Below are 72,089 nucleotides of genomic sequence, written 5' to 3'. Positions count from 1 at the left end.
AGAAAACAAAATGGCCGCCAGGGTCAAAGGTCAAGGTCAAATACAAGATGGCCGCAGGAAGTGATGTAATCCCCGAATCCCCATCCGTCCTCCGGTGTCCCAGAACGAACCAACTACATCTACTACGAAATATTTTCCGTTCAATGCCCGTACTTAGAGCAACTGAGAAGTTTTCCTCGCGCCTGTGGTGCGCCCTGGCGGTGGATCACACAGTGAGAGTGCGCGGGAGTGAATATCGGAATATCGACATTCACGGAAAAAAAAAAAAGTTACGTATCACCTTTTCGCCACGAAACTATCAGTGGTTGTAAAGCTTGCTTCGCATGCAAGATGTCCTACAAACGGTCCAAACAATTATTTTGTAGAGCATGTGGTATGTCAAAAGATGGCCGCTTGTTTGGGAAGTGGCCAGGACTCGATATATCTAAAAAAATTGTTTGTCTGTAAAGTCGGTTTACGGACGATAGTTTAACGTGACAACGTCATAACAAAACATTTATGAAATGATTGCATACTTTTATGAATAAAATTGAATCATTTTTATTGAATTATCACTATTTTGTATGTATACAAAGAAGGAGTGAAATGAAATCTACAATTTAATTCATAAATTTACTTTTATTTGCACTCATTAATTCAAATATGTTTATTACTTTAACGAAGAGATTATTTTAACTATAACTTTCAATACATGTTTGCTATTTAACTTCTTCCAATCTGAGTTATTCTGTTAAGGATAGGACGATGATAGGAAAAGTAGTTAACGAATGGGAGTGTTTCAAGTTTAATGTGCCTCGAAAAAGTCAAATCGATGGTTGTTCCAATCGTGTGGAAGAGAGATAGATGCGGCGCAAGCGTACAATGAGCGTAACGGGACACTTTTTCGTGCGTGCAGGCAGCGTTCATAGATTTATTAGACGTTGTCACGTCAAAACAGTTAAGTAAATACTAGTCATGTTATTTACATTATAATACAGTGAGATGAGGTATAAAATTATGCGAGTCCTTAAGTAGTAAACTATTTTTATTCCCTGTTTTATATTACTGCTTGTAACTTTTCAGTGGTTGAGGCCAGGATGGTTGACGAAGGTACTGCAATGCTACTAGGAGGCTGGGCAATACTTGCTGCCACATCCCGAGGACTGAATCGCACAGCTTTATGGCTGCGGAAGAGTGGAGGCGACGGAAGACTACCATAATGACAGTATTCCACCTGACCTCTTCGAAAAAGGCGGAAAAGTACTATAACGGAAAAGTGCCATACGTCCAAAGGACCAAACGGAATCCTGACCTATTTTCTTACACCCTTCATGGAATGAGTACGGTAGCATTGCCCTCGAAATAGTGTATAGAATATTCGGTAGGTAGCTGTTTCTCAGGTTAACTTTAAAGCTTACAGATAGCGCTTCTGACGGTGATAGTTGCAATAATAAATTACTTCCAGATCGCGGACGAGAAGAAAGAAATGTTTCCAAAAATGTATTATATGTAGCACTCTATTCTTATTACGACGATTTAAAAAATAATACATGTGGTACAGAGCATTACATTCTGCCAAAATTTCTTATACATTCTACGGAATGAGGAAAACTGCCTTACACGTAAAATTGTAATGAAACCAGCTAGAATTTACATTTTTTGCACACTGGAATAATTGAAGTAATGGGTAGATCATTATTTAATGAGTGCAAATCCAACGCAAATATTCAAGGATTTTCTTATGTAATGTTTTCATTATTAGGGAGACTGAACACAAAAAAACTCAGATATTATGGTTTTTAATTTCTATAATAAATTGTTTAAAAAGTGTGTTTTTAAGATGCTGAAATGCGAGGGAAATATTTTTGTGCAGTGTAGTTTGTTGGCACAGGGCAAGCAGAACAGGCACTCTAGGGGAGACATAGGCTCGAACATCGAATGTTGATGGCCTTTGCACAGGCTTCCAGGCATTCAAAAATAAACTCTACTGAAATTTAAGAATTTATTATATTAGAAAATAAAAAAATATAAATATGCGTAGCAAATTATTCTGCTTCATTAAAACTGTCAGATCAAATTGAAATTCAGTTTTTTATACATGTTTGCTATTTAACTTCAAGATCGTCGAGAATGTTTTAAGCTTTTTCGCAATTACACATTTAACGACGAAGTTTGTTCGCCGTGAAATAAAATGTAGAATTTAATAATAATTCCCTTGCATAAAGTAACAACAAAAACACATTAACACAAGACATACACTGATACACATCAATGCGACAAAACACGAAACAACACAACACACAGATAGATAAAGATTGATACAACTCATGTTAACTTATTGGTTACTTTGGTTTTCACAAAAATCTTAAACCGAAACTAAAATGGTGTATACAAAATATATATGTAGATTACAAAAGTTTTACCAATGAATATTTGGAGATTATTAAAAAGGAGTTATAATTTTTTACACATATTATAGTTACTAATCTTTTTAAAAGTGTCACTAATTATGTCTGAAACAACAATAATTGTAATAAAACGTATATAATAAAAAAGTACATCACTGATCGAACGTCTAATACATAGAAAATGCAAATAGGTTACATAAGAATGCAGCATTTTCCAAATAATTTAAATACCTAAATTTTTAAATATTCATTTAAGAACTTTTCTGCATACTGTCAACTTTTTTTCTAATTAAAATCATTTGATGCAGAAAAAGTTTTAAATTTAATAAGACCTAAAGATATTTTTGTGTTGCTAATAGTTTCATCTACATGTTGGTGAAAAAAAAGCTAGGCATCAATATAACTCGAAGGTCATAAAAGAGGACACCACGTTTAATGTCATTACTTACTATGTGATATTTCTGATTAATTAAATTAGTTTTTTGACTAAAGGTTATACAATAAATGCTATCGTAATTCAGAGACGTTTGTTAACTTGAAAATCAGATCCGGACAAAATAAATATCTTGCTGAATAGTTTCACAAACCAGTGGCGAAGGGTGAATTTCAAAGTGGGAGAACCAAGTATGTTCACTGTCACCACCTTTAAACAGCCCTCTCACCTCCCATTCACCACCGACCAATGGGTCTATTATTATGTTTTCATTTATTTTTCTTTTGTTGCCTCGACTAATAAGGCGGCTTCCGCAGCAAAACAATTTTAAGTGTCAATGAAAGCTAGGCCTAAGGGTTTCTCTTCAAAATGTTAATCACGAAATTATGATTTTGGTAGTCAATGCAATACATGTTGAAGTCAAACAGAATTTAATAATCTTAACTCTCACTTTCAAGCATGAGCATGTAGGGTCATTTTGTTAGGCTATTTCGCTTATTAGATTTGAAGTGTCTTTTGCACTGCACACCGCTTGATTTAGCATTTGTTACCATACACGATATGTCTGGCGTGGGTCTACCTTGCAAAATTAAAACTCGTTTTTGTTCGAAACTTTTAGCAAAAAGATGAAAGAAGTAAATTTTCTAGAGCTGTAGAAAACCGTATGTATTCGGTACTGAGTAACGAAACATTACACACGAATGCATTTCGTTACTCGCATTTTTCGTATGTTTTACGCATGCGCGCGCATATTCGATGAATTTACGTTACAAAGAACGATGTCTGTTTATTAAGTAAAGTATAATTTGGAAATTCGTCGTTCAAGTTTTTTTACTGTTTATTAAAGGTAGGTATTGTGTGTGTAGACAAAGTTTGAGATTGGAACAGAAACAACGTAAGAAAGTAGTTTTTACAAATGAGAAATATGTATGTTTTTGTTTTTTAGTATCGCGTATTTTCACGTTTTTTTGTTCTTATCTTAAAAGAGATAATATAATAAAGCCTCTCTAATGAGATTTAATTGTTTCTTGGTTAACAAAAACTGTTAATTATCAAATATTGTTAATTGTATATATTCTATTTATTATTATTTACGCGACGTCATACTGTACGCGTACGCAATACGACTCGATTCGTTGCTGCAACATAACATAGCATGTTATGCGGTATCAGAAGTAACGAGTAACGTAACGATACGATAGTAACGAGTACTAATTGATATAGTAACGAATACACACGGATACGCTTTTTTTCGTTACTTTTACACCTCTAAAATGTTCTACCACGCAGTCACAAGCGCGTCTGTTTCCTGCCGCTCCCTCCCCTTCCGCGACAGCTTCGTCCCTCCGCACTGCCCTTAAAATCCCCTCCATGGCCAGGGCCCGCAGAATAGACTGTTGGTTCCCTTGGCCAAGCCTAACGCAATGAGCGAGTTCAACAATGCTGTAGCTATGTGGCCACTTTTGAATTTGACGAAACTCTTCACCAAAAACTTGAGACGTAATTAAGTATTATAAAGTACGTATTATTAATGTAGTAAATCTGCTTTCAGGCTTTCAGGCGAGTTATTTTACGCAACGCGAAGCACACAATTTCTCTAGAGAATACGCCACGCGGCACGCGATGGAACCAGTTCTCTGGCTTGGTTCCCCAGGTCGGAAGCCGAAGCCGAGTGCTCACGGAAACACCCGAAGGCGAAGGCGGAGAGATCTGATGAGTCAGCCACCAATGAAGGCGCAGAAAGCAATGGTTGACACCCGGGGGGGGGGGGGGGGATTTGGGAGCGGGGAAGGCAGAGAGAGATAAAGCGATAGCTGAAGGGGGTGCTGTCATAACTTAGAAACACACAACTTAGAAACACACAACTTAGAAACACATTGTAACCGTGGTGCTGTGCTCAAAACAAAACCATAATTATTGATAATAAATGTCCGGTGGAAGCGTCAGGCTAATTATCTAAAAGAACTTGCCAGAGGGGCACAGCCCACTTACAAACACAATTTAAAATTAACCTCCCTGACAGTAGGAAAGGTTACGTGGATTGTGGTTTCAAGTAGCAGCAAATGAAAACACTCGTATGGTTTGGTTTCATTAGAGGCTTTTACTGTTGATTAGTAGTTTAGTATCTTTTCATTGATAGGTTTCTTACATTAGAAAATATCTTACGGCATTACAGCCATTACAACCAAAACTGCTAACAATGTCAGATTCTTATTTTTGATACATTACATTGAGTAACTAACGAATAAAAAAAGAAGAAAGAGGGGCGGGGGGGGGGGGAACACCATTTCATACTATGCTAAGTTCAACTGTTTAGGAACATTGAGCTCGCAGGCTCATAAAACAAATATATGTGTTTAAAATACAATATTTTATAATAATATGGAAAACGTCCTAAAACTGGCGGAGTTATAAACTGATCTTCACTTCTTTTTGAGGGGTGCCGAAAGATGGAGTGAGACTCCGTTATAGAGGCTCACGAGTTACATGTTGAGGTGCAAAATTTGGCGCCGGAACTGGGCCGCCATCTTTAACTGGTCTGGGGTCCTTGAAGTACTCTGGGATTCTGGAACCCTCTGGGATTCTGGAACCCTGCCTGTAACCAATAATCCACCTGGATTAGCTTGGTTAGCAGGCAGTTTATGACGGGCGAAGTTAAGCCCAAAAAAAAAGGCAACCTACCAGGTTTGTGTGGGATGAAGTGCAGCTTACCTTATCTGGCAGGGTGAAGTAGATAGTGGCTGTCCCTGGGGGTGATCCGGGGATGCGCGGCACGGGAGCTCGTGGTAGCCATAGAAGAAATAGTTATGACGAAAACAAAAAAAACTAAAGTTAAACTTAACTATTTGGGCAGCTACTAAGAAAAACTAAAAAAAAATCTAGGCGACATGGCCTGGCTCAGAAGCAACTACATTATTGCCGAAAGCGGATCACGATAGCTGCTGGTCGTTACTGCGACCTGTTGCAAAGATGCGCGCTGGACGAGAGCTGCCCTCAAAATCCCTGAAAATGGCGCCGGGACGCTAACTTAAACTTTAGTTCGGTCGTCTGTTCCTCTGGAGGAGGGGATCGGTAAACCCGAAGTGCTCCGAAGGGCTCCGAAAGAAAAAAAAAGAAAAAAAAGGGCTCCAGTGACCTATCGACTGAGTGTGAGGTCGACTGTTTCTCCTGGAGGGGATAGGGTGGTCAGTAGTGTGCTCTCGCTCTCAGCTGGTTCGTCCTTTCACCGATAGATGGTGTGGGCATGCAGGTCGGAGTCTCGCAGAGACCATCGCGGCACTTGATGGCCGCCATTTTGCAAGTGGGGGGGGGGGGATTTTGGCCTTGAGAGGGATCGTTGCTGCGGCTGGCCGATGACCGCTGTGGACCAGGATGGGGTGGGGGGTATGTCCGGTGAATGACCTGCCCTGGGAGAATTCGCCGGCCAGACGTCGGGACGTGCGGCGGAGCTTGAAAAAAGGACACCAAAACGTGTTAGAGACCGCAAACTTCAGCACACCTCCGAGAAGGGGTGGGAGTGACCATGGGAAGCTTAGGGCGGCTACTTTCGTCACGCGTAGCGCTAAACTCGTGACGAAACGCGACGGCCAGTGGATACCGTTGCTGATGATAGTCCTGTAGTCGGCTAGACCCAGCAAATTTGGTGGGAAGCGGCGGTGAGAGCACTATGCTGCTCAACAAGGTAACCTGCCGGTACACTCGACCGAACAAGTTTGGATGGGGCGAAAGCAGCGGGCGAAAGTGTAAAATTAAAGTTATTAAAAAATTTAAAATTTTGTAAAACTAAGAAAATAAAAAAAATCGTACCTAAAGTAGCACTGATTCGGCGCATACTCCCCCGCTTGAATGCGGAGCATATAGGGAACAAAAAATAAACTTACACTTCTTAGTAAAACTAGTACCAGGTTCGCCTGTATCCTACTACTTATAAAAAAATATGTTGATCAAATCGAAGGTGTATTATAATTGTCTAAATCACCCTTAACGGTGAATTATGTCATGAGGAAAGTTGATCTCAGATGTTGGGAATGGTGTCACGTGACAAAAACTCTAAATATGGGCGCTGTGAGGCGGGCCGAAAACACTGGGCCGGAACCGGAACTTGGTCCGTCGGGTGCCAGTTATGAAAGGTGGGGATTTGTGTACCCCTGAAAATAGTCTTTCCATAAGAAGCCGAAGGCATTGGGACTTAGCCCTGCACAGTCAGGCGATGGAGAAGACGGTCGAATTTGCTGCTTGCCCGAAGGCGAAACAGAGCCTCAGTCCCGGAGTGACACAGGACAAAAGGGTGGAATTCCCTTGGCGGAATTTTAAATGATTGGGGATGAAAACCCCAACAAATCAACCATCCGTAGGAAAGAATGAATTTAAAAATATTAAATATTCGACAAATTAAAAAATTTCAGTGCATACCACTCTGATGTTTAATATAATTAACTAATATTTATTATTTAAAAGTATTCTGGAAACAAAACGATAAATTAACGACTCTTCGCACTCAAATTTAAATTATTTAAAGAAATGTAAAATGCAATAAACCAATAATTATAAATCAAAACGGGGATAAATAATTATAATGGAGCGGTTAGATCTTCCATGACTGCTGATAGGCTTCGCACTGCCTGAGAGGGGGTTTGAACATAGGCCGTCCAAAGATGAGTGGTGGGAATGTAACCCAAAGAACACTCGAAAATGGTCATGAGATATTTCACTCAGAGGACCTTGGTCATGGCTCGTTGGCTCAGAGGACCCTAACTTTTGCGCCGCTCGTTGGCTAGCTTGACCTAGCTCCTATTTTAGAAAAACACATAAAAGAAACCAGTTTGCCGTCTGGAAGTCACGTCGCTCTTACTTAAATAAACAATCTCATCGATAACGATGTAAAACAAATACAACTTTGGGGTAGAATGCAAAAGAAAAAAGAAAAATGGCTAGATGTGACAGCTTCAGTGCTCAGACTCTATGTACGTCACTGTACATCACATTTACATACAAGGAAAATAAAGAAATAAACATGTAAAAGTATTAACGCAAAAACCGTACAAAAAACACTACAAACATTATTCTTGCTTACTTTACGAATTATGGTTATTAAAAAAAAGGAACGTAATCAGAAATTAAATATATGAAATCGTGGAACAAGATTCATGAAGATTCAAAAAATATCAGAGAGGTATTTCTGAGTAAAAAAAATTAAAACTATTTACGTCAAGTAGCTTCTTAAAGCCTGAACTTACGTAAGTAAAATTTAGAAATTAAAATATCTTAAATTACCTAGTGTGTGCTAGCCTAGAAACGGATGCGTAAACATACCCAAATTAATTAAGTGGACCTCTCGTTGGGGGTTGAAAGTATTTCACCCTTCTCGGTGATTACCTTAAATATTAAAATGAGACTAGTCACCTCGTAGCTGCTTAATTTAGGGGGAATACTTATTTTTATATGCGTGATTATATTATTATTATTGAGCAAAAAGAAAATAAAAAAAAATGCCTGTTGCCCTTACTACTTGTAATAAAGCAGAATTAATTCCATGACATTTGACTGTAACACTTTAGTCCCAGACAAGATTAATAATTAAATAGAGTCCATTTAAACTTGTTTTGAATTATTTAAAATAAATCCTTACAATCATTTAATAAATAAAAAATTAAATTTAAAGCTTAACCTTAAAGTACCTGTAAGCTTACAACTATTTATGCCGTTGTTATATTAATGAAATGAAATTCATCCTGTTGATCTCAGATTTTGGATATCGTGTAGGTACACAAAATGGGCACTGTGAGGGAGGCCGAAAAGCACTGAGGCCGAAACAAGGGAAATGCGTCCTTGAGCACTCAGTGACTAATGGGGATTGTAACCCCTGTAAATGGGTATGGTAACCCGTAACTTACAAACTAAATTTGGGAATATAACCCCTGTACATAATTGTTTCGCTGTCCATAAGAAGTCGAAGGCATTGAGTCATAGCTCTGCACAATCTGACGATGGATCAGACGAATGATATGAATTTATGACTTGCTTAAAAAGCGAAGTACACCTCGGTCCCGGATACCTACATTTATTAACTCACATAGGCTCAATATGTTCAAGCTCTGACGGTTGATCAGACCCTCAGACTGAAGCAGAGAGACCTACGAGGGAATTTCACCCCTGAGTTAGTTCGGGTTTGAAACCCGAAAGATCAACAAATTTGGATGAAAAATGGATAATGAAAAAAAATTTAGATGTTTTAAATACATAGCTGTACACCACCGTATAAAGGAAATAAACACCGATCCAAAAAATATAAAAGTTAATAAATTGTTTACTCAAAATTCATAATTACAAAAATATTATTTATCCTTTACCTTGCATTCTTAGATTAATTGGTAAATTGCTCATAGAAAACTCGACGTTAAAAAAAGGTATAGTACTCTATCTTACAATAAATTCCTCACCTCATGACTAGCGTAAAAAGTATTGGGGATTCAACCCGTGTATATAAACAATTTAGTTCAGGCCTTTTCTTAAAGGCATGAGTGATTGCACCTCTCGTTGGGTGATCACGAAATAAATCTAAACAAAAGCTAGGCACATGGGTGTGTATGGTGACACAATGAAATGGTACGTCGAAGTATATTCACTTTGCTTGTGAACGATGCAATATGATTAGAGTACTTGTTAAAATTACTTATGAACATATTCTTATTTTATGTTACTTCATGAATGGACCCTTTTTTAGATTTATTTTATGTATTATTAAAATACTTAATCGTTAATTTTAAGATACTTAGAAATAGTAAACAATGGAAGTCTCTTAACATTAGCTAAAACAAAAGGTTTATATTATCATATTATTTGTATTGTTAATATTATTATAAGGTATATAAATATATTATGTTATATTTTACGTTTCCCTAGATTAAGAAAATACTTTGCTGCTAGAATTAACGCAGTATAGATTAATTATAGTGCCTGTCTTGGTGACATTAAAATAATATTAATAGGACATACAATGCATGGGTAGTTTGTTTACAAAATACGTGGCCCATGGGTGGAGCACACGGGAGAGGAGAGGGGGTTCCGCGCGGTTGGCGGCCCTGTCATGTGGTGAAGAGAGAACATGTCGGCGCGCGCAAGGCGCCGAGAGACAAAAAATACCACGATGTCCGAAAGGACTTCTATGATTAGTTTTTTTACAAAGATGGCCTGGTTTGCAGGCGGATGTGTTATAAAAAAAAACACAGATAAAAGGAGGAATTTAGACAAACTCAGGGCACTGTCGGCCGTGAGGAACAAACTAGATTGTAACGCATTTTTTACGCTGCCGGACACGGGGTCAACGGCATGACCTCGCCTCCTCCAGCCGGTGAGGCGTGAGGGGGAGGGGTGAAGAGAATGACAGGGAGAATGACACGCGCGCTGATAAGGCACGATGCCTGAGGGCCGTCGCACCGACGGGGCCGCGCGGTGTCTCACCGCGCGCAAACACAGTCACAGCGGGACGTAAAATACGAGAGAATTTTAATTTAACTCACTTTGGCTGAATCAGATTGGGTGCCAGTTTTAGGACTTACAATAATACTATATATAGAAAATCTTAGTGACAAACAAAAAAAATATTTATACCAAATAAATTTAAAGCATTCTCATAAATCAAACCAAAATACAGTTAACAATTTAAGAGTAACCACAACCACCAAACTGCTACCACATTGTAACCGTAACCATGCTAACTGCTACCACATTGTAACACCCCTCGTGCCTCAAAATTGAATTATTTTAAAAGGAGCCTTGGAAACTGCTGGGTAAGAAAAAATAAGTTAAATAAATTGATTTACCAGAGGCGGCGCGAGGTGGGGAACAAACAAAAATTTAGGAACTTCCTGTAACAGACAAGGAGGAAGTTGGTGGATCGTTAAAATAAATAAATAAAAACTACACGATTAACTTGATCTATAGTTTCCCTGTTTTATTTGCCCTGATGAATTATCTTGTTTCCATTACATTACATACAAAAGGTTTTAACAAGTTTCAAAGATTTAAAAAAAAAAAAAAAAAAGAAAACGAAAAGGGGCCGGCCCGCGATTATTTAAAACAAAGTACATTCTTAGTTTGAAATATAAACATTTGCATTATGAGTTTCACACCCAAAATTGGATGGATCCGATGATTACATTGATAATTAGTTCTATTCGTTCTACATGTTCTTGAGGAAAACACTGGTCGCTGGTGGGTTGGTCATCCGCTTAAGATAGTTCGTAGCTAGGTAAGGGGGAAATGTTGAATTTACATTACCACCCGGGGTCTTCAAACGATCACGTCGTGTAGTAGAAGCGTTTCTTCTAATGTGACCCACGGAACAGGAGGGGGGGGGGTGGCCACGAGATGGGAGCAATCAGTCTCTCCCCGTCATCGACCCTGTCTGCAAAAGTCCAAATCAAAACTGATTAGAACTTGTATACAGGCAGTCTATGGGGCAGAAAATGCCCAAAAAAAAATTTAAGGGAAAAAAAGGGGGGGTCGCGAATTATCACTCACCAAAACAGGGGAGTTGCCCAGCACGCTGCAGTCGTGGAGTCAGCCAGGGTCTGGAGCTCGCGAATTGCGCGGCAGGACGCGGATGATTTCTTCATGATAACATTTAAAAGAGAAAAAATTTCGAAGGCAAATAATTAAACTATGCAGACAGACTAATCTACTAGGATTGACTTGAGGGATAGCATCCCTTATACAAAGCGACTACATAGTCGTTAGCGGTCGGATGAAGTCTTGCAGAGTCTGCCGATTCGCCGATACTCGCTGGAGATCTGTCTGCAGACGCGACGCGAGTTGATCTGTGTCGCGGCAAACCGCGTCTCGTAATTAAAAGTGGCTGCCGGCTCTTACAGGTGGAGGGGGGGTCTGGGCCGCCGAAAGATTCCGAACTTGCCCGAATGCGGGCGGAAAAAAACTCTGGCAGGAGTTTTGAAGTTGGCATCACTGGGCGACAGTAGAGAACTCTGTCGGAGGGGTCTGAGTTGAAAACAATCGACTCGCCCACGGCGTCCATATAACTCAAGGGAGAGCAGGTGCTGCTCTCTGGCGCCCTAGAGGGTAGGCTAGCGGAGAAGTTCGCGACTTGGTCGCTAGGTAGCGCTTGCAATCAGTTTTGGCGCACTCGTTTTTGCGAAGAGACCCTGGGGACGGTCACTGTTGTCCAGGGGGTTACGACCGGTCATTAGTCTTACTTGGAACTGAGAAGGGGGGGGGGGGTGAGGGTAAAATGCAACGCTGCTGGGAAGCTACGTCCCGTCGTGGCTGCAGAGGAGCGAACTTAACACTAATACGTGATGAAAAAGGCCAATCTCAGCTCGTCTCTGAGAACTGGTCGCCTGCAAGCTACAGGCTTGTCTATGCAGTTAGGGTCACGAAGAGAAATGATATTACAGGATTGAGGCGTGACTGAAGGCGGGGGAAACGGTAAGCTGTCTGCCAGTCAGAGATTAGGCCAGCAAAATATCCGATACGCCGATGGGAAAGGGGCTTCAGGGCACTGAGACAAAGTTTAACTCAGAGGAGTATACCAGACTAACAAAGTAAAATCACACTATAGTAGAGCAAATAAAATTTCCACACAAAAAATTTAAAATCATAATAAAAATTTAAAATATATCGTGTCGAATTTACTAATTAACGGCACAACATAACTTAGAATTTCCTAAGTTATGACGGTTCTAAGTTATGACTTTCTACGTTATGATGTTTGTAAGTTGTGTGGTTCTGCCTTGCGTGTTTCTAAGTTATGTGTTTCTAAGTTATGATCGTTCTAAGTTGTGTGTTTCTAACTTGTGATAGTTCTAAGTTATGACTTTCTACGTTATGACATTTCTAAGTTGTGTGGTTCTGCGTTGCGTGTTTCTAAGTTACGTGTTTCTAAGTTATGACAGTTCTAAGTTGTGAGTTTCTAAGTTATGATAGTTCTAAGTTGTGACTTTCTACGTTATGACGTTTCTAAGTTGTGTGGTTCTGCGTTGCGTGTTTCTAAGTTACGTGTTTCTAAGTTATGACTGTTCTAAGTTGTGTGTTTCTAAGTTGTGATAGTTCTAAGTTGTGACTTTCTACGTTATGACGTTTCTAAGTTGTGTGGTTCTGCGTCGCGTGTTTCTAAGTTACGTGTTTCTAAGTTATGACAGTTCTAAGTTGTGTGTTTCTAAGTTATGATAGTTCTAAGTTGTGACTTTCTACGTTACGACGTTTCTAAGTTGTGTGGTTCTGCGTTGCGTGTTTCTAAGTTATGTGTTTCTAAGTTATGACAGTTCTAAGTTGTGTGTTTCTAAGTTGTGTTAGTTCTAAGTTGTGACTTTCTACGTTATGACGTTTCTAAGTTGTGTGGTTCTGCTTTGCGTGTTTCTAAGTTACGTGTTTCTAAGTTATGACAGTTCTAAGTTGTGTGTTTCTAAGTTATGATAGTTCTAAGTTATGATTTTCTACGTTATGACTTTTCTAAGTTGTGTGGATCTTGAATTGTTAACATTCGGTTGCTAGTTTGTGGCGAAGGTTTTCATACGGTCTTTCATGCAGTCCCTACATAGTTCTCTCTTTGCCCGCTAGATGGAGATGAATACCTAACCATCTTTACCAGGAGTGCTTTCTATTGGTTACTTTAAATACTACATTTTTATAAACTTTTTTTATTAACTATGGCAATTCCACACAGTACGTACATTTAACAAAAAACATCTGTGAGAAATAAATTTCATGTATTATTAATTGTAGAATAGTAAAAAAATGAGCTATCTCCAATTGAAACACAAAGTTGAACTATGGTATAAAAAATAGCCTAAATTATTTGAAGCACAATCTAACAAAAAATTACTTCAACTGAATTAAAAAATAAAGTTAACATATAATTACCAATATGATGGAAATAACGGCCATTTAAATTAGCTAGCAATGCCTAAAACTTGATGGGTAGTTTTGATTGCATGGTTTTAAAACTGGGAACAGTACGATTGGTTTATTCTTTGTAATAGTGAACACCAGGGGTTAATTTCAGTGGGAACGCAAGGGAACGGCGTTCCCTTACCTCCCAAGAGTGCCGGAACGCAAGGGAACACACTTAAAACTAAAAGTTTAAAAAACAATTACGTTGGATCAATATTATGCTTTGTTTGCGAGTGACTCGTAAGCAGGTAGGAAGCGCCCGTAGAAGCCGTTGTGAGCTGTGTTGTGATGAGTCATGCACAGAATCAGGGAGGAAGGTGACTGGTGAGTCATCCTCGTCCGCGCCTCTCTATAACATAACAATGCCCACCCCTTCCTCCCCTCCATTATTTCGCCGCGCCACCGCCCCCGTGATCGTTGGAGTTTAGTCAGTTTACAACAGGTGCGTTGACTTGACCTTGACGCCGTTTCGCGTTTAAGTTACAAGTTGCATTGTGTTCGATGATCGTGTTCGTTTTTATACTTATTAGTGCTAGTGCAGCTAAATAGTTTGACTATGACTACCAGAAAATTTGTTGATTTTTTTAAACCTAACCCTAAGAAACAAAAAGGTTACGTGAATTCGGAAGCATCAAGTACGACTTCAATTGTTAATCAAGATAAAAAAGAAGACGCAATCGGAATCAAGGAGGATAATTGCGATTACCTTTCCCCTTCGACTTCCTCGTCGGACAAAACAGTATCCAGGTTGGAGGGTTTGGAATCTGATACAGACGAAGCTAAGGTTAGTATAGAAAATAATGATTTTGTTGGGGGTGAACAGCCAGTTTGTTGGTCTGTAGAACAAACTGTTGAATTCAAAGCAAAAAATCCATGGTTAATTGTGAACAGAGAACTAGGTTGCAATGTTTGCAGAAGCGTGAGTACTCTAGGTGCCGGGAAAACGAAGGGCCTAAAGATTAGCGAAGAGTGGGTTTTAGGAACTATTACCGCTTCCGGAAACAATAAGAAAGACCAGCAATCCTCTCTTAGGAAAAAGATATTTTTACACCGTGGGTCTCGAGCTCACTCTTTAGCTGAAAAAATACTCAATGAAGCAAAGAAAGATACAATGAAAAAAGCTGTTGCTTCTATGCATCAAGAGCAGCAAATTGTAACTGAGCGCATTTTCCGCACGGCTTATAAGCAAGCCAAATTAAATAGGCCATTCTTTGAGTTTGAAACTGAAATTGATATTCAAATAATGAATGGTTTAGATATGGGCCGAATCCTCCATTCAAATGTCGCTTGCTCCAATATAGTTCATCATATTTCTGATGAAATGAAATCAGACTTAATAAATGGCCTAATCAAGTCAGACTCTAAATTTTCCCTGCTTTTAGATGAAGCCACTTCAGTTTCAAACAAAAATGCTTTGGTGGTTTATATCAGAACTGTTCTAAAAGGAATGCAAAACCCTATGACAGTGTTCTTAACACTTTTTGAACTAAATAGCACAACATCAGCTGGTATATTACAAGAACTTTTAAATCAGTTACAAGCATTAGGTCTAAGCTTTGAATTCATAAAAGACCACATGATTGCTCTAACTTGTGATGGTGCATCAGTGCTACTAGGCGAAAAATCTGGCCTTGCTATGCAGCTTACTGAAACATTCCCCAACTTGTTCATTTGGCATTGTTTGAACCATCGTTTAGAGCTTGCCGTACACGATTCCGTAGAAGAAGTAGCTGGAATCAATCATTTTAAGATCTTCATGGATAAAATTAGAAACATGTTTAGTTGTTCTCCGAAAAATAGCAGGGAGTTGGCAGAAGTTGCTAAAGGACTAGAGGAGAAAATTTTGAAAATCGGCCGTGTTTTAGATACTCGTTGGGTAGCTTCCAGCTTAATGGCGGTGAAAGCAGTTTGGACAGATTTTAAAGCTTTGTACAACCATTTCCTTGAAGCATCTGAAGACAAGCAAAGGGACTCGAAGCAACGTTCGACTTACAAAGGGCTTTGTAGTAAATTGTCTTCTACAACTTTCGTACACAACCTTGCATTGATGTACGATGCTCTAGAAGAGTTAGCTGATTTGTCCCTTCAGCTTCAAAAATCAAGCCTCAACCTTATCCAAGCCCACAGTGATATAACACTGTTAATCAAAGTGTTTGAAAACCGAGTTGAAAACATGGGTAGACGTTCAGTGGAAGCTAAAATTGCTATTGACGATTTGATGTTTCAAGATGTTGAGCTTTATGTGAGAGCCAAGATACCAAGTATTCCAGAAAAACAGTTCTATCGGAGCCTCGCAAACAACTTGACTTCAAGGTTGCTATCATCTTCAAATGCGTCTGAAAACTACAACACAATCATGAATGACATCAAAGTGATCCACCCCATGTATTGGCCAAAAGACTTATCCATCACCTACGGAGAATGTGAGATCCAGCGAATCTGCGATAGATTTAAGATTAGCAGCTCTCAGGATATAATTAGAGACTTCAGACACTTCAAGCAGGGACTGAAGCCTATGTTAAGTGGAGAGAAACCTACTATTCTTGAGCAGCCGCCGTCGTTTAAGAAACTGATATCCATCATAAATAGCATTGCAGTGTCTAGTGCTGAATGTGAACGTGGATTTTCTGCAATGAATTTAATTATGACTCCCCTTAGATCTTCACTCTACATTAGCACGGTTTGCGATTTATTGCGGATCAGGCTCCTAGGACCTCCTGTGGCTAGATACAATCCCGAGCGACACGTCAAAACTTGGCTGGCGAAGGGACACCATTCTGCACTTGACACCAAGTCAAAACAACGAAGGCAGAAAACGTACAATGAAGACAGCATTGCATTGTGGGAACTTTTTTCCTAAACCCGTTATTTTTTAATATCTTTTAGAATTTCAGAACATTAAGTTTTCATAAAAATAACTAGGCCTAACTTGTAGTTGTGTTCTAAACTAAAGTTTTCTTAGTTTTCTTTTTGTATTTACAGTTAGTTGTGTATTGATGTTTTTTTGCAGTTTTCACTTCAAAAAATTAACAAACAACTAATTTTACCAACTAGGCATTGCCTTACAATATTAGACTACAATGACTACAAACCGTACATTGTCATAATAAGTAGATAAAATAACACCTTAACTTTTTAAAATTTCATTAAATTTTTAAAATGAAACCGTGTTACTTCTTTGTGTCATTTATTTTGTGTGTAATTAAACACTTCCTTTTATTTTCCAAGAAGTTGGTCTATTTTGAATGTATAAATATTGTTTTTTTACCCATAAGGTAGGCCAAATTTTCTTTGTAAAATATGCAAAATTGTAGTTCAAGCAAGCTGTTATATTCAAAAACATCTATTTACATATGGATATGTATTATTACAACTGTACTGTATATCAATAAAATTGTAAATAAGGCTTTATTTGTTTTTATTTTACCATTCATTAAAAAAGTAATATTGGTAAGCTTCATTGCTTCAAACAAAATGGTCAGTGAAAGTAGTCAACAAGATGTTAATGGAGCAAAGGGTGAACTCAATTTAAATTCATGTTTTTATTTTCTTACATCATAATCAAGCACTTTAAAAAGTAATCACCATTAAAATATCAATTTTTTATAAAAATAATTGTAGTATTATGTCTGGATGGCCTAAAAACGCGGGTTTACAGTTATATTTTTCAAAACTTTTTCCCGGGGGAGGGCCCCCGGACCCTCCTCCTTCCTGGGGGGTATTCCAGACCCCCCGGTCTGAGCATCCCGCTTTAGAGTTCCCACACCTAAAACTTTAGAAATTAAGCACTGGTGAACACCAAATAACTCTTCGTGTTTATACTGCGTAATTAAAACAAATATTTTAAATTTATATGTTATTTCGTTTTATTGATAAAGCTCCGCTTTATTGGTCATTTGTGAAACGGAAAAATTAATTCACAGTCCAATGTTCAATAATAATGTTTGTTCGCTAAATTATTGCGTGTAATAAAATGCATTAATGATTACGGCTAGTTGACGTCTTATAGAAAATGCATAATAAAATGCATAATCATCCCATACAACACAGAAAGTTAGCCAATAAATTTACAGTGAAACATTTTTTTTTTTAAGTTTTCATTATGTGCAATTCACAGTTAAATAGTATTATTTTAGTTATAAATTGGTCTAATAAATACGCACTTAGCAGACTTGCGGGTCTATATTTTGACAAAAGTTTGAAATCAACATATTTCATATGCTATTTTTGTATATGTAAATTTTATTATTTACCTACTGCAGGGCTTTATAATCATGCAAATTTACTTGATAGTTCAATGGTTTCATTACACGTTACAAGATATTACTTCAACCATTTGTTATTTGTAAGTAAATCATCTAGAGTTTGTGTTGTAGGCCAATGGAAATGAGAAAAAAATCTTAGCAACATAGTTTTGTACACTTCAAACGGATTGCCGAATAGAGTTTGATTGGGTATTGGATTATCAAGAAAACAATGCCAAAAACACGTACAAAGTTTATGAGTTGTGTTTCGAAAATATATTTGATACTGCTGTAGCGAACAGCCATCCTATCTTATTTTAACTCAATAACGTTAATTGTTTAAGAGAGTATTTTAAGAACTAATGTTACAACCTTACATTAATTCCTACTGTTCCTGAGCTTACTTTTACTATACATAATCTATTTATGTTAACGCTTTATAGGCCCCTACTTCAGAATTCTATTTTAAAACGATTTCTCTAGACTCATCAAAAATTAAAAACTTTGTTTAAAATTTTATATGAAAAATTAGCCTGAAAACAAATTTAATTATTTATTTTTTCGTAACCATACAAAATATTGCCTGAAGATATTTCCCGGTGGACTGATTCATACTGCTGTATTTATTAATTGTACTTTGCTTTGGTTGCCAAAATAATTAGTGTAACTTCTGCAGTCACAAAAATTTTGTCGTAATTTTTACCAGTTACAAAATTCCTTTAAATTAAATAAATAAGGAAAGTAGCATTTAAACAGATATTTTCATGTTGGTTAACTTGAATATTTTAACATTAAAAGAGAACAAAATTACATAACATTTTAATGGACTAACAAATTTCTGAATTCTTGCTAGTAGTAAGGTCTGGCGAGTCGAAAACATAATTTAGAGTTGTTATTGTTGTTAAAGTTGGGTTCTACCCGACTTTGACGTATTAATTTGACAGAAAAATAACAGATCTAATAAAGGTAGAATTTGATACTTCGAGTGAAATTTGAATCCTAGATTCCAATTTTACCTAGAAACTGAAAGATTCAAATAAAATTTCTTTTAATAAATTACAAAAATTATGAATTCTTTTTTCATTCTCTTTTCTTCAGACAACTATTTATAAATATAACTTAAATTAAGACGTATTTGAAACCAGTCACATGAAAAAAAAATATTAGTGTCAATTAATTCAATTACGGTATTTGAACCTCGGGAAGACAACAAAAAATCCACCGGTGTCTTTACACTTCCAAGCCCATTAGGTGACAGATCTCCTCCGCAGCAAGCAGGAAGTCTTTATGTTCAAATACTCTTTCTATTCTTTAACTTTTCAATCTCACTGAACATGTCATAAAAATATAAAGAATGCTGGTAAATCTTCATGCAATTAAAAAAATTTAATGACAATTATTCTCATATGATGAAATTCTTTCATAACTTTTAATGCAAATAATTATTTTTAGAAATGTTTGGCAACGTATGGTATATACATAAAGAGTCATTTGAAATATTTTAAGGTAGCAAAAAAATTTTAACGTCATTGTCTTATTGTACTATATTTAAGTGAATACAGAAATACCCTTTTAACAAAAAAAATCAGATTTAGTTGTTGATTAAAGAAGGCAACGCAAGTGTCATGTAATGTAACATCATTAAAAAAATTGCAAAAGTTCTAACCAAGAAGACGCATATTTTTGTTTATACAAATCAATAATTTATAAACGCCTTATTTGTACATATAATTGGATTCACTTACAACATACAAAAGTGCATGCATTTTATGGCAAATTTGACTGAATTTTGCGAGATCCCCCAGGCCTTCAGATGATGCTGTATCCCGCGGGATTGCGGGATTCCACTTAGCTGTATTGCAATCCCTAGTCTAAGTGCCTTGCTACTGTCAAGCTTATACGCCTATAGCGTTACAGTCTTTCATTGACATGCACCTTATTAAGTAATACGATTGTAGTCTCGTCTTTATTTGCTGTCAGCCACGCACACGGAGCTCAGAAGGGAGACGCTAGCCATCAGTGTATACCTAACTACGTTTTGCTAACTAATCAAACCATCTTTCTTTACAATAAATATATTTTAAAGTTTCTCTACTTTTATGATCAATGCATATATTTTAAACCCTGATTTGCTATGCATTTTTATCAATTCTGTCAATTACAATAATAAATTAGTTTTTCTGTCTGTCTTTCGCGTTGCTCGGAGACGTTAATTTGTTACATAGATTCTTCTGGAAGAGAGGAAAAGAAAGGCGTAATTTAATAAAGTTTCCTTTATTTCATGTTAAACGATCTTTACGCTATTATATACACCTCGACAACGCGACAAATCCCGTGTTTCATAAATTGTAAAACTATTATTTTAAACATACTCCCCTCACATGCCTCTTCTGCATATATTAAGTTTAATTTATAATTATATTAGTATTTTTTTCTTCATATGAATTTTTTTTTCTATTCGGAAATTCCTTACAAAACACTTAAAAGGTTTTGTTTTTATCAACAGCATACTTATTTTGTAGCATGACTTTTAATTTGACAGATTTTTATTATAGTCTCTATTCCGTGTTATTCCTACTGACCGCAGCTATTGCATTTTCGATGCTTTCTTCACTGCAGTCGTGAAAGACCCTTGGTGTATTACACACATTTCTCTTTAGAAACAGCCAATAAGTTATAATTATTCAAATTCCTACTCGGTTCAACCCTTGGCGTTTTAATTAAATTGGCTTTACAACCAGGGCAGCAACTAGAGTCTCTGGCACCCGGGGCATGAATGGATTCGTGCGCTCCCCCCCCCCTCTTTTTTTGCACATACCACACCAATAAAGCGGGGGGTCTGGGGGCCCTCCCACGGAAAAATGGTGCTATTTAAGCATTTTCCATACCTACATGTAACAGTTTCTGTGCTACTGTAACTTCCATGCATGAACCCACTAGTAGGAATTACAATGCAAGCTATTTCGGCGCCCCCACAGCTTTGCGCCCGGGGCGTATGCCCCGCTTGCCCCCCCCCCCCCTCTAGTTACGGCCCTGTGTACAACAAATATTTAAGTAGATTTACATTTTTAATATGTTTGTTGTTGTAAAATTATGTGTGGTGTTAACATTTCAGTTTCGATTTAAGTTCGGAATAAAATAATTTGTATTTCAATACTTTCTTGGTGATATTTTTGTGTATAATCAGTTAGACTATTTAAAATGTGTTAAAAAAATAATTAATTGATTAACTTTCTATTTTATTACTGCATGGTTGCACCGGAACGTGGCGCACACGTGCTTTTGCAATATGATATATTATAATTCTCACAAGTTAACATCACTTTTGAATGATAACCCAGTCCATCTGTTATTATTACCACATTTCTACAGCAATAATTAAATAAAGTTGAATTTAAAAGCTAAATATAAGAAATTGTTCGATTTTTACATTCATTTTGATATCAGTTATTTGTACTGCTTCTTTAAAGAAAACATGCTAAATCTGATCCAACTATACAACTTACTCAGTTCCACACGTTTTTCATTAGAAAAATCTGGTCTAAAAATTAAAAAATAAAGAATTATACAACTAATTTATTTAATAAATGTTTTACAAGTATGTTTATACTTCACTTAAGATAAAGTAAATTTCTTAGTTACTCGTGTCAAAAGTAATATATATTCAGTGTAAGTTTTAGTCGCAGCGTCAGAAAAGCATAGTGTAATATTAGCCTAACAACTGCAAGCGTGCAAGGAAATTATATATATATATATATATATATATATATATATATATATATATATATATATATATATATATATATATACATACACACACATATAAACACACCTAATATGTGTGAGTGTTTGTGTTCGTATGTACATGTGTGTATATATAAAACATTTCCAGCAGTTTGTAGAACAAGAAATGAATAAATGATACATAATACATTCATTTCTTTAAATATAATAAAAATAATATCCATCACATTTACTACTTCCTAGCTTTATCCCACGGTTAGCTCGCATTTAAGTAGATTCAGGTTGTCGGTCGACACAGGAAGCAAAACTATTAAATTCAATTAATTAATAATATAATTAACTCATTTAATTCAGGTTGTTCAATACGGGTAGAGGTTAAATATTTACAAAAGAAAAATAACTACACAATATAAATCAGGGTTAAGTGTTGAAGAAGAAAAGAAATAGCGGAGTTTGTGTTAGTAGAGTAATAGGTTCTGCCTTGTCGCGAATTTAAGATTTAACTCCATATTAAATTTTACCTACAATTAATTAACATCCCATATTAACTCCGCTTGTAATCTTTATCTTACATAGTATAAAACAAAGTCGCTTCCCGCTGTCTGACTATCATTATGAATGCTTAGATCTTTAAAACTACGCAACGGATTTTGATGCGATTTTTTTTAATAGAGAGATTGATTCAAGAATAAGGTTTATATGTATAAAACATGCATAATTTAGTAGAGATACACTGATAAGTTTAGAGGTTTAGAGGTGTATGTTGTGATGAATTGGTAGAAAATCACCATGGCAACGACTATGTCATTGTTAGTGCAGTCCTCATCACCGTTGATATTTTGCGGGGAATTTAAATATAAAAAATTGTTCTTTTTTCCAAGTATATAGGAATCCTACAGACTTGGAACTTGACAGTAATGTTCCTTATGTTACTCAGGATGACGTTTTCCGAAAATCAGCTCCCCGTGCAACAGTGATTACTTCGTCTCCATGGCAACGGGCATCGCTTTGTTTTCTTTTTCCATTCGAGGCGCTGCAGTGGCGTACCCACAAGGAGGGGCATGTAAAATGAGCGGCGTAAGAGTGTTCTGCCTGCAGACTGCCGAAGCGAAGTATGGGTACACCAGTTGTACGTTGCGTGCTCGAGATTCGGGAAACCATCGGTGCTATTCGTTTTCTCTCCGATACATTAAAAAACATTGTAATAAATTAATTGCCATGGTATTTCATTTATTATTACTGTAAATGGGAGATTTGGTCTTCTTTTCCCTGTAGTATAGCCGTGCGAAGCCGGGTCGGGCAGCTAGTATATATATATATAAATGATGAAATTTCTTCTGCTTTGAGGTGCAATCACGTAAACACGACTAAACGTACCGGTATGGGACCATCACCATTCGAAGCGTGATCGCATGTTTGTGGTTCTAGGTTATTAATTTTTTGAATTCCGTAGACCCTTTCACCAATTTTTGTTTAGATTTTTAAATTTGATAAGATTTTTCGCCAGTAAAAAAATATACATACAATTTATGTTATGGAAACTTTTCTCCGTGCTAACGGATTGCTCATAGCAACGAAAAATAACTACACCCAGCGATATATTAGTTAGATTTGCTGTTAAAGTTTTATTTTAGTTTATTAAACTATAATTTATTCTTTGATGAAATATATCCTATGTCCTTTTCTGTACCCCTGACAATGTGTATCCAAAATTTAATGATGGTCGGTTGAGTAGTTAAGGCGTGAAAGCGAAACAAACAAACAATCAAAATCAAATTTGCATTTATAATATTAGTAGGATGAATGAATAAAAGTGCTAATTTAACGGAACAGGCCTGAGTTTATTTTTCATAGTCGTTTACCTATATTTATTTAAGTCATTGACATTTCTTTCAATGAAATTAGATATGTGCCTCCCGAAATCAGATACTAAAATAAAAAAAAGTTAATTTAGTTTTGTTTATGAATAGGTTCAACGAATATTTATGCTTGTGTATACGAGCACAGCTACTGCTTGTTGTCGACGGAAATGTTTGCAGGTTGTACCTTTGAATATATATACTGTATAGAAGTCGCCAGCCCAGGTTAAAACTTCTAATACGGTTTTGAGGTAGTTGGTTAATTCACCGCCGCAATCGCCACCATCTCTAGGGCATCGACTTGTGGTGGTCCCTAGCGGACAAGTCTCGAACTCTTCAAACACCCCTTCTCCCTCCCGTTGAACGACGTTGAGCTGCAGTGAATGATGGAAGAGGGGAGCGGGGAATGACAGCGGGCGACAGCGCTGCGCTCTAACGTGTAAATAACAACTAAGACGATACAGGGCGTTACGGCAGCGCACTGCAGCGGTGAAGTTCCCAAGCTGCTCATCATAAGCTTCTGAAAAACGTAGAGTAAATCCTATCCACTCGCGACTTCTATACAGTATATATATTCAAAGGTTGTACTGTATGGCTTGTCATTGTGATGCCTCAGCGGGGCGCCTGAGATCCCGGACTCAAGGTCGTAGGGTCTTTGGAGAAGAATACCGGAAATGTGCTGGGGTGGGGTGTGGCAGGAAACCCGTGCGTCACTGGAGAAGGGGAGAGAAGTTGCCAAGTGGTGGGGGAACAATTTACGGGCAAAAGGATTCTCAAGACAAAGGACAGAATGAAACTTACGCAGATTTTCGTGCTGGTTTGTATGAAATATAATTCGAGTATTCACAAACACAAAATATTTAAAAAACGCAATACAGTCTCCTTGAGTTCTATGGGGAAATTAATTTTTGTTTAGTTTAAGTGTTCCAAGTTACTTACAAAATTAAACCTTCACATTAAATAATATTATAAAAAATATCTGAATTTGTTCACTTTTTACAATCGTATTCTAACACATAAAAATTTATCACCCTTTCAGATAATACAACGAGCTTTGAGAGATGCACGTGTACACTTACAAGGGGCCATCCATAAATTATGTCACACGAATCATGATTTTTTGACCCCCACCCCCACCCGAAACTTGTCACAGATGGTGTGACGTCAAAAATTTTCCAACTTTATATATTGAACTAATTTATTTAAAACTGCAGTTTTAAAATTATTTTTACTTTCATTAAAACTATGTTTTAAACAAAATAACATTAAATCAAACATTTCTTAAAATTGACAAAACAAGAAACTACTTAAAGAATTATAAACTAATAATTGTATCATTGAAAGATACAAAACTCAATCATCTTGTGTCCATGGACTCTGAACCCACTCCTCTATATAGCTTATCACTGACATAGCAGGCATTTCGTTCTCATTTTGGTTGTTAATGTCAGGAACACAGAGGCCATTTATCGTTCAACTATGTTGAATGAACTTCTTTCCGGAGCATTTGTGGCAATGTAAATATTATCCAAGTCAAAATCTTTCAAATATTGCACAGCTGATACTATAAATCGCTCTAATTTCAAGTCTCGAAGACTTCTTTGAATTTCGCATTCATGAGTTTATTACCTTAAATCGTATAGGCGTATTGATATGTTGGTAATATTTCTAAGTTTTTCGCTCACATTTAAAGTTTCGCATTTAAATATTTTATATTTGGACAAGTGACATCACGAAGCTTATGACGCCTCCTACCCCTTGTCACACGTCACACTTCGTAGACCACCTCCCCTCCCCTTAATGCGTGACGTTATTTAGGGATGGCCCCCAATGCAACCAAGTCTTATCAAGAAACTCAAGAAACTCAAGAAAAGGTAAATAAAAATGTTTTAAAATAACCTTTAAAAATCACACAAGACAATCTTGCAATTCTGTCCTCCATATTTAATGTAACGTGTTCCAACTAGTGAACACCTTAAGGTGTAGCCAAATTATACTTGTTGATTTTATTTAATTTCAGGCGCCCGTGGTCACTTCTTAAACATAATTTACTACAGTTACATCCAATTGTTAAATTGTCATGTATTTCACACTTCTTCCACGTGAAAAGTGCCACGTATCTACCGCTCAAGCCCGCTCCACAATGTGTAATGGGTAGAGACATGCAAAATTCGCGGATTCATTTCGCGATAGGCTAGCATAAAAGCAACTATACCTTCGTACCGCTTCTGCGATTGGCCCACATTTTAACCGGGGAACTGTGAGCCAATGGGAAACACTAAACCATGAAAGTGCCGAATTACGGACAGCCTAGTTGAGACGTCTCACGCGTCAGTAGCCAATGAACAGGTGTCATTTCCGCGAGTATTTGAAGGACTGTGGAGTCTATCCTAGAGGTCAATGAATCCGCGAATTTTGCAGGTCTCTAGTAATGGGACTTCAAGAAATTTAGGATTCAATATGCGTTCGCTGCTTCCACAGTGTGTGAAAACTTAACAAATGGTAATGAAGTGATTGAATTTTTCCGGTTACGAAAAAAAATAATTAACTGAAAATTTGTTGAGTTACGATAAAATAACCACGGTCATGATTTACACACATGTATATAAACATAATTATATAATTAAATATATTTAAAAAACAAAGTAATGATTCTGGAGGCAAATTGAAAATAATGTCCTATAATAGCGAACTACATATTAAAAGTTCTCAAATAAACTCGTTGAAAACAACCGCATACTCTGTTTATTAATTACTGAAATCCAGCGCTATTGGACGTCTACACTTTCAACTACCATGATTCACAACTGCGTTTGCTTTACGAGAACTTGCAAAAAAAAAACAGTGTAAAAACAACAACCCACAGGTTACATACAGGATTAGCATATATGAATGACCGGATGTAAAAAAATTATATTTTCAAAGATATTATTCTATCAGTGATACTGAAAATAAAAGAAAGTATTTCCAATTTATTATAAAAAATCGTTCACTTCATAGCAGCTTTACCTTATAACTCGATGATAATAGGAAAAAATGATAAGTGTTTATAAACCAAGTATACATGAATAGTTAATAATCAGGCCAGGCATTGATATGTTTACATATCATGACCTAACTTCGTATTACGCTTCATATTCTAGTAATTTCGTCACTGTAGATCCACAAAATGTACTAGTACTAGGCTCCAATTTATATATGGGTCAACCGGGCATTCGCCCAGATTTCCAGTTTTTGAGTGGCGAAAAGAATACGTGGTACGAAAAAAATTGTACAAAAAGGTTTTAGGGACGATAAATAATGCCTAAAAATATAAATTACTAAATAAAATAATTTAGGAAAAGATTTAAAATTCGTTTAATAGTATACTGTAACTCATATTTTATTACGGTACCTATAACAGCCGTATAAAAATACTACAAGCATTTATTAAATAAAAAAAATACCCACAGCCTTTGTCTTTGAAAAACCTTAGTATTTAGTTGCATAATATGCTGTTTTAAAGCTTGACTTTGAAAAGTTGTATTATTTTTGCGGGGAACTGGAAAGAAAGGGGGGCGGCTAAAAATTATTTTCCCAGAGCGCTGGCTCCTGAAATCGGGGCCTGGCTAGTACATAATACAAGAGCAACCAAATTACTAAAATAGTTTAAGATGAAATGTACTTATTTTCCACTTTCCCTACAACCAATTCTATAGATTTTAGTGGAAAGTCAAAATCATCCTCACAACGAATCAAGTGAAAGCGAAAATATCTTAAAATAAATGTTTTGTACAAATAAAACAGAAAGGCTGTTTGCAAAACAATCTGTTATTCACAAAAGCAAGGCTACGCACAGTTAAAACATACTTGTTTTTCCAACACTCAACCCACTTAGTATTAAAGAACATATACTGAGAACTAAAATTAACCTAGCCAAACTCAAGAACTAATTATTCTTAGATGACGCTGTGGGCACTATTCATTTGGTTAGAATTCGTATATAAGGAGTATAAAATCTATATTGTAACACAAAAATTATGATAGGTTCCTATTATGGTAATTTTATAAAATAGCAGCTTCTTGTAAATAAGGCTAATACAAAACCGTCAAGTGAAAGATTCGTTGCGTAAATTCAGAAGTAGTAATATTCATTTGGTACGTAAGTAAAACTTTATACGTAATTAATAAAGGCAACCTAACTAACCTTTAACTTTAGTTACTATTCAAATTGTTTTCCAGGAACCGCTACTCTGTAATTTTCCCCTAAAACATTCCGATGTGGCATACGAGTAATATATAAATGTATGTCCGGCATCTGGTGCCAGTACATTGTGTGTGGTTGAGGTCCATCATCTTGGATTGTGACTTCACGGCGGCCATCTTGCATGACCTTGACTTTGACCTCGGCCACTTTTTATTCCTGACAACATTTTGTTGGTGTTCTCCCTGTGCTCCTGGTTATTCCTGTCAAAACTTTTGTTGAATTTCTTAGCGTGTTTCTGGTTAATCATTAAAAAGTAGGTAATCATTTCAAGCATTTTTTCGATATGAGACATGCAATCGTATTCAGTTTTACGTTTAGTTAGTGAATTCCTGTTACCAAATTACAACTACAAATTAAATCAGGTCAAACTTACACATAAATTAGATTTATCACTGAGTCGATTTATATGTATTAAAACAGCTGAGAACCACAGCATGCAAGACTATTCTCCTTCTGCTTGAGGTCTCACAAAGCTCTCCTATTCCGATCGTGAGTGAGCATCCCGCATCTTGCTTAAAACATAACAAATAACGAATGCTTTATACTTGCATTATTAAACAAGGTAAATTGTACTAGATTGATTCAGATATATTGTTTAAATTACGAACACTGTGAGCAATTACACGAGGAGACATCTGTTGGTGAAAAGCAGATCTACTTAGAGATGAATTTTTCAACTTCAACAAATGTAAAATTAACTCTAGCTGATGGTTTACTGAAATTCCTACTTGAATTTCTGTTTTAGTTTGGAACACTCAGTATGCTTCTGACCACATTCACAGAAGCTAGTATGGATTCCGTAGCGATGTCTGTAGCCATTATCGAACGGACACAAGTGTAGTTATTGCAGCAAGAAATTTACCTTGCAATAAATGTTAACCGTCATGAGAGAAGCGAGTGTATTTTGGGACATTACCAAAAATTATTTAGTTGCACTCAGCATCATTTAGTTGACAAAATATTTCTCTCTCTCTCTCTCTCTCTCTCTCTCTCTCTCTCTCTATATATATATATATATATATATATATATATATATATATATATAACTCAAAGGTGACTGACTGACTGACATAGTGATCTATCAACGCACAGCCCAAACCACTGGACGGATCGGGATGAAATTTGGCATGCAGGTAGATGTTATGACGTAGGCATCCGCTAAGAAAGGATTTTGATTAATTCTACCCCCAAGGGGATAAAATACAACTCACTGACTCACTCATCACGAGATCTCTAAAACTATACACCCGATTGACTTGAAATTTAGCATCGTTACTCATTTTGTGATTTAGACGCTCACTAAGAACGGATTCTGCGGAAATCCGATACCAAGGGGAGTTTCGGGGTCGTAATATATCAAAATTTCCAGTTTTTGGTAGGAAATCACCATGGCAACGGCTGTTGCTTTGTTGATGCTTCATTCGTCTCTATGGCAACGACTATTTCATTGTTAGTGCAGTCCTCATCACCGTTGAAATTTTGGCGGGTACTTTAAATATCAAAAATTACCCTTTTCTTCAAGTATATATATATTTTACAGACTTGAAACTTCACAGTAATGTACCTTATGTTACGCAGGCTGACATTTTCCGAAAATTAGATCCCATGGGTGGTTAAAACCAGGCAACAGTGGGTACTTTGTCTGCATGAGAACAGGATTTTGCATTGTTCATGCCTTCTGCGTCTCCATGGCAACGGGCATCGCGCGGCAGTGGCGTACCCACAAGGAGGGGCATGTATTATGAGCGGCGCAAGAGTGATCTGCCTGTAGACTGCCGTAGCGAAGTACGGGTACATCAGTTGTACGTTGCTTGCACGAGTCGGGAAACCATCGGTGCTATTCTTTTTCTCTCCGGTACATGTAATAAATGTTCATTGAATTTTTTTTAATTTACCATTACTGTAAATGGGAGATGTGGCTTGATTTTTTTCCATTAGTATAGCCGTGCGAAGCCGGGTCGGGCAGCTAGTATATATATATAACTCAAAGGTGACTGACTGACTGACATAGTGATCTATCAACGCACAGCTCAAACCACTGGACGGATCGGGATGAAATTTGGCATGCAGGTAGATGTTATGACGTAGGCATCCGCTAAGAAAGGATTTTGATTAATTCTACCCCCAAGGGGATAAAATACAACTCACTGACTCACTCATCACGAGATCTCTAAAACTATACACCCGATTGGCTTCAAATTTAGCATAGTTACTCATTTTGTGATGTAGACGCTCACTAAGAACGGATTCTGCGGAAATCCGATACCAAGGGGAGTTTCGGGGTCGTAATATATCAAAATTTCCAGTTTTTGGTAGGAAATCACCATGGCAACGGCTGTTGCTTTGTTGATGCTTCATTCGTCTCTATGGCAACGACTATTTCATTGTTAGTGCAGTCCTCATCACCGTTGAAATTTTGGCGGGTACTTTAAATATCAAAAATTACCCTTTTCTTCAAGTATATATATATTTTACAGACTTGAAACTTCACAGTAATGTACCTTATGTTACGCAGGCTGACATTTTCCGAAAATTAGATCCCATGGGTGGTTAAAACCAGGCAACAGTGGGTACTTTGTCTGCATGAGAACAGGATTTTGCATTGTTCATGCCTTCTGCGTCTCCATGGCAACGGGCATCGCGCGGCAGTGGCGTACCCACAAGGAGGGGCATGTATAATGAGCGGCGCAAGAGTGATCTGCCTGTAGACTGCCGTAGCGAAGTACGGGTACATCAGTTGTACGTTGCGTGCACGAGTCGGGAAACCATCGGTGCTATTCATTTTCTCTCCGGTACATTATACAGCATTGTAATAAATTTTCACTGAATGTTTTTAATTTACCATTACTCTAAATGGGAGATGTGGCTTAATTTTTTTTTCCTTTAGTATAGCCGTGCGAAGCCGGGTCGGGCAGCTAGTCTTGAATAAACATATCAAGATCTGTACAACCAAGCTAACTGATGATAACAAGAACGGTGCTTCATCATCCAGAAAGTGAAATAAAGACAACACTATCCCAGATTTCGTTAATGATTTGAAATTAAATGCTAACGAAGAAAGTAGCATTTTTAATGGAAATGAAAAAAAATATATCAATAGCAAATTCAAGTCATCTTTGCAGAACTGAAAACAATATAAAAGGATCTGAAGCTGACAAGTTCGAATAACGTGATGACGCACTTGAACCTTACAAGATCAAAGACCAAGCTGAAGCACCTGAATCTTACAAGATTGGCAATTGTGATGAAACACTGAGACCTAAACGATGGAAGCGACATGTTAAAATTATCAATTCTGATCATTTCCGTGATGATCAATGGGACGATTATGATTATAATAACTATGAGGCTGGTTTTAAAACAGAAGACTATCGAGTTTCTCAGAAAATTGGCAGTAAAAGCGCAAAGAAGATGGAGGCAGCAGCAGAAGAGATTGATTACACAACATGAGAAGATCCTAAAATATTGGTCGATAGGTTGAGACTTCTACTTGCTTCCCAAAATGTTAAAAATATATCCATCACTAAAGAAAAATGTACTATAATTCATGAACTAAGATGTACGGGATAGTACAATAATGCCTTGTTTTACCTGGAAGTGTGTTTTATTGAAAAATAAATTATATTTGGTATTTAAAAAAAAATGTTTTATTTCTTGTATTTTAATTTATCGCCTAAGATTGTTTTCTCACACTACAATTTCTAACTAAAATATGCAATAATCATCACCAAAAAAAAAAAATAAGTAACAAAAACGTATTCTCAGCAATCGAGACACTTTAGGGCTAAATATGATTGAAACTAATTGGAACCAAATTCAGTTGTAGCTGTTGTAGAGAGTTGGAACCATTGTAGCCGTTGTAGCCAGTTGGAGCTGCTGTAGCCATTGTAGCCGTCGTAGCCAGTTGGAGCTGTGGAGGCCAGAGCAATTTGTAAATGTTGATTTTAATCTTTACTCGGACTGGACAGTAGCAGTCGCAACAACGACAAAGACCTTGATGACGTATGTACCATCACCAATTGGTGGTTCTTCAGTTCAGTCTGACCTATCACCTACAACAACAGTAATGCTGACTATCGTCAGTATAGATCATTGTGGAGGTCTACCATCGTCGTTTACATACTAGAGGAGACTTTAACGGGTGCAGTGTCTTTAGCAGTAAAACATAACAAGCATCGAAAACGAATACATCGTGGTTCGGATACGCTTGGCCTACAAGGCTGACATTGTAAATGATCTGTTCGAACAGTATGCTGAGAACCGATGAATTAGATCTTTTGGTTCGGGATACTTTGTCTATACCTGAAATGGTACATGAGTAAGCTGAAGGGGTTTCCAAACCTTTTGGTGTGGAGACGCTTGTCATACGGCCTGTCTAGAGAGACGTTTCGTTGTAAGGCCAACTATCCAATTGTCAGAAGGTAAAGAGAGAAATAAAAAATATATATTTTTAGTCTAAAATCCCTTTTTTTTTCATCGACCAAGGTTCGAACCGAGGACTGAAATCGATTGATTCAATCGATATATTATTTGGCTAATTTTCTAATATTTTGTCGATTTTTTCTCGATTATTTAATAAGTACAGAATTTCAATATGGCTACCAAACCTACATCTGCGGCTCACTGGAAGCTGATAGATCAGAACAGTAAATATATATATATATATATATATTTTGTATTTTTAAATGATACCACTTTGAAAAATGTTACTATTCGCAATGTTTCAGTGGTATTGCCGAAATACCTCGCGTGAGTAAGCCTTGAGCTGCTATCTGGCGATCCTAAAGGTGGGTCTACACTGTATAACAAAACAAGTTATAAAATGTTATATTACAAAGTTATACAACATGTTACAAAATGAAAATAATGAAAATTATATTACATGTTATACAACAAAGTTATATAACTTGTTATGAAAACGTGAAGAAAAATGTTATATAACACCATGTTTTATAACAAAATAAGTGTTATAAAACAAGTGTATATGTTTCCTATGTAATTTCATAACAGTGAAATATAAATTGTATAACTAGTCTGGCAATTTTTTAGTTGATTTCCTGCAAACAAACTTACAGTTCCGCTGTACAATAATTATATAGAAATATAGACTAAATAAAACATATGTAGGAGCTTGCACTGTCGATGGTAAAGTTATTTTGAATTAAATGTTAGATATTAAGAGAGTGTGTTTAGTTATTATATTAAGTATTAAGTTACTGAATAAAAATTTTATTTATTTTGTTTTAAAGCTACAGAAAAGTTTAATTTTTTATATTACTTTTGGCTTTCTTCTTTTTTTTACCGTGCTTAACATGCGAAGCTAATACTGGAAAGCTATTCAAACTGTTTCCAAATAACCAAATATTGGAGGTACTGGGGCAACACAAAGCATAAATGGTACAACTATTTGTTAGTGATACAGTTATTTTCATGTAAATGTACATATTAATATTTCTGTTTCATTTACAAAGAAAATTTACGGTGCACAACGGCAAACAGAATAACTCAACGATGAAACTTAACAGACAAAAACAACGGCTATGCAGAGACGCACAGATGAACACAGCGATGTGAATAAACAGTGATGACAGCACAGACAAACACCGTAAGCAACAGTTGAGCGAAAAAACAGATATTTTGAAAACCACAACGATGCTAGCGCAGACTAACACAGTATATGATTCCTAAGAGAACATTTGCTACGTTTCGGGAAAGGCACAAACAGACTGAGGTTTGTCATGACATATAGTTTAATGAGTAATAGTGTATGTCCGAAACTACATCTTGAATTAATTTACCTACTACTTAAAATGTTGCTTGACAGTGGAAATTTTTGAGCGAAAAAACAGATATTTTGAAAACCACAACGATGCTAGCGCAGACTAACACAGTATATGATTCCTAAGAGAACATTTGCTACGTTTCGGGAAAGGCACAAGCAGACTGAGGTTTGTCATGACATACAGTTTAATGAGTAATGGTGAATGTCTGAAACTACATCTTGAATTAATTTACCTACTACTTAAAATGTTGCTTGTCAGTGGAAATTTTATTAAATGAACTACACTGAATTTGTTGATATTCACACAGATACTGACTTTATTTAAACAGATTTGTGTTTTGTTTGTTTTATGTGTATATTTGTTTACACTTCTGTTAACAAGGCACAGGTATAAGTGCAGAGAAGCTTATTCAAAAGAGGAACCTGTTTCTGTAACAATAAGTGTCAAGAGCGCAGTAAAAAAAAAAAAAAAAGGGGGGGGGGAGTTGGGTTGCCAGAAGAATATTATTTTACAATAATTACAATGACAGGAAATTCAAAAAGTACTTGAGGGGTCGTCAACTAACCTGAAAATGTATTTTCAAGTATTATCTTTATAAAAGAGTTTCCGGAGGAGGGACTGGCTTCTGCCTTCCCCTTCACAAATACTAACTTCGCCCATGATAAATGTGTAAACAAAATCACATATAGTTAAACGCACTTGTACACGATATACTCAAAAGACGTGAATTAAAATTTTGGAGACCGTAATTTTTGATAGTTGTACTTATAATATTAGATGTCAATAATTTTTCAAGACATGTGATGATAGCCTATGTGTAGTACTATAGTCTGAAACTATGTATTTGTACTGTTACACAATAATCGTACACTCACGCCTGTAGTATAAGGAATCACTACAAGGCAATCTGAAGTTGAGAAACGTTACACTATCGAAGTTTATGGACCGAGTCGTAAGACACTATATTCGTATTCCAGAGAACATAGGTGCAAATCCCGACTGGTAATTGTCATACCATTTGAACGTTAAACGTCTAAAAAATCACAGCGAAACATATGGTACCAGATAAAGTCTGACGAAAAGGTCTGTATCATCTTGCTTTAACATTTTCCTAACTATATAGGCTTCGGCCTGGGACGCACTTAAGTCTTCCTTATCTAGACCTCCCAAATACACTTAGTTTTAATTTAGGTTCGGAAAACAATTTCTGTTCAGTGTAGCTCACGATTCATGTGATTGTGCGGTGATTCGTGTGATTGTGTTTAGAGAACTGACAACACTGGGCAATACAGATTGTACGTTCACCAAAAAACATTAATTTTTATATTATGCCTTCGGTATCGCATTTATCATATCATATCATATCATATTAAACAGAATTTTCGTCGAATATTAATTAAAATGAATAGTAAGCTACCATTTAGTATCTGTTTTGAATTGAAATTTTTAGTACGTAGTCAATTTCTCGGTTTTTATTGTTTTTAATATAAACCATTACACTAAAAGCGACTCGCTGACATGGAAGTTTCACATGAAACCAACGGCCATGAGTCTCGATACAGCCCCACCGATTTTTTTCTAGAAAATTGGTAGGATGGTTCCGTACTTTAGGTCATGGCTAATTCGTTTCACATGGTCACTCTACTGTGGCGTTGTGTTGCCGTCTGCATTGATTTCGCTATTTATATGTTTACGGACAAGCAAGCATTTCAGAATAAGAAGAAAAATAATATCGGAAATAGGCTATTCCCTTGGTAAACATACATAAAAATGATTTCAAGACTTTCATTAATTAATGTTCTGAAATGTTTTCACTTAACCTGCTCATTACAGTATGTATAAATTATTTCATAGTCATTTAGGCAGTTAAAATATCGGTCTAATTTCACAACTACTTAATCAGTAAAACTTAAACAGCAAACGTAAATCGTTCTCAAGTAACGGTTAACAAATATTCCGTATTCACAGTTCATAGGTTGGAAATGCTGTGATTATTTTTATCTATTATTAATGGCAACTGTTTTTTTTTCTGTACATATATATGTTAAAATATTCTTCTAATGGTTTTCACAGTACATGATAAAAACATAATGCTGGAATTACAATGCCCTGTAACATCTCCAAAAATGACAAAAACAACACCACAGCCATTCAGAAGTAAGTTAGTAGTGTAGTCAGCCTACGAAAAGTGAACTCCAATAGCCCATCAGAAACATAATGTGGGTATTATTAATGATGTAGTAATGTAAAAATATATATATTTTTAAATCATTAATACTTTGGATATTTTATTGTTCTTTTGATAGACATTAAATAAAATAAACTCAATTGAACTGCCACCTCAGTAGTATAGATGACTATACATCTGATGGTGATAATCTGTCGTGGCATTTTAAACATATGATATAAATAATGCAATATATTACTTACTTAACCGTCGGTTGTCAGGGAATTGAGATTTTCGGTCACTAGATTGCATTTAATTTCAACGTTGTATGCTGCTTATTTATACCAATTCTTTCTTAGATAATAGACATAATTTACTCATGCCGTTCGAGTATTAGGACTGTATGGTCACGTTTTAACTTATGGTATTATTTTTCCGTCTCCCCCAGGCGGAATTATTCCATTATGATGGTTTACCAGTATGGCAGTATTCCAATATGACACTCTTTCAGAGTAGGTGTATTTGGTATGTATGGAAACAGGGTAGAGGGGAGGAAGATCGGGGATCCAGTAGTAGGAAAAAGCCGATTCAAGGACAGGCGGAGAAGCGAGGAGCCGACCTTGACCTTGAACCTTGACCTTGAACTTTGACCTTGAAAAAGAGCCAGGATCCAACCGCCATCTTGGATGACAGCCATCTTGGATGACATCATCTAATCCATGCTAATCCGTGTGCTAATCCACTCTAATCCGTATGCTATTCCATGCTAATCCATATGCCAATCTATGCTAATCAATATGCTAATCCATCCGCCATTTGGATTCGAGAAATTTCCACCAACTTTTAATTGTGATGTCACCGTTGCACTTTTCGTCACGGCCGCCATCTTGGATTCGAATTTTTTTTTCAAACTTCAACTTTTCGAAATTCGATGTAAACATCAGCCGCCATCTTGTTTCGTCTGCTGGTGGCCGCCATCTTGTTTTATTCTGCTAGAGGTCACCATCTTGTGACATCATATAGTTCTGTTGGTCGCCACCAGGTAGCAGCAGGGATTATTTTTTTTCTTTAACTAAAATATTCTCAGTGCCGATGCTGGGATTCTATCCATGGGACTTGAAAATGTCGAGGACGTCGAGGTTAGAAAGCAGGCACCTTACCAACCAGACCACGAGACCAGTTGGGATATAGTGGAATAAATAATCTATATATGCTACATACTGACGGCAAGTTTATGATAAAAGGGGGGAGGGGGATTTTGCCTTCCTTAATGCATACCTAAGGTGCCACATTTGAAATTAAAATTATTATACCGCCGCCATCTTTAATTTCAGCACAGACTACCAGATGGCGCCAAATTCAAAAATTAGTTAGGGAGTCGGCAGACAGGTGTCACACGCCGCCATCTTGGTTCTCAAGTTGGCTGGTAGATGTCGCTAGTATCGCGCGCCAAATTCAAATATTAGTTGTCAGAGGCGCTGCCATCTTGGTTCTCAAGTAGGTTGGTAGATAGCGCCTCCGTCGCCATCTTTTAGTTCATATAATCGATACAAGATGATGCCACCGTCGCCATATTTAGTTCCTAGTGTTGCTACCAGAGCGTGCCACCGTCGCCATCTTTAATTCTTAAAGTTACCGCCAGAGCGCGCCAAATTCAAAATTTAAAAAAAACCTAGTTGGTAGATACCATCACTAGCAACTGGCCCGAGAGGTGTGGCATGATGCGTCAAAGTATAGGTACCCTTATGCGCATCAGACTCACACACGAGAATTTTCATTGTCAAAGTGCCTTAATGTATGCATATAGGGGATTACTCGTTTAACTGTATATACCTTTTAAGTAAATAACGTACAATTGTTATGTTGTCAGTCGAGACAAGTCGGGAACTAGTCGAGACAAGTCTAGACAGAGTAAGTCTAGACAGTCGAGACAAGTCGGGGGAACAAGACGAGACAAGTCGGTAGCCTGTATTCACCAAGTTCTCCGTTGCCATCACTGCCACCCGGGTATCTGACGAGTCCTAATTAATATACTCGTACACATCCTACCTCTATGACTTCTACAAACAGACTGACCGTACCTACATGAAAACAGTTTATGTTCAAAGTTAGGCATATAGGCCAATCGTCTCCGAGCCATGATGTCATTTATGGCTAACTACACACACATGAAACGAAACAACACACACACCTACACATATGACACTAAAAGAGTAATGTAAGGGAATGGCTTTTCATTTGTATTTGCGACAAACAAACCATCCATCCGATTATGCAACCTCAAATAATCATCATCATTATCATCATCATCATCATCATCAACTTCATCACTACCACTGCTGAGTAGGAGAATGGCAGTTCGAGCTGCATCATTTTCAGCCTCTCTGTCCAGGGAAGAAAATAGACTAGGTCCTGAAGAAGAAAGTGTCCTTTGATGTAGAGGGCTGCGGGATCGCTCCCTACTATCATTCATTTCGCTGTCGCTGGATGAAGTCATGGTGACAGGAGCGCGGGTAGAGACTAGTCGAACTAAACCATATTTCTGTGAAATACAGGCTGCAGTCGCAACCCTGTAGCTGGTGCGGTGTTCATGGAAATAAATCCTAGGAACATCCCAAACAACGTTCCATTAGCCCAGGAATGTCACAAACAACATTTACAAATACCCTGAGTGGCTTGCGAGACATGACCCCCCCTCAACGGCGATTACTCCTGCCCTAACACGCACTGCAGTGAAAGCCTCTTCCAAACCATAGAATATATTCTACAAAGAACATCGCTGTAAGAAAAAATATGAATTCATCAAGTACGATTCCTGCTTGAATAATATTAAATCCACTACATTAAACGCCTCGAAAAACAAGAACTAATGCTAGCTAACAGTATTGGTGCGGTCAGGAGACAACTAATGTATCTGCTGTGTTAATATCAGACTCTAGCTTCTAAATCATATAGATACGCAAATGACACACAGGTTTAATGTACACACACTGGATGCATAGTACGTTAAGTATACAAAATATAAATCTATATTCCAGGATAAATGTTGTCATGGATGCTATAGATGTCTATGCAGGCACGATGATTCTGTTTCTCGAACAGAGGGATCTGCCGAAGTGGATTGGGAAACTCGTTGTTAGTGAAGTTGTACCTTCCCGCCAAGTCATTGTAGCACTGATTAACATGCTCAGATGCTCACCTGCATATAACTTAACCAGAATTGCACACTTAAACCATATGTGCTCATCTAAGTATTTACAGATTGACCATCGCATATTTATATTTGATGCATGGAGGTATTTCGATGTAGGAGCTAGCTCGAAGTGGATCAAGCTTGTTTATGTGTAGTTGTAGTCGCTTAACACCAGACAAAGACCATCCGGACCCCTTTCATGATTTATTCTTCCTCTTTACATATCTTAAAGATGTATTCAGTAATGACATCCTCCGTTTCAAAAACTGCAAAGAGTGGAACATTCGTGGTTTTGAAGGCCCTCTTGTCTTCAAACGTACCCATTGGCTTTTCACAATTACACTCAAGCACGATGTAATACTTGAGTGGACCATCCTCTTCAATTTCCTCCAGAAGGTGGCTTATTAGTTTAACCTTGATAGAGTCCAAGTATGTACGTGTGTCCTTGTATTATTTTCTACCACACAAGTCTTCAAGTTACCCCAGATTCCCACTTCTGCAATGATGAAGTCGTGGATGTTGGTCAAAACCCGCCTCTGTCACCAGCTATGTTCGGCTGGTGCTTGGCTTAGGTATGACTTCAGGCTTAAGTGTGGCCATTCTCTGATTCTTAGTTGATAGTGGATCAGGACCCTTGCACACTTTGGTATGTGCTTTAAACTTACCAGCCCTGGCGAACACTTTAACATAGTTCCCACACTAATACATTTTATGGCTAGGATTGAGACCGCAAGCCGTCTTCTCATGATGTGTGACATGGCTGGAGTTTTCGAAGGTTTTGAAGCAGAAGCTACACCAGGTGACTGAAGTCGTGAGGGCAGCACCTGTACATGTTGTAAGATATTACCGCAAAATATCACTGCAAGCAACCATCTTTCCACACAGATGACACTGCTTGAGGTCATGCTGCTGGTTGTCAGCACACTGACGTTCATAATGGTAGCAGTTATTAACTGTCGTATAGGTAGCAGTGCAGGCCATTTCTGCATGGTTGATGTCATCACAACAACCGTTAGTCTGTGCTCAATGCACGGAACACGCGAAGGAAGCCCGATGTCCGGAGAACTATAACAGAAGTCTTAAGAAAACGATGTAGCTAGCCATTACATGAAAATGTTTGCATACATAACTTCAAAACCAATCCTTAAGTTAGTACTACCTTGCCCGAAAATAATCTAAAAAATCACTAAAATGTTAAAGTACTGTAACTGACAAGTTACACTGAAGTAGTCAAAAAATATTCAAAACCCTGGTAACTGGTAACTTTTACAAATTTTTAAGTACAGAGAAGCATTTAGCTGAAAAATATTCAAAGTCCACGCAACCCCCTCTCCACACAAATGTTTAAGTACAGAGAAGCATTAAGCTGAAAATATTCAAAGCCCTACATAGTGACGTTTTCACACAAAAGATTAAGTACACACAAGCATTTACCTCAAAAATATTCAAAGACTACACAACCCCATCTCCACTCAAATGTTTAAGAACAGAGAAGCATTAAACTGAAAAATATTCAAAAGCCCGCACAGCTACATTTTCACACAAAAGTTTAAGTACACAGAAGATGCTAGCAGAAAAAAAAATGTTCAAAGTTCTGATAGCTAACAAAATTATTTAAAAGATCATATAAAAAGGAAAAAAAGGATACACAGCCTCAAATCCACTCATTTACACGAAATCTAAAATTTTAACCCACAAACTACAACTAATCATACTACCCCTCAATATAACAAAGAAGCCCCCCTGCTTGAAACCAACCAAACCTAAAATTTGTTACAATTTTAGCACTAAACGTAGCCCATGTGCAGATTTTCATAACATCTCCTGAGTTTCGGTAGGTCTGTGATGTGTGAAGGGGTATGGGGTAAAAACCTGTAAAAACCATGCAACAAGTATGATTAACCTCTATAGCTTGGTCCAAGTACAACCACTATTGGCTTTACCAATTAGAGATGGGGTCACGAGGTACTTTCACAATCATGAATAATCTTCAATAATGTCTGAGAGCCTGAGCTATCCACAACAGTCTCAAGCAATTCACGGCATCATGGACCCAAGAGTCCCTCAGCACACAGCCATTATCTACACACACAGTTAAACTTCTACATAACAATACTTGACATGGCAAATGTTATAGTTATGAAAGGAAATAGTTAGAAAAATTGAAATCTAATACTTTTTTGGATTGAGAACATACACATACATGTGTGAAACTAAGCATGGGACTTGAGCGAAAACATTAGTTGCTCACGGAACATTTTGTGTAAATAACTTCATACCTACAAACCCAAATTAAATCCATAATTCATAGTGATAAATTATGAAACCAACCCACAACACTATCAAATTAATCCACACATTAGAATATTGCAGCTACCCCCACCACCCTTTGAATTCAATCTAACAAAAATCACTCAAAACCACCAATGTAAAAATTACAAGTTGATAAATTAAGTCATTTCAGGACCGCAGGACCTTCTTTGTCTTTAGATAATTACAGTCATTTAGACCACAATGAAATTTTTATACATACTAAAGGACCAAGTGATCTTGAAAAATATTTTAGTAACACCAAGATGTTTTGAACTGGTAAATATTCAGTCACGACCAATTTTACTACGTGCAATCAATAAAAAGGAAGCAACATCAAAGAAAAGGCAGCACATTTTGGAAGCACAATCAAAAAGACAGCACATGTGGAAGCACCATCAACAAAAAGGAAGCACATTTTGGAAGCACCATCAACGAAAAGGCAGCACATTTTGGAAGCACAATCAAAAAGGCAGCACATTTGGAAGCACCATCAACAAAAAGGAAGCACATTTTGGAAGCACCATCAACAAAAAGGAAGCACATTTTGGAAGCACCATCAACGAAAAGGCAGCACATTTTGGAAGCACAATCAAAAAGGCAGCACATTTTGGAAGCACCATCAAAAAGACAGCACATTTTGGAAGCACAATCAAAAAAGGCAGCACATTTGGAAGCACCATCAACAAAAAGGAAGCACATTTTGGAAGCACCATCAAAAAGGCAACATATTTGGAGACACAAGTTACGAAGTACATACTATTAGTTAAGCAAATATAAATGTTACCCCACATATGACTACAAATGTAGTCAATTCGGCAGAAAATGTAACCAATTTTCTCCATCTGTCTACAAATGTAACCCTGTAGCCTATGTATTCCGATCTTCACCCCACTTCTTTTCAGAGTATGATGGGTATATTCATACTGTTTATTTTATTATGTAGCATGCAGGATGTATACTTAGTGTTCGCAAGAGAAGTAAGGATTCGATAGGTCTCAAGGGAAAGAAAATCAAATTTGTGTTGTCTTCGTAACAATTTACAATTTCTTATATGTAGCAAATAGTGAATTTTAATCAAGTATCATCGTTATTTTCATTTGCTTAAACTAACCGAAATTCTCAGCACATAACCAGTCACATGTAGAATAATCTGACTATGGTGGATTATTACCCCAGAATTCACTGTAAAAGGCTATGCGAGAATCAGTTTTATTTCTAAAATAAGGTCACATTCGCCAGTTCTAAGAGTGAACATTATGGAGGATGTATACTTGGTGTTCACAAGAGAAGTAAGTATTCGATAGGACTCAAGAAAAAATGATCAAATTCTTGTCAGGTAAAATAGCAGAAGCACACGAAAAAAAAATTCTGACATAGTAAAGTTGAAGCAAACAAATAAATCCATCGAAATTTCACTTGAAAAAATAGGAGCACTCAGAGAAAACGATTAGGGAGAAGATGTCGTTTATAAACATTATATATTATAATTTTTTTTTAAAGTTCAAATTTAAACCTTCTTAAGCAAAGAGTTCACAAGTCAGCTTGTGAACTCTTTGCTTAAGCAACATGAGAGTTCTAGCACAAGTCAGCTTGTGAACTCTTTGCTTAAGCAGGATTAAATTTGTACTTTTTAAAAAAAATGTATAATATATGATGTTTATAAACGACATCTTCTCCCTGATGGTTTTCTCTGAGTGCTCCTATTTTTTCATGTGAAATGTCGATGGATTTTTTCGTTTGCTTCAACTTTACTGTGTCAGAATTTTTTTTCGTGTGCTTCTGCTTTTTTACCTGACAAGAATTTGATCATTTTCTCTTGAGTCCTATCGAATACTTACTTCTCTTGTGAACACCAAGTATACATCCTCCATAATGTTCACTCTTAGAACTGGCGAATGTGACCTTATTTTAGAAATAAAATTGATTCTCACATAGCCTTTTACAGTGAAATCTGGGGTAATAATTCACCATAGTCAGATTATTTCTACATGTGACTAGTTATGTGCTGAGAATGTCGGTTAGTTTAAGCAAATAAAAATAACAATGACACTTAATTAAAATTCACTATTTTGCTACATATAAGAAATTGTAAATTGTTACGAAGACAACACAAATTTGATTTTCTTTCCCTTGAGACCTATCGAATCCTTACTTTTCTTGCGAACACTAAGTATACATCCTGCATGCTACATAATAACATAAACAGTATGAATACACCCATCATACTCTGAAACGAAGTGGGGTGAAGATCGGAATACATAGGCTACAGGGTTACATTTGTAGACAGATGGAGAAAATTGGTTACATTTTCTGCCGAATTGACTACATTTGTAGTCATATGTGGGGTAACATTTATATTTGCTTAACTAATAGTATGTACTTCGTAACTTGTGTCTCCAAATATGTTGCCTTTTTGATGGTGCTTCCAAAATGTGCTTCCTTTTTGTTGATGGTGCTTCCAAATGTGCTGCCTTTTTTGATTGTGCTTCCAAAATGTGCTGTCTTTTTGATGGTGCTTCCAAAATGTGCTGCCTTTTTGATTGTGCTTCCAAAATGTGCTGCCTTTTCATTGATGGTGCTTCCAAAATGTGCTTCCTTTTTGTTGATGGTGCTTCCAAAATGTGCTTCCTTTTTGTTGATGGTGCTTCCAAATGTGCTGTCTTTTTGATTGTGCTTCCAAAATGTGCTGCCTTTTCTTTGATGTTGCTTCCTTTTTATTGATTGCACGTAGTAAAATTGGTCGTGACTGAATATTTACTAGTTCAAAACATCTTGGTGTTACTAAAATATTTTTCAAGATCACTTGGTCCTTTAGTATGTATAAAAATTTCATTGTGGTCTAAATGACTGTAATTATCTAAAGACAAAGAAGGTCCTGCGGTCCTGAAATGACTTAATTTATCAACTTGTAATTTTTACATTGGTGGTTTTGAGTGATTTTTGTTAGATTGAATTCAAAGGGTGGTGGGGGTAGCTGCAATATTCTAATGTGTGGATTAATTTGATAGTGTTGTGGGTTGGTTTCATAATTTATCACTATGAATTATGGATTTAATTTGGGTTTGTAGGTATGAAGTTATTTACACAAAATGTTCCGTGAGCAACTAATGTTTTCGCTCAAGTCCCATGCTTAGTTTCACACATGTATGTGTATGTTCTCAATCCAAAAAAGTATTAGATTTAAATTTTTCTAACTATTTCCTTTCATAACTATAACATTTGCCATGTCAAGTATTGTCATGTAGAAGTTTAACTGTGTGTGTAGATAATGGCTGTGTGCTGAGGGACTCTTGGGTCCATGATGCCGTGAATTGCTTGAGACTGTTGTGGATAGCTCAGGCTCTCAGACATTATTGAAGATTATTCATGATTGTGAAAGTACCTCGTGACCCCATCTCTAATTGGTAAAGCCAATAGTGGTTGTACTTGGACCAAGCTATAGAGGTTAATCATACTTGTTGCATGGTTTTTACAGGTTTTTACCCCATACCCCTTCACACATCACAGACCTACCGAAACTCAGGAGATGTTATGAAAATCTGCACATGGGCTACGTTTAGTGCTAAAATTGTAACAAATTTTAGGTTTGGTTGGTTTCAAGCAGGGGGGCTTCTATGTTATATTGAGGGGTAGTATGATTAGTTGTAGTTTGTGAGTTAAAATTTTGGATTTCGTGTAAATGAGTGGATTTGAGGCTGTGTATCCTTTTTTTCCTTTTTATATGATCTTTTAAATAATTTTGTTAGCTATCAGAACTTTGAACATTTTTTTTTTCTGCTAGCATCTTCTGTGTACTTAAACTTTTGTGTGAAAATGTAGCTGTGCGGGCTTTTGAATATTTTTCAGTTTAATGCTTCTCTGTACTGAAATTTTGTGTGGAAAGGTGGTTGTGTGGACTTTGAATATTTTTGAGGTAAATGCTTCTGTGTACTTAATCTTTTGTGTGAAAATGTCACTATGTAGGGCTTTGAATATTTTCAGCTTAATGCTTCTCTGTACTTAAACATTTATGTGGAGAGGGGGTTGTGTGGACTTTGAATATTTTTCAGCTAAATGCTTCTCTGTACTTAAAAATTTGTAAAAGTTACCAGTTACCAGGGTTTTGAATATTTTTTGACTACTTCAGTGTAACTTGTCAGTTACAGTACTTTAACATTTTAGTGATTTTTTAGATTATTTTCGGGCAAGGTAGTACTAACATCAGGATTGGTTTTGAAGTTATGTATGCAAACATTTTCATGTAATGGATAGCTACATCGTTTTCTTAAGACTTCCGTTATAGTTCTCCGTACATCGGGCTTCCTTCGCGTGTTCCGTGCATTGAGCACAGACTACCGGTTGTTGTGATGACATCAACCATGCAGCAATGGCCTGCCCTGCTACCTATACGGTAGTTAATAACTGCTACCATTATGAACGTCAGTGTGCTGACAACCAGCAGCATGACCTCAAGCAGTGTCATATGTGTGGAAAGATGGTTGCTCGCAGTGATATTTTGCGGTAATATCTTACAACATGTACTGGTGCTGCCCTCACGACTTCAGTCACTTGGTGTAGCTTCTGCTTCAAAACCTTCGAAAACTCCAGCCATGTCACACATCATGAGAAGACGGCTTGCGGTCTCAATCCTAGCCATAAAATGTATTAGTGTGGGAACTATGTTAAAGTGTTCGCCAGGGCTGGTAAGTTTAAAGCACATACCAAAGTGTGCAAGGGTCCTGATCCACTATCAACTAAGAATCAGAGAATGGCCACACTTAAGCCTGTAGTCATACCTAAGCCAAGCACCAGCCGAACATAGCTGGTGACAGAGGCGGGTTTTGACCAACATCCACGACTTCATCATTGCAGAAGTGGGAATCTGGGGTAACTTGAAGACTTGTGTGGTAGAAAATAATACAAGGACACACGTACATACTTGGACTCTATCAAGGTTAAACTAATAAGCCACCTTCTGGAGGAAATTGAAGAGGATGGTCCACTCAAGTATTACATCGTGCTTGAGTGTAATTGTGAAAAGCCAATGGGTACGTTTGAAGACAAGAGGGCCTTCTAAACCACGAATGTTCCACTCTTTGCAGTTTTTGAAACGGAGGATGTCATAACTGAATACATCTTTAAGATATGTAAAGAGGAAGAATAAATCATGAAAGGGGTCCGGATGGTCTTTGTCTGGTGTTAAGCGACTACAACTACACATAAACAAGCTTGATCCACTTCGAGCTAGCTCCTACATCGAAATACCTCCATGCATCAAATATAAATATGCGATGGTCAATCTGTAAATACTTAGATGAGCACATATGGTTTAAGTGTGCAATTCTGGTTAAGTTATATGCAGGTGAGCATCTGAGCATGTTAATCAGTGCTACAATGACTTGGCGGGAAGGTACAACTTCACTAACAACGAGTTTCCCAATCCACTTCGGCAGATCCCTCTGTTCGAGAAACAGAATCATCGTGCCTGCATAGACATCTATAGCATCCATGACAACATTTAGCCTGGAATATAGATTTTTTATTTTGTATACTTAACGTACTATGCATCCAGTGTGTGTACTTTAAACCGGTGTGTCATTTGCGTATCTATATGATTTAGAAGCTAGAGTCTGATGTTAACGTAGCAGATACATTAGTTGTCTCTTGACCGCACCAATACTGTTAGCTAGCATTAGTTCTTGTTTTTCGAGGCGTTTAATGTAGCGGATTTAATATTATTCAAGCAGGAATCGTATATGATGAATTCATATTTTTTCTTACAGCGATGTTCTTTGTAGAATATATTCTATGGTTTGGAAGAGGCTTTCACTGCAGTGCGTGTTAGGGCAGGAGTAATCGCCGTTGAGGGGGGTCACGTCTCGCAAGCCTTTCAGGGTATTTGTAAATGTTGTTTGTGACATTCCTGGGCTAATGGAACGTTGTTTGGGATGTTCCTAGGATTTATTTCCATGAACACCGCACCAGCTACAGGGTTGCGACTGCAGCCTGTATTTCACAGAATTATGGTTTAGTTCGACTAGTCTCTACCCGCGCTTCTGTCACCATGACTTCATCCAGCGACAGCGAAATGAATGATAGTAGGGAGCGATCCCGCAGCCCTCTGCATCGAAGGACACTTCCTTCTTCAGGACCTAGTCTAATTTCTTCCCTGGACAGAGAGGCTGAAAATGATGCAGCTCGAACTGCCATTCTCCTACTCAGCAGTGGTAGTGATGAAGTTGATGATGATGATGATGATGATAATGATGATGATTATTTGAGGTTGCATAATCGGATGGATGGTTTGTTTGTCGCAAATACAAATGAAAAGCCATTCCCTTACATTACTCTTCTAGTGTCATATGTGTAGGTGTGTGTGTTGTTTCGTTTCATGTGTGTTTCATGTTAGCCATAAATGACATCATGGCTCGGAGACGATTGGCCTATACACCTGACTTTGAACATTAACTGTTTTAATGTAGGTACGGTCAGTCTGTTTGTAGAAATCATAGAGGTAGGATGTGTACGAGTATATTAATTAAGACTCGTCAGATACCCGGGTGGCAGTGACGGCAACGGAGAACTTGGTTAATACAGGTAAAAGGAATTTTTTTCTAGTCGATTTGGGGTGGCCCTGACTGTCTAGACTTGACCTGTCTTGTTCCAACATGGCTACCGACTTGTCTTGACTGGTTACACATTGTATAATACTTGTAGGTTTTTAAATTCAAACTTGGCGCAATCCGGCGACAATGCCTTTAATTAAAGATGGCCGACAGTGGCACCATCTGGTAGCGACTTATGAATTAAAGATGGCGGCAACGGAGAACTTGCTGAATACAGGCTACCGACTTATCTCGTCTTGTTCCCCCGACTTGTCTCGACTGTCTAGACTTACTCTGTCTAGACTTGTCTCGACTAGTTCCCGACTTGTCTCGACTGACTGCATAACAATTGTACGTTATTTACTTAAAAGGTATATACAGTTAAACGAGTAATCCCCTATAAGCATACATTCAGGGACTTTGATAATAAAAATTCTCGTGTGTGAGTCTGATGTGCATAAGGGTACCTATACTTTGACACATCATGCCATACCTCTCCGAACAAGATGGTTGCTAGTGACGCCATCTCCAACTAGGTTTTTTTTAATTTTAATTTGGTGCGCTCGGGCTGTAACTTTAAGAATTAAAGATGGCGATGTTGACATGCTCTGGTAGAAACACTAGGAACTAAATATGGCGATGGTGGCATCATCTGGTATCGATTATATGAACTAAAATATGGCGACGGTGGCACCATCTACCAACCAACTTGAAAACCAAGATGGCGGTGCCTCTGACAACTAATATTTGAATTTGGCGCGCGATACTAGCGACATCTACCATCCAACTTGAGAATCAAGATGGCGGCGCCTCTGGGAGCTAATTTTTTAATTTGGAGCGCGATACTATCGACATCTACCAGCCAACTTGAGAACCTAGATGGCGGCGCCTCAATCAACTAATTTTTTAATTTGGCGTGCGGTACTAGTGACATATACCAGCTAACTTGAGAACCAAGTGGCGGCGTGCGACACCTGTCTGCCGACTCCCTAACTAATATTTGAATTTGGTGCCATCTGGTAGTCTGTGCTGAAATTAAAGATGGCGGCGGTATAATAATTTTAATTTCAAATGTGGCACCTTAGGTATGCATTAAGGAAGGCAAAATCCCCCTCCCCCCTTTTATCATAAACTTGCCGTCAGTATGTAGCATTGATAGATTATTTATTCCACTATATCCCAACTGGTCTCGTGGTCTGGTTGGTAGTCGGCCTCCGTAGCGCAGTCGACGGCACACCGGGCTACGGTGCGGGGGCTCCGGGTTCGAATCCCGGGTAAGACATGGCTGTAATTTGTATTGTCTTAATAACAACCTTCAACGAACACTACCATTCCTCCATGACTCGGGGTGACTTCCAACTACTACATTAAGGGGGGGAGATTGTTGCACACTGGTGACTGTCCAAACTTGCCAGTGTGCCATCAATGTTTAAAAAAATAAAAAATAAAAAAAAATAAAAATAAAAAAAAATAATAAAAAAAAACAAATTAAAAAAAAAAAAAAAAAAGTTGGTAAGGTGCCTGCTTTCTAACCTCGACATCCTCGATGTTTTCACATCCCATGGATCAAATCCCAGCCTCGGCACTGAGAATATTTTAGTTAAAGAAAAAAAATAATCCCTGCTGCTACCTGGTGGCGACCAACAGAACTATATGATGTCACAAGATGGTGACCTCCAGCAGACGAAAACAAGATGGCGGCCACCAGCAGACGAAACAAGATGGCGGCTGATGTTTACATCGAATTTCGAAAAGTTGAAGTTTGAAAAATAAATTCAAATCCAAGATGGCGGCCGTGACGAAAAGTGCAACGGTGACATCACAATTAAAAGTTGTTGGAAATTTCTCGAAAACCAAATGGTGGATGGATTAGCATGGATTAGCATATTGATTAGCATAGATTGGCATACGGATTAGCATAGATTGGCATACAGATTATTATAGATTAGCATACAGATTAGCATGGAATAGCATACGGATTAGAATGGATTAGCATGGATTAGATGATGTCATCCAAGATGGCTGTCGTCCAAGATGGCGGTCGGATCCTGTCTTCTGTTCAAGGTCAAGGTCAAAGTTAAAGGTCAAGGTCATAGTTAAAGGTCCAGGTCATAGTTAAAGGTCAACATAAAATTTCAAGGTCAAGGTCAAAGTTCAAGGTCAAATGTCAAGGGTCAAGGTCGGCTCCTCGCACCTCCGCCTGTCCTTGAATCGGCTTTTTCCTACTACTGGATCCCCGATCCCCCTCCCCCCTCCCCTGTTCCCATACATACCAAATACACCTACTTTTCAGTATGGCAGTCTTCCGTCGCCCCCCGTCAAAACAGGAGGAAAAGTGTCATAAATGAATACTACCATTTTTTAATTATTTTTACAGATCGCGAAAGCATACAGTGCTGCTTCCTATAATCCATTTTTGGAAACATTTGTTTCTATCAGTGCGCGATCTGTTGAGTTGATTTATGACTGGAACTACAGAAAGTAACCGTCAGAAGCGCTATCTGTAGTCTTTTAAGTTAACCTAAGAAATAGCTAGGGGGTTAACAGTGCTACCTAGCGATGTATTCTATACACTTCTTCGAGAGCAAAGCAGCTGTACTCATTCCATAGAGTGTATAAGGAAATATGGTAGAATTCCGTCTCGTCCTTTGAACTTATGGCAGATTCCCGTTTTGGTATTTTTCGCCTTTTTCGAAGAGGCCAGGCGGAATACTGTTATTATGGTAGTATACCGATATGGTAGTCTTCCGCGCCCCCGAATTAGGTTATGGTAGGTTCGAGGACAAAGTGAGGTAAAAAGAATTCTGAAGTCACGGAAGCCATCTTAGATGATTTTAAACTTTCAACTTAAGCAAAATACCAAAATTTACTCTACGTTCAATAATGTTGACCCAAAATTCATCAAAAGATCAAAAGTTTTAGAAAAACGTTTCACCCAAAAATCATGTAAAATAATTTCAAAATGTCCATCATCAAAGAAATTTTTCTCAGTTTTTTCTCCTAAAAAAATGGGTTGACTGTAAAGTCGATTTACGAACGATAGTTTAACGTGACAACGTCATAACAAAACATTTATGAAATGTTTGTATAGTTTTATGAATATAATTGAATCATTTTTATTGAATTATCACTATTTTGTATGGATACAAAAAAGGAGTGAAATGAAATCTACAATTTAATTGATAAATTTACTTTTATTTGCACTCATTAATTCAAATATGTTTATTAGTTTAACGAAGAGATTATTTTAACTATAACTTTTATACATGTTTGCTATTTAACTTCTTCCAATTTGTGTTATTCTGTTAAGGATAGGACGATGATAGGAAAAAAAGGAAACGAATGGGAGTGTTTCAGTTTAATGTGCCTCGAAAAAGTCAAATCGATGGTTGTTCCAATCGAGTGGAAGAGATATAGATGAGGCGCAAGCGTACAATGAGCGTAACGGGACACAGCTTAACGGGACTATGTGCGTTACGGGACACTTTTTCGTGTGTGCAGCCGGCGTTAATCGATTTATTACACGTTGTCACGTCATAAATCCAAAAGGCCCATTTCCTCAGATAGGAGCCATTTTACTTAGGGCAGTGAGGCGGGCAGTGATGTGGGCAGTTAGGAAAGAAGTATTGCGCGGATGTGTAGGGCATTGAGTACAGTAAGGCAGTAGTTGGAAGGGCAGTCAGGCGGGCAGTGAGTGAGGCAGTGTTGTGCGAGTGAATTGGACAGTGAGGCAGGAGTAAGGACAGTAAGGCAGTCGTGGGAAGGGCAGTGAGGCGAGCAGTAATGCGGACAGTGAGTGAGGCAGTGTTGTGCGAGTGAATTGGGCAGTGAGGCAGTGTTGTACGAGTGAATTGGGCAGTGAGGCAGCAGTAAGGACAGTAAGGCAGTAGTGGGAAGGGCAGTGAGGCGAGCAGTAATGCGGACAGTGAGTGAGGCAGTGTTGTACGAGTGAATTGGGCAGTGAGGCAGCAGTAAGGACAGTAAGGCAGTAGTGGGAAGCGCAGTGAGGCGAGTAGTAATGCGGACAGTGAGTGAGGCAGTGTTGTGCGAGTGAATTGGGCAGTGAGGCAGCACTGGCTAGGGCAGTGATGTTTGCAGTGATGTTTGCAGTTAGGAAGGCAGTGAAGCGGGCAGTGAGAAAGGCAGTGTTGTGCGAGTGAGTAGTACAATGAAGCAGCGTTGGGTAGGGCAGTGATGATGGCTGTAAGGAAGGCAGCATGTGGGCAGTGAGGAAGGTAGTGATGAGGGCATTAAGGAAGGCAGTGAAGCGGGCAGTGAGAAAGGCAGTGTATGCGAACCAGTAGAGCAGTGAGACAGCATTGTGTAGGGCAGTGATGCTGGATGTTATGAAGGCAGTGATGTGGGCAGTAAGAAAGACAGTTTTGTGCAAACAATAAGGGCAGCGAGGTAGCAAAGGGTATGGTAGTGATCTGGGCATTGATATGGGCAGTAATGAAGGCAGTGGTGTGGGCATTTAGGAAGAATGTTACGTGTAGTGAATTATCAGTGATGTGGGCAGTGAGTGGGGCAGTGAGGTAGCAGTGATGTGGGCAGTGAGGCAGCGATGGGTAGTCAGTTAGGTGGACAGTGATGCAGGCAGTTAAATGCAATTTTCTTGGCATTGTGGAAGGCAGTGTTGTGCAAGTGTGAAAAGCAGGGATGCAGCAGTGTGCAGGGTAGTTTAGCGGGCAGTTAAAATGGCAGTGATATGGGCAGTGACAAGGAAGTATTATCCCAGTGAGTAGGGCAGTGAGACAGCAGTGAGTAACGCAGTTAGGCAGGTAGTGATGTTGCATGAAGACAGTCATGCGTTAGTAAGTAGTAGTGATGAATTCAGAGAAGCAGCACTGTTTGGGGCATTGAGGCAAGAAGTGATGAATGCAGTTTGGAAGACAGTTATGCAGGTAGCGAGTAATCAGTGATGCGGGCTGTAAGTGGAGCGTGAGGCAGGTAGTGATGTGAACAGTGAGGAAGGGATTATTGTGCAAGCGTGTAGAGTAATGAGACATCTGTGGGTAGGACAATGAGCTGGGCATTGATTAGGGCAGTAAGGAAGGCAGTGATGTGGGAAATTAAGGAAGTCAGTTTTGTGTGTAGTGAGTAATCAGTGATGCGGGAAGTGAGTAGGACAGTGAAGCGGTCAATTTTGTATGCAGTTATGAATGCAGTGATGCGTAATGTGGTAAATGCTATGTTTCTCCTCTGAGTAAGGCAGTGAGGCAGGCAGTGGTGTAGGCAGTTAGGAAGACAGTGATATGGGTGATGAGGAATCAGTGATTTGGGCAGTGAGCAGGGCAGTTAGGCAGGCAGTGGGTAGACAAGCGGGGTAGTCAGGGGCACTTAGGACGACAGTGATGTGGGTAGTGAGTAGGGAAGTGAGGCAATAGTGGGTGGGGCAGTTTGGATAGCAGTGTTGTGGGCAGTGAGTAAGGCAGTGAAGTGACAGTGAGTAGGGCAGTGAGTCAGTTGGTGGATATGGCAGTGAGGTAGGTGGTGGGTACGGCAGTGAAGCATGCAGTGATGTGGGCAATCAGGAATGCAGTGTTGTGGGCAGTAGGAATATCGTGATGAGGGTAATGAGTATTCAGTGATGGGGTCAATGAGTAGGGAAGTGATTCTGGCAGTGTTGTGAGCAGTAAGGAAGGCCGTGATGTGGGAAGTGAGGAAGGCAGTGATGAAGGTAGTGAGTAATCAGTGATGCAGGAAGTGAGTTGGACAGTGATGAAGGCAGTGTTGTGGGCATAAGGAAGGCAGGGATGCAGGTAGTGAGCAATCAGTGATGCGGGTAGTGAGAAAGACAGTGATGCGGGCAGTGAGTAATGCAGTTATGCTGATAGTAGAGCAGTGAGAAAATCGGTGATTTGGGCTGTGAGCAAGATGGAGATGCGAGTAGTTAGTATGGCAGTGATGCTGGCCTTGTAGTGGGCAGTGAGTAGGGCAGTGTTTCTGGCAGTATTGTGGGCCGTGAGTAAGAGAGTAAGACAGTGATTCGCAGTGATAAAGGCAGTGAGGAATACAGTAATGCTTGTAATAATTATTATGGCACTGATGCTGGCAGTGATGCGTGCAGTGAGTAGGGCAGTAATGCTGGCAGTGTTGTGGACAGTGAGGAAGACAGTGATGCATGCAGTTAGTATGTCAGCGATGCTGGCAGTGTTGTGGGCATTGAGTAAGGTAGTGATGTGCAGTGATGCGAGCAGTGAGGAATACAGTGATGCGTGTAGTTAGTATTGCAGTGATGGGTGCACTGAGTAGGGAAGTGATGCTGGTAGTGTTGAGGGCAGTGAGTAAGGAAGTTATGCGTGCAGTGATTAATCTGTATGTCGGGAAGTAAGTAGGGCAGTGAAGCAGGCAGATTAATGAGCCGTGAGGAAGAAAGTGACGCTGGTAATTAGGGAGGCAGTGATGTGGGCAGTGAGTAGGGCAATGATTCTGGCAGAGTAGTGAGCCGTGATGAAGACAGTGATGCGGGTAGTGAGGGAGGCAGTGAGGGAGGCAGTGAGAAAGACAGTGATGCGGGCAGTGAGGGAGGCAGTGATGCGGGAAGTGATGCGGGTAGTGAGGCAGGCAGTGAGAAAGACAGTGATGCGGGCAGTGAGGGAGGCAGTGATGCGGGAAGTGATGCGGGTAGTGAGTAAGGTAGTGAGGCAGGCAGTGTGCGCTGCCGGCGAGAGTTCGGGTCAAGGAGCCGGCCAGCACGCACCTCACGCGACCAGTTACCCCTGAATGTAGGACACCCGCCGCCCACTCGTGCGGGCCGGCTGGTGGCCTGCAGGGGTAGCACAGTCTGTGAGAGGTGGTTCCTGCTTTCTAGCTGGGTTACATTTAGCCCTGCCAGCCACTCGTGACCCTACAAGCTATCTCTGTAATCCTTCCTGAGCATGTCTGTCCTTAAGTACAAAGAATGGCCTAATTACACAATAAAAAAGCTGATGTGCACTCAAAATGTATGTCAAGACTACCTGCAGAAAACAATTTTTTTTTATTTCACAGCCAATTTTACCATGATATGGGTTAAAAGATAAATGCATGACAACATGTATGACAACATGTATTCAAGAAAATGCTGGTCATTTACTTTATTTATTATTGGAAACAACGCATGGTAAAACAGCGACGAAATAGTTTTTTTTTCACAATAACTTCAATAACCAAAACATTACCAAGCAAATTTTTGAAAATGATAGTAAGGCTTGTGTGTCATACTTCCGCGATAACTTCTTTTTTGCTACAAGTATTACTAGGGTATTTGTAATTGTGCAATTAAAACCAACATCATGTATATTTCGATCAGTTGAAAGTTTGTTTCTATAAATCATAACATTAATTTGCTGATAATAAATTAGTACATCAAAATACCATTTAAAAAAATAATGACAAAGATCGCTTTTTAAGTTAAAATATTCAATTATAACTTAAATAACTTTAGTATAAATATTTCAGTTATTTATAACACATTTAAACACATTTGTTAACCTTTATCAGTGCGACTCTGAGCTTTGCGATGATTGGCTGTGCCGACGACGGTTGACAACAGAAAGTAATTGTCGTGCTAGTAAAGGACCTTTTTGGAAAGTGTGGGGGGGGGGGGGTAGATGGCAGTTAATGCCTACAGAGGTCCCAGGAAGACTTCTCTCTGACCTACTGGCAATAGTCCACGGAAGCAACTCCTATAGTGGTATTTATATTCACGTCTTGAGCAATTCCTTCGTCAAGAAATTCTTATATGCATTCTTATTTAAACATTTGTGTGCCATGGAGGTTGCTTGAGATGATCTCAAGTGATTGCAAACAAGACAATCTTGATGAAGACCATCTTATGACAGTCCCATATTTCTTATTATTGAGAGGGCATTCTCCTGTCTCATAGTCGTTGCTTAAGAACACCATCGTAGAAGCATGTTTCATAGTCGCTGAGACCGTGCTTAAGAACACGAATAAGACCGTCTTTGCCAAAACCACTGCAGACATGTCTCAAGCAATCGCTTGTTCAGATCGCAGTGTAGAAAATGGATTCTCGTGAACATCGTATTTTTAAACTTACATAACTCACGTATGAAGTGCTGAAGCAATTTTATATGTATTTTAAATGAGTTTAGTGTTTGTTTTTGACCAGTGGTTACATTTTCAAGTGCTAAACAGACACGTTTATTTACATATCGATCACAGAACGAGTACAATGGATGTGGAAAACGATGCGTTTAATGATGGTTGATGGTACATATCACAATCAGAAAATTTAATTCTACATTCGTGACACCCAGAACACATTAAAAATTATTTACGAAAAAGTGGCATTACGCTCTTGATATAAAATAATTTCCCACAAATTTTTGTCAAAGGTTTGGTAGTGTAATCGTTAGGGAGATGGGCTAAATGTCCATGAATAGAGGAAAAAATACAAATGTGGTTCTAATCCTGACACTGACAGTACTTTTTTTATAGTTACAGTTAATGAAAAATGCAAATATAGCTTTAAGAGAAATTTTATTAGAATAATTTTTTTAAATCTAATTATAATATATTTAAATACATAGCTCAGTTTATTGGTTTGGTTATTTCATACGCAGTAGGCTTTGAGACATACTGTAGTCTAAATATTTTACTTATAATACGATTAAATTATAGAATCTCAAGTAACTTGAACAAGAAAAAATAACTTATTATATGAGGAAATTAATGTCTTATATTATTGATGAACAAACAAACACTTTATAAAGGGTTTTACAAAATTTTTAAGTTCCTTACTATGTAGCCTTATCAGATTCGTTCAAACTTATTGTTATAATTCTAGACATACATTTTTCTTACTTAAATTAAAAATTTTCTTTTACTGTGTAGTTAAATCTGATATTTTTACTAAACTAACATTTACTGTACCTTATCATGAAGCTGAAGCAGAGAAACCTTTTCTCAAAAAAAATAAGTTTTTCACTACCTGAAATATTTTTTGATAATTCTGTAAAGACAAGTAGCTTTTAAACAAGTAGTAATTCAGTATTAACAGTTCTGAAGATGCTATCTTAATTTTATTCCATTATTTTGTTAAAAGGGTATTATTAAATCGTTAGATACATAATTTCTTAATGTTAAACTTGCACAGGAAAGACAAAAATCTATGAAGTTCTTAATTTCATTCATCTCAAGTGACACAAGCTGAGATGTACTAGAAGGTGTGCATATTTGTGGTCGCAAAACATACATTTTTCCATGTGTGATTCGAGAGTATTAAAACAATAAACGAATTCCTCACATCAACGTACAAACGCACTTCGAATGTAGTGATATATACTCACTAAATCTTGTTACTATAAATAGCCTCAAATTCTGGGGTTTCAGTGCTTGGTGTAAATAGTACCAGAATATTTAACGAAAACAGTTCAATCGGCAAAGTTCGTGTATGCTCGTGTCTTTTCGGCTGTCTCAAGTAAGTGCTTCGTCAAGCCATAAGTACGGCAAACAAGCTCTTGCTTGAGCATGCAGTCTTCATGAAGCTCGTCTTGTTCGCGGACTATGAAACATGGAGATTGAAATCGCTGCCTTGAGAAACAAGACCGTCTTCGTCAAGACGGTCTCAAGACATTGCTCAAGATGCGACTATAAATACCAGCCCTAGAATGGCTAATACTTCTAAAACATTTATTCCAAAGCTGAATTTTTGCACAGTTGCAGAAAGGAGCATGCTCAACAACATACATAAAGTTGCAACGTAGACATTGTGAGTCACGTAGAAAACGTGTATTTAGTCCCAAATGATGGCTTCTTACAACATTCAAATTATCTGCTTTCCATTAACGAAGCTGTTGCTGTTGAATCTCAGTGAACCCACCAAATAATTGAGAAGCATTACTTCATACACCATGTTTGAAAAAAAAATATTCTAAAATGTTATAATGTTTAGACGAAATCTATATCGATATTAGGAAGTTTTTTCTTTTACATCGGTCAAGAAAATACGTCTTATTTACATACAGATGAATCCGAATGTAAGTGTTTACTGCTTATTTAAGCTTTAAGACTCTACATTTGTGAAAAGGCCTACATAACTGTATGTGCAAGTAGAGAACCGAGCATCGCAGTTTGCTAAACACTAGCTTTCTTCGCCAGAGCAAAAATAAAATGGTTCATATATTATTTTTATTAATACCGGGCTTCGTCGTGAAACGCACAGTGTCTTCAAAACTACCGGACGCTAGGCAGGCGCTCGTGACAAGAGTTTTGAGAATATTTCAAAGTAGCTGTATCACGTGGACACCAATTCCACGAGCTATAAGAATAAAATATCTGTTTAAATTGTTATCTACAGCGGCAATAAATAAAGCTTTCTTTGGCTGCCATTGAAGCATTTGTGGTGAAAAAAGTAATGCATATAAATTATGTAAATCCTCCATCGTCCACTGTGTTTGTTTTTTTCCTTTCTTGCGATTTGTGTTTATATGTCATGCACAACCTAGAAGTCTTTGGACTGTTGTTGAAATGGAATAAATGGAAATAAAAAATAAATATATATAAGATTCCACAACAAAATTTTGCAAGTACAGTTTTAGGAATTTTACAGGAGAACATACACAAAGTGGTATTTACAAAGTTTTTATGTGGCACCTTTCCAGTAGGAGTTGTTTGATTGCGCTTCCTAAGTAGTATTTTCTGTATTTTCTGCCACAGGGTGCAGGGTGTGGATTGTGATTGTGGGTTCAATGACCGACCGCCATGATGTCACGGTGGCCATATTTAATTATGATGTCACCATTGTACTTTTTGTTACGGTCACCATATTGAATTCTGACATCACTGCGGCCATCTTGGATGGCCTTGAATATGACCTGGCAACCATCTTGATCTCTAGAACATTCCACTATCTTTGATAATAACAACGTTGCACTTTTAGTTACGACCTATATATTGAAAGTTACGACATCATTGTTGTAATTTTCGTTAAGGTTGCCATCTTGAAATTCTATTATTTTAAGTTATAAAATCTGGAAAAATCTTAAAAAAATTATTTTAAAATTTTAACGAAAGGAGCTTCAGCCATTTATAAAAGAATATTATTTAAATACAATTTTATCGATTTATAAACTTTACCTTTGACCTTAATCTTGACTTTGACCTTTGACCTTGACATTGAATTTTGATCTTGAACTTTACCTTCAGTCGCCATCTTGAATTTTACCATCTTTAAAACCACCATTCCAATCTTAAATGGTGCAATTTTTGTTACATCCGCCATCTTGAAAATCCATAATATGTATCCTATTTTAATAGGAAAAATTTTGAAATTAATAAAAAATTTAATTAATAAAATTTTAATAAAAGTAATCTATGCCATTTTGTAATTTATTCACCATATTGAAAATCCATTATTTTAAAGCTATAAAACCTAGAAAAAATACAAAACATTATTTAAATTCGATTTTATAGATTTATAAACCTGACCTTTGTCATTGAACTTGAATTTGACCTCGGATGTAGACCTTTGACCTTGAACTTAACATTACCGTTGACCTTAAATTTGAACTTTACATTGACTTTACTCCTTGAACTTGAATATATAACTTGACTTAGACCTTAAACATAAACTTTACCTTGATCTTTGATCTCAGTCACCAACTTAAATTTCGCAATCTTGGAATCGAGCACTCCAATTCCCAAATGTTACAATTTCCATTATGGCTGCTATCTTGAAATCCATAATTATTGCCTGGTTTTAATAAGAAATATTTAAAAAGAATAAAAAATGATTAATGAAATGTTAATAAAAATCCACAATTTGATAATTTACTGCTAGGGTAGATCCAGGAGAGATGGACCACCGGGTGAGATGGACCGGTGGCATAGTTCACGAACCTGCTAATAGAAAGCGCCATGGTTGGTAGGAATGTGTCGTGGCAACTGTATTGCGCATGCTGTGTTGTTTTAGTTCCTTTGTATAAGTAAATTGAGAAGATATTAAAGAAAATAGAAAACAGGTAGGTCAAAAATTTTGTTAATGTCGTAGAGACAGTATTTTGCAATATTTTTGAACCATTATTCCTTACAACATGTAAACAAGCTAAACGTATCTTTGTAGTGTTCTGTAGCTACGCTGGGCACAACAGGGACGTAATGGCGGCCTGGTCCATCTCTCCCTAACGATCGGGATAGATGGACCAAAATAAAGTGGGAGAGATGGACCATCGTTTTAAATGGGCCTACGTATTATTAATGAGTGTGCTGTAGATTTGTAATGTCATTTCTACAAAAAAATTAGTCACAAAACATATTTTTAAGTAATTTGTAGGTTAATTTCCAAACTTTTAAGGTAAATTCTTCTCTCCGTTAGGCCTACTTAAAAAACAAAAATACAATATAGGCTGTATGCGGTAAAGTGAACACTTTTGAGGCCATAGTTATTTTTATCATTCAATCAAATTATTATTTTTCGGCCACTTTTAAATAGGATATAAATTATCGCTTATGAGCCTATTACATGAAGTGTTCGTATTACTCGCGTGTTCTTGTTCGTATTTAAAAGTTGCGAAGTGCTCACTATACCACGTCCAGCCTTTAATAATTTTTTACAACTTTTTGTAGTCATTTGAAATCCTCATTGTTGGGCAAGGAAAATGAAAAAAAAAGATTGTACTTCACATTCAGAAACTGAAAACACATGGCTTTACACCATAGCGGGATTTTGTGCGGTCAATGGCTTTCCAGCTAGCCGAACAAATGAAAATTAAAAACAACTTTGACCTAGACGCCCAAAAACCAATTTATGATTGGCTGCAATCGTTTCTGATTCGTAATTCTGAAATCTCAGTCCGAAAGTCAGAGGTTATTTCTAAGAATAGAGCTCTCGGAATGAATAACACAGCTGTAAAACAGTATTTTGACCTACTAGAAAAAGTTTTGACTGAAAATTATTTGATAGGTAAGCCTGGGCACATTTAAATTGTGGACGATAGTGGGTTGCAACTAAACAAAAAAACAGGAGAGGCTGTTGCAATAAAAGGATCAAAAAATGTCAGCACTGTTACGTCTGGAGAAAAAGGTGAAACCATTTCCGTTGTATGTTGTTTCAATGGCGAGGGCAACTACATTCCTCCCTATTGCATTTTCAAAGGGAAGAATAAGAAACAGGAGTTCAGTGATGGCATGCCTCCGGGTTCCATGATTGCAATGAACGTGAAATCTGCTTACATAACCTCTGAATTATTTTTCGACTGGTTGAAACATCACTTTTTGCAAAGAATGCCTGCTGGAAAAGTACAGTTGATTCTTGACGGACACTCCTCCCATTGCAGCAGTGTGGAAATGCTTGAATTCGCTGATGAAAATGATATAATTTGGCTTAGCCTTCCTAGTCACACGACCCATTTCTTGTAGCCATTTGACAGAAGCTTTTTTAAATCTTTGAAGTCTAACTACAACAAAGAAGGTAATGTGTTCGTGAGGAACAACCCATTATGGCAAATTACGAGACTGCAATTTGGCAAGGAGCTAGGATGTGCTTGGTCCAAATCAGCGACTGTAGAAAATACATTTTCCGGCTTCAAGACATTTGGAATTATTCCGCTAAACATGTCTGCAATACCAGACTACGTTTACCTGACACCTAGGGAAGATTCAACAATCATTACCCCTGACACAAGAGGTTCTAGTGAAACGTCACTTTTTGAAGCTACTGAAACGTACTTAGTTCAACTACACTCTCCAGACATTGGTTTGACATCAAACCAATAAGCAACCATAGTCACCGATGGGTCTACCCCTCCACTCGAATCTGCTCTGCCTACAAGACATTTCGAAAAGCCTATCAGTGATGAATGCCTGGTGACTCCTGGAACTTCGTCAGAGCCCACCAGTTTATCCGGAGTCAAAGAGGTCGACAACCCCACGCCAACAAAAATTTTGTACAACATCTCACCTATTCCAATCTTAACAAAAAAAAACTACAGCCCTTGGTAAGTGTGCAAGTGTTTATAAAGTACTAAATTTTAAGGATAATATACAACATATTATCCAAGGAAAACATGACAAACTGAAGAAAATAAAAGAACAAGAAGAAAGAAAAAAAACGGAGAGAAGAAGTTATCCTAACTAGGACTGTTAGGCCTACCAAACATAAAAAAACCAAACACCAAAGGATTTTCTCTGCCGATTTTGTAGGATGACAGTGATGATGGTGACTGGGACGAAGATGAATGTGTTGGGTGTAATGAGGACTACAATACTACAAAAAGTACAGAAGACTGGATTAATGCACAATGTGTTCCCGTTGGTTGCATGAGAACTGCACAAAGTACGAAAATAAGTACGATGTATGTGGAAAAAAGAACTAAAATCTTTACGGGTTTTGAAAAACTATATCTGAAAGAAGAAAGACCTTTTAAAACATGTTAATGTATAGGCACTGTAGACTTGTTGTACATCAGAAACGATTTTTGTTTAATTGAGTGCTTAAATCTGAATTTAAACTTAGTCATAAATGATTAAATAGCTTTCTCAATGCTGGTCCATCTCTCCCATATAGGCTGGTCCATCTAACCCTAGGTAAATGGTATAGATGGACCAGTACTGCAAAATTTTTCAACATTATTCTTCACTTTGTTAACGTAAATTTTCTACATATACCTTTGATTTTCATAAACATAGTTCACCAGAATATCATAGAGAAATTTACTTCACCAATATCTTGACAAATAACAAAATTATAAGAGTTTCAATAAAGGTGGTCCATCTGTCCTGGATTTACCCTATATTGAAAATTAAGCTACAAAATCATACAATTGTAAAATTCATATAAAAATATTAATTTTATTTTGGTAATAAAATTTATAAAAAAAGGTACTGGGCTCGAACCCAGTGACATCATTCAATTAAAAATGGCGATGTATCCTTCTCCACAAAAGCCACCGGCAGACTGAGCTACCAACACTAATTCCAAGGGAGATATAACATCAGCCATTTTGACATCGTGGCAGCCATCTCGTTTTCGTCTGCAGGAGGCAGCGATCTTGGATTCTACATGTTGTTTTTATTCTGCTAGAATTGTTTGCATCGTATTGTTTAAATATTTAGAACGGACAAGTAATTATATAATATGTGGCGTCAGCCATGAATTCGGAATATAGGGCTCCCATTTTTGGATATTCATAATTATTAACCTACAATTTCGGATAAAAAAATCCATCAAAACAATCACCTTTTAATGTAAAGAATAATTTGATTGATTTTCGTCCGCGGTTTGATATCAGGCGGTACAGAATAAATTTAACTTATCAAATAGTATAATGTAAAGAGTACAATAACTAAAAAAAAACAAACATGAACATCACACGAAACAGCAAGACAGAGGAGTTAGCACACGTCAAGAGCCAGTCACTCTTGCAATAAGAACCATGTGACTGATACCCACCCAGCAACTTGTGAATTATTTCCTCGCCTCTTGTAGAAAAATAACTTCTAGTACACATAAAGTTAAAAGTATTCACATACAGTAGTATATAAAAGGGGCTCCGACGGCAGGCTTCAGGCTGCGGTGCTTGGTGCCGAGCCACATCTCTGATTCTGACGTCACAGCGGCCATCTTGGATGAGTGTAACGGGACACCGTGTAACGGGACATAACGTAACGGGACATAATGTAACGGGACAAGTAGATCACGGCGGCCATTTTGGATCCGCCATCTTGGATCCACCATCTTGGATGACGTCATTTTTTTCTCGAACTTTCCGCCATTTTGTTTTCCGACATTTTGAATTATGACGTCACCGTTGCAATTTTCGTTACGCCCGCCATCTTTAACTTTTTTATTTATTATCCGATTTTAATGAAATTTTTTTATTAAATTTTTCAAAAAATTCAAATAATAAAATTTTAATAATTTTTTTTTAAAAAAACCTACATTTACGACACGGAGCTCGGAGTCCTCGGTTCGAACCCGACGAGGTCAAAAAATTAAAAATGGCGACCGATCCTTCCCCCTGTGGTGGCTGCTGACAAACTGGCCCCCACCACTTTTTTTCAAAGCATATATATCGACAGTGAGCATGACGTCATGTCCGCCATCTTGTCTTCGATGTTGGAAACCATCATCATTGTATCGGCGGCGAGAGTGCGCTGACGCCATGTTAGTTTGATTCTTACCCGCTAGAGTGCAGTAATAATTTATTACTGTGACACCCGCCATCTTGAAATTTGGCCGCCATCTTGAAAATCCGTAATTTTAATGCTAGAGATTCGGGAAAAGTTCCAAAATTCATTAAATAAATTTGTAATCTATATACTGATTGATTAGATCGACTAAGGTCCTTGGTTAGATCCCTGGCTGATACAAAACAACTTTAATTTAAAAAATACCACAAAAGTGTTAGGTTTGAGAAAATAAAAACACCACAAGTTCTTTTAAAAAAATTTTTATTACATAAATTCAATACACTACTACAAGTACAAAAAATAATACACAGACATAGAACTAAAGTCTTGTGGATTTCTCGATGTCTGCATCTGCCACCCACGAATTAAAGCGAGGTGGAAAGCCCCACCACTTGATGTAGGACAGTCCATTTCTTCGTTTTATAATCTTCTCCACCAAGTACATATCAGGATACAACGTAGGCTGAATCTCTTCGGCATAGAAGCCGCCACGGATAGGTTTGTGGTCCAAATCTTCGAGGTAGTAGGTCCTAGGCTCTGATTCACGAACATGTGTCACACGGAAAAGTTCGGGACTCCAGTTCGCAGTGAAACCTTTCTCGAAGATACCTTTCTGCTTGGAGATTCGCACAATGTCACCGACGTTAGCTTTACGCTTTCGTGGATCTTTCTTCTTCGTGTTGGAAAACACTGTTCGAAGCAGGCAATTGTCCCTTACGTCCTTTGGCTTCATTTTCGTGGTAGAATGCACCGTGGAATTATACTCGTTTATTAGTTTCGGCAAGATGTCAAGCCACTTGTAATTTCCGTTAGCCGTGAACTGCCGCCACATCTTGGAACGCAAAGTTCTGTTAAACCTTTCGACAACGGAGGCTTTGACGTTACTAAATGTAGAGTAGTGTTTGATGCCATACTTCTTCATCAAAGCCTTGAAGGTCGCATTGTAGAATTCTTTCCCGAGGTCCGTTTGCAGGTGCGACGGTACACGACCATCACGCAAAATATTGTTCATGGCCTTGGCTACTTCAGTTGCAGTCTTTGATTTGACAGGTCTAGCCCAAGCGAACTTGCTATAAACATCGATGACTGTCAACATGTACTTGAAACCTTTATTTAATCGGGAATACGGTATCATCTCAACAAGGTCCGCCTGGAATAAATCATCAATTCCACGAACTATGACTTTGCGACGAAGGTATTTTCGTCTAGCAGGAGCATGAAGTTCGTGAGCGATTCCGGTTCGACTAATTGTATGTATCCGGCTTCCCTCAGTTCTTCAAGTATGGAGACTATTTCGTTGATGTGCGAATAGTTTCCTACACTAAGCGAAGCATGTAGAATTCTAAGGCGATCAACTAATTCATTAGGGTCGTCCCAATTTACATAGTCAAATATCTGACCACTTTCTAGCTTTTTTAAACCTTCGCCATGTATTGTTAGTTCACTGAAGAGATTAGCGAGAATGTCGATTTTTTCATGATCTACGTCTTTATATACACCACTATCTGGATCGTTATCGCGAAAATGTGCATTGGTTAGCTCTAGCAGTTTTTTGTACTCTTGTAAGTCTTTGTGAGAATATCCTTTAGGCTCCCTGCGAAACAGCAATTCGTACAGACCCGGAGTCCCGCGCGTTTTGAACTCTTCTACGCGAACGATATTTCCTGGTATAAAGTCTATTTCTTTAGCACCGAGGAACCACTTATTATGTTTTCTGTACACTCCGTAGGTCGTGTCATTATTCCGGCTCGTAAACGATATCAGGTATGGTCGGACCATTGCATTCACTTGATGTCCCTTTTTCGGTATTTTTTTCTTGTGCATGGTCTCTGTACTTGTTAAGTCTTCTTCTTCTCGGTCTGGTTCATACTTTCTCTTCTTTACAGTTGGCATTTCATCTTCAACTTCTGTCTTCACAATTATAGCTGGTTCTTCCTTGTTTTTAAGTTCGTCGAGGCGACTAGTGATTGGTTTAAATATTTCCTCATTTTCCATCTCACGTGCAAGTCTGGTTCGTCTAGCAAGTAAATATTTTTCACGAACAGACTGCATAGCTCGATGAAGGTCACTGGCCAGGTCCGACATTGTACTGGCTGAAAACATACTGCAAGTCCTCCTTTTATACTTTATTATTCATTCGCAGAAACTTCTTTCTTGTGTCTGGCAAAATCTGAATTAGTTGTCAAGTGCGATAGTGATGCTTTCATACTACTTTGTAAATTCCTCAATTCGTCACGTCTTTGTGCATTTGATACTTCAATCATGTCGCGAATGCGAGAATCCGAGGCTTCCACACGCTGGTCGATGGCAACGAGATACTCTATTATTTCGTTTTTCACACTTTCTACTTTTTGAGCCAGTAGTATAATGTATTTGCGGATATCAGAGTCGTGGCATACAGTATGACTGCTGCTGCGTCCGAATTTGGAAATGCTATGACTCATGTTTGACGATAAACTGATCGAAACCTCGTCTGTACCTGCCCTTATATAGAGGCCAGTCCTTTACGATGACTGTGAATCCGTGTTAGTCTTTCCAACACAAGGAACACATGTCTTTAAATTCCTGAAACGACATGTCAGTGTTTACGTGGTCGTAGGCGTGACGTAAATTAAGTTCGTACATGCGAAAAAGCACTATAACATTCGCATTATCTCGTAGGAGATGTTTGGGTATTCTACTGTACGTCTGACACAGGTATACGCAGTCTACCTTGGCGTGCCTGCCCATGGAAAAGTACTCTTGTATAATACCCTGCTTCTCGCACATTACATCGTCGAACACAAACACGGAATTAGGCTTTGCTTCGTCGGTAGACACCACATCGGTATTAACGCTAAACGGATAATACTCCAGTCCTTCCACCTAGCGTAGGAGATCCGGTCATTTTTGATGACAGCATTACGAAAATGGAATTGCACGAGTACCAGCCTTTCCTGCTCGGACCGTACGCACTTCCACCGGAAGTACGCATTGCTGTACAGCACCAAGATATTTGTACTTTACCTTCTCAGTCATTTCTACGTATAAGAGGCATGCTTACAAAAGCGGATGGTACGCAATGAAGAAGAAGTATGGCATCAAACACTACTCTACATTTAGTAACGTCAAAGCCTCCGTTGTCGAAAGGTTTAACATAACTTTGCGTTCCAAGATGTGGCGGCAGTTCACGGCTAACGGAAATTACAAGTGGCTTGACATCTTGCCGAAACTAATAAACGAGTATAATTCCACGGTGCATTCTACCACGAAAATGAAGCCAAAGGACGTAAGGGACAATCGCCTGCTTCAAACAGTGTTTTCCAACACGAAGAAGAAAGATCCACGAAAGCGTAAAGCTAACGTCGGTGACATTGTGCGAATCTCCAAGCAGAAAGGTATCTTCGAGAAAGGTTTCACTGCGAACTGGAGTCCCGAACTTTTCCGTGTGACACATGTTCGTGAATCAGAGCCTAGGACCTACTACCTCGAAGATTTGGACCACAAACCTATCCGTGGCGGCTTCTATGCCGAAGAGATTCAGCCTACGTTGTATCCTGATATGTACTTGGTGGAGAAGATTATAAAACGAAGAAACGGACTGTCCTACATCAAGTGGTGGGGCTTTCCACCTCGCTTTAATTCGTGGGTGGCAGATGCAGACATCGAGAAATCCACAAGACTTTAGTTCTATGTCTGTGTATTATTTTTTGTACTTGTAGTAGTGTATTGAATTTATGTAATAAAAATTTTTTTAAAAGAACTTGTGGTGTTTTTATTTTCTCAAACCTAACACTTTTGTGGTATTTTTTAAATTAAAGTTGTTTTGTATCAGCCAGGGATCTAACCAAGGACCTTAGTCGATCTAATCAATCAGTATATAGATTACAAATTTATTTAATGAATTTTGGAACTTTTCCCGAATCTCTAGCATTAAAATTACGGATTTTCAAGATGGCGGCCAAATTTCAAGATGACGGGTGTCACAGTAATAAATTATTACTGCACTCTAGCGGGTAAGAATCAAACTAACATGGCGTCAGCGCACTCTCGCCGCCGATACAATGATGATGGTTTCCAACATCGAAGACAAGATGGCGGACATGACGTCATGCTCACTGTCGATATATATGCTTTGAAAAAAAGTGGTGGGGGCCAGTTTGTCAGCAGCCACCACAGGGGGAAGGATCGGTCGCCATTTTTAATTTTTTGACCTCGTCGGGTTCGAACCGAGGACTCCGAGCTCCGTGTCGTAAATGTACGTTTTTTAAAAAAAAATTATTAAAATTTTATTATTTGAATTTTTTGAAAAATTTAAAAAAAAAATTCATTAAAATCGGATAATAAATAAAAAAGTTAAAGATGGCGGGCGTAACGAAAATTGCAATGGTGACGTCATAATTCAAAATGTCGGAAAACAAAATGGCGGAAAGTTCGAGAAAAAAAATGACGTCATCCAAGATGGTGGATCCAAGATGGCGGATCCAAAATGGCCACCGTGATCTACTTGTCCCGTTACGTTATGTCCCGTTACGTTATGTCCCGTTACGTTATGTCCCGTTACGTTATGTCCCGTTACACGGTGTCCCGTTACACTCATCCAAGATGGCCGCCGTGATGTCAGAATCAGAGATGTGGCTCGGCACCAAGCACCGCAGCCTGAAGCCTGCCGTGGGAGCCCCTATTATGTACTACTACATACGACTAGTCAAAGTGCGTAGTTCTAGTTCGTTAACAACAAAGTTTTTAAAAACTTCTCCAGGCTAGTGGCTAGAGACGGAGGGGCTGCCCTGACGAGGCACGTCTAACGGCAACTGCAAATGAACGTTGACCCGGCGCGCGAGAGTTGCAAACTAGCAGGAGCGTCGGGTGGCAGTCCATCTGCTCGCTCGAGGCACGTGATGCACTGACCATCACAGCGATATGTAAAAGCATGATTGATATCATTACCCAGTAGGGGCGACTGAAATGGTGCCCCTTGGAAGGGCAGCCCTTCAGGATTATTCTGGCTATGGTTTGTTTTTACAGCGACTGGAAGGGCAGCCCGTCCAATTTCTGAAAACATGTTTCTTTAAGTGTTTACATGATCCTGAAAACTTGCCCCTTGGAAGGGCAGCCCATCTGGATTTTTCTGACAGTAGTGTTTTTGAAAGGTTGTCTGAATTGTTGCCCCTTGGATGGGCAGCCCTTCAGGATTTTTCTGACAGTGGTTAGTTTGTAAAGTGACCTAACCTAACCTACCCTAAACTAGCCACTGTCAGAAAAATCCTGAAGGGCTGCCCATCCAAGGGGCAAGAATTCAGAAAACCTTTCAAAAACACCACTGTCAGAAAAATCCTGAAGAGCTGCTCTTCCAAGGGGCAACAATTCAGACAACCTTTCAAAAACACCACTGTCAGAAAAATCCTGAAGGGCTGCCCTTCCAAGGGGCAACAATTCAGACAACCTTTCAAAAACACCACTGTTAAAGATATCCTGATGGGCTGTCCTTCCAAGGGGCAACAATTCAGGATTATAAAATTACGAAAATAGACACATTTTAAGATACTGGAAGGGCTGTCCTTCCAGTCGCTTTACAAACAAACCATTGCCAGAAAAATCCTGAAGGGCTGCCCATCCAAGGGGCAACAATTCAGCTCCCCCACCCAGTACATGAAAAGAACTCGTTGGAATGGCTGTAAAGTACGAAAAAAAAAAAAAAAAAAATGGAACGCGAGTAGAAAACTAGCCTACCAAAATAACATTTTGGCCCCGAAAGTAGTGCGAGAGGTCGAGGCAGGTCAAACATGGGAGTTATTAGGGCCAGAGGGGGAAGACACACAACTTCACAAGAAGTAGTCCGCGGATGGGTAAAAGTGGGCAGGCCAGGACGCCGCTGAGTCGCGAAAAGGATTCAGGCGCGGGGCACGGGGAAAGATGTTTGATTTTTGCGCGAGCGAAGCACCGCTCTGGAAGGAAGGTGGGGAGAGGGTGTTAGCGTGGCGTGATGCGCTTTTGCACGGGATGCGGGAAATGCTGTAAGCAAAAAAAAAAAAAAAAAACACTGTCGCTTGGCGACAGGATTCTGAATATGCCGAGCCGAAAAGCTTGAGAAAACTAAAAAATATCTTAAAATAAATTTCCTTTGAATAAATATAAAATAATAACTTAAATATAAAAAAATTAGAAAATAAAAAGTGCCATAAAAACCCTAAAAGTGGCACAGTGTATAAGTTTCACTCCATCCTGAAACTTACGTGCGTACATCTCAGTTATTTTTTACGTGTCGCACGATTCGACAAGGGTTCGAATGTAATCGTACGCTTGGTAGCATTGGAAAACTTACCCTTGTAAGCTATTACATCCTAACCATTACGCAAAGTGAAATTTATTTATTTATTCAATTTTATTTGAAACAAAGCTCACACTGAGGATATGATGAAGTAACTATCTAGATGTTTCCTCATATTCTGAATATTTTTTCCCCCTTGGCACGCGTGTATGTAGGTAGCGAGTGTCGCTCTAATGGAGATATGGAGAGAGTTGTTTCTGCTTGGTGTGGTCGCCTAACAAGGCGCAGGCAACCCAGTTGCACGCCAGAAATTTCGCTCGTTAGAGCATGTGTCCTCTGCGTGTAACGAACATAGCATTAGAGGAAAACAGTTCCAGCATTCCTTACCGGCCTTTGCTCAAGTGGAAGTGTATCCGGCTTTCAAAAACAAAGCTAGGATACTACTTTACGAACACTTTGAACATTTTGTTGCCAATAATTGTTGATGATATTCTCCTTTACTCTGTATACTAAATAGGCTTTTAATGCACATAATTGACTGGTGGTTCTCAGAAATTTTACGAAAATCGTGTCCACACTCAGTTTTATGTGTTATAAACATTATGTCTTAAGCTTTGTATTTTTGTTTACGAAAACAGTACCATTATAGCTACTCGAATCATACATAATTTTGGTGTACTCATCTCAAAATAAAAAATGGCAGTTGAATGAATACTTTAAATATAAATATAATTCCCTCAAGTTTTCCCATTCTCAATATTACAATGATATTATATATATCATTCATTTATTTTGTTTTATGAAAATAACTAATTTTATATCATTAGTTTCTTTAAAATACTGTATTTTACAGTAAATATCCCTTCCATTATATACCAAGAACAAAATCATTATTAAATTTAATTTTTATCTGGGTCCCCCCCCCAAAAAAAAATATCATTCCCTCGCTTTTTTTATTAACACTTGCATTGTAATTTTTAATTAAATAGTATATTGCCTCGCTTATAACATTTTGTAGTTGGCAGTACTGCCAATGTAACCAGATCGGCATTGTTGTATGGCGCGAAGAGGTGTATTGCAGTCAACTAATTTTAGTTTAATTATTTAAATTTTACATTTTTATGTATCATTACTTCACCTCAAATTAGAACAAGATAATTATTTTATTTTGTATTAATTTTTATATTGTTTTACATTATTTGAGGAGTAAACAACTTTCCTTAAGTTGCAATTTAATTTGAGGTTAAGCACAACCATTTTTTGTAGGCTATGTTCGAATTTATCATTCCCTCACTATCATTCACCCATCAAAATAATTAATGAGGGAATGAGAATTTATGAGGGAATAACAATAAAATATTGACTATCTCAGTAAATTCAAAGCACTTTATTTATAAAAATGTTAAAAAACAAGTTTGTAAAAATAATTCATGATTAAAGAAAAAGTTTATGATTTTAAATTGATTTTAATGTCAATTTAGCAATAACATAAAAAACTTCATTCCCTCACCTATATAATCATTCCCTCATAGTTGATATTTTTCGTGTCCATACTCAGTTAATGTAAGGCACTTGTGTACTGTGTATTTTGTACAAAAGTTGTCAATTAAAGCAAATTATATATTTTTTTATTTTAAAAATTAATTTTTCTCAATTTCGTGAGAACTATTCAATTACGATTTTACATTACTGCCTTATTTTTCTTAACTTATATATTCACTGTCTCAATTTTTTACTTAATATTTTTCTTAAAATAGCCATACATACCAACTGTTCATAAAACAAGGGAAATTAAGTATTTTTTGAATGTAAAATCAGCCAGTATCGCATTAATTATTTTA

The sequence above is a fragment of the Bacillus rossius genome, chromosome 11 (assembly GCF_032445375.1).
Source record: "Bacillus rossius redtenbacheri isolate Brsri chromosome 11, Brsri_v3, whole genome shotgun sequence".
Taxonomy (NCBI): domain Eukaryota; kingdom Metazoa; phylum Arthropoda; class Insecta; order Phasmatodea; family Bacillidae; genus Bacillus; species Bacillus rossius.
The sequence above is the reverse complement of the archived record's forward strand: the minus strand, read 5'-3'. Positions refer to the sequence as shown.